Genomic DNA, 70861 nt, shown 5'->3' with positions numbered 1-70861 from the left:
TTTCAATATTCGCTAACCCTTCCGTTTTCTGTTTATATTATATGCCTATCAATTCTCTGGTTAAGTCTATTATTTTTTATAAAAAAGATCTATCTAATTTTTGCAACAAGCATTAAGTTTATTTAATTTCTAATATTAAGTCCTATAAAAAGAAAGGAAATTTAAGATGATTGTATAAATTTCATTAGATAATTTTATATCTTTTACTAAATTTGATAACTTGATACGATATATATTAGAAATGTTTAAAACTAATTCGACACAAATTTCTACTCGGATCCAAAATATATTTTAGGATAAAATATTGAATTAGTCTCTTATGTTTGGATGTAATTTTATTTTAGTTTTTAAAATTTATAGTGTCCCATTTAAATCTAAAAAGTTTCATTTAGCTTTAATTTATAGTCCTATTTTAAGGTTAAAGTTAAATAATTAACAAAATATTCTATATGCCAGCAATATATAAGAACAAGGTCGATAATATGAAAAACAAGTATAAACTCCAGAGGCATAAAATCAACCGTAAATGCATTAATATATTTATTTATCATTTTTTTTATAATTTAAATAAAATATTTTTTTATAAAACCAAAAAGAATGATAATCCACATAGATTCTAAGTTATATGCTCTTTCGTTATTTAAATTAGTGATAATCTACCTGAATATAAAAGATAACTTTTTATTTTGTAAAAAAATAATCACTCATAATTTTCAAAAAGTGATCTCCAAAAATTATGTATCGTTTTTTTTTTAAAAAGCTTAATACAATAAAATAAAATATATTATAAGTTAAGACAAATAAAAATAAAAATTCAACAAAAGATATACTTAATAAAATAAAAACACATTCACAGCTTATTTTTTTTAGTTTTTCACGATATTTTCTAATTCCACATATCAAGAACTAATTTATCACAGTAATAAATTTTATTTAAAGGTTATTTTATACCAAAAATAGTAATAAATGTTTATATCGGAGCCTGCTAGATATAAGTTTTTTTTTTTAGTCATATAACACACTGACACACACATTCCATACACACTAACCTAACAACTCCACTAGATATAAATTTAATCCGGATTCTGCTAACAAATAAGAAAAAATCTTAAATTGGGCCGAACAAACTCAGCTCAATAGTGTCATACCCAATCTATGTGACCTTATTCACATAGACTATAAGTTAGATGCTCTTTCATTATTTAAGTTAGTGATAATCCACCTAAATATAGAGAATACCTTTTTATTTTGTAAAAAAAATAATCACTCATAATTTTTAAAAAGTTATCTCCAAAAATTATGTATTGTCTTATTGTTTTTTTTTTCAAAAAAAACTCGATACAATAAAGTAAAACTTATTATAAATTAAGACAAATAAAAATAAAAACTCAACAAAAGACATACTCAATAAAATAAAAATATATTCACAGCTTATTCTATAATATAAATATTTTATACCAAAATTAGTAATAAAAGTTTATATTAAAACCCACTAGGTATAAGTTTTTTTTTTGTCATACAACACATTCACATATATATTTCACACACACTAACCTAGCAACTTCACTAGATATCAATTTAAAAGAGTAGATCATTTTCATTAAAAAAAAAATTGAGTGTTTAATCTCACCATTTATTGTTCTCTCTCTTCTATTTATATTTGGTCCCACTTATAGAATTAAAGGTGAGAGATCACACTTTATTCTCTCAAGTGTTAAAAAAAATGGAGATCTCTATTTCCTAAGTTTAATCCACATCCTGCTAACATGTAAGAAGAAATCTAAAATTGGGTCGAACAAACTCAGCTCAATAGTGTCAAACCCAATCTATGTGATTTTATTCACATATAGTCTAAGTTAGATGTTCTTTTATTATTTTAGTGATAATCCACCTGAATATTGAGGATAATTTTTTATTTTATAAAAAATAATCACTGATAATTTTTAAAAAGTCATCTCCAAAAATTATGTAATGTTTTATTTTTATTTTTTGTTTTTAAAGCTCGATATAATTAGTAATAAATGTTTATATCAGAGTCCACTAGATATAAGTTTTTTTTGAGGTCATACAACATACTCACACACACATTCCACACACACTAACCTAACAATTCCACTTAATTCGCATTCTTTGTTTTTTTTTGGTAAAAAATCGGGGCCTAAACCAAAAAAAAACTACAAAATAGAAACAAGTCGGGGTAAAGTTGTCCCTTTACAGTCATCATCTAGGATTAACCTAAGATTACAAGAAGGACTATCAATAAACTGACATCCTGATGGCAATTTTAAACTTTTTTTGGCCAGCCAATTCGCACATTTGTTGTCCTCTTTGTATATATTTTCTATTCTTAGTTCACAATTCTTTTGCATCAAGTTCGCAATGCTTCTCATAAGAGGTTCAGGGTGGGAGTGCAACCCTTTCTTCTTGTTAAGTATAGTGACTACTGCTATTGAGTCTGACTCCACTATAATCCTTCTTAGGCCTAGATTCCAAGCAATTTTTAATCCATGATAGATACCCCACATTTCTGCCCAAAACGCCGAACAGCATCCTAGATTGGCCATAAAATCAGCCACCCATCTTCCTTGCTCATCTCTAATAACACCTCCGCATCCTCCTGCATTCGAATTTGTTGATGCTGCACTGTCCGTGTTAAATTTTGTCCAATTTTCAGGTGGATAATTCCACGCTACATGAACCTCTCTATGCCTTCTTCCTTGAGGGGTTAGGCCAGATTTTTCAAAAACTGTCTTAATAGTATGAGCATGGTTCAGAACTATAACATGTTCATTGTGGGGTTTTTGGTAGGGTGGTGAGAAGAGTTCTTTATTCCTCCATTTCCAAAGCCACCAACTTGAAACAAAGAATTGAGTTTTCCAAGTTTCTTGGTTTGTGGCAATTCCGACATTCGTTGTGAGGTTCCAACGAAGCCAAGTATCAAAGGGAGCTCTAAAGAAAAAGTTGATATGAGTGTGATGTATGATTCTTACCCATAACCTGGATGCCGTTGGGCAATCTCGTAAAACATGTTGTATAGTTTCAGGCACTCCTTTACATCGATGGCAGCTAGAGTCCGAACCAAATAAGCGCGCTCTCCTTTGTGCTATGAGTTACTTTTGGTGGGTAGCCATCCAAGTGAAGCATTTAATCTTTTCGGGGCCTTGCCATTTTTACACACTGTTCCAAATCCAATCTTTAACCCCTGCATCATTTTTCAGAGCCTTGTAGGCATTAGCCATTGAAAAGTTTTCATCTTGAGTGAATTTCCATTTCTTCCTATCTTGTCCGAGGTTGTCTATTGGGGGGAGGGTAGCTTGAATTTTTCTAATGGTGTCCTCATCAAGGTATTGTCTAAGAAACGGAATGTTCCAGGAGTCTTCATTTAACCTTGCTTCATAAACTTTCATGTCTTGTAGCATTTCTTCAACCGGTTTGATGACATAATGGAGAAAGGGTTCATCCTTCTCTAGCCACGTATCCTTCTACAAGTGGGTTGATCTCCCATCCTCTAAAGACACGGTCAGGAACTGCACAAAAAAAGAATGGATTTTAGCAAGGTCTTTTCATAATGAAGAATCTACATTATTACATATAATTTGTTGAGTTAGATCGCATTTCCTTCCATATTTATTGATGAGGATTCGGGCCCAAAGAGAATCTTGGTCTTGGTTAAGTCTCCAGAGAATCTTCATTAAGAAGGCTTTATTCATAGCATGGAGTAATTTAAAGCCCATATCTCCCATACTCCTTGGTTTACACAGCAGTTTCCAGCTGATATGGTGCATTTTTTGTTGCTCTCCTACCTCCCCCTAAATAAATTTACGTTGCAGTTTTTCAATTTCATTGCATATGCCAGTGGAAATCATGGAATGCATTATATCATGATTAATGGAAAGGCTAATGACAGTTTGTGCTAGAGTCACGCATCCTGTCATAGATAGGCAATGAGCTTTCCAACCTTTAAGTTTGCTTTTGACTCTTTCAAGAGTGTTCTTGTCCTTGTCCTTCTTCTTGCGATTATTAGTGAGCATAGCCCTGAGATATTTTTCCAATTCAGCAGCTTCATCAAAATCACTTAGGTTGGTGATAGCACTTCTAGTGGCAGTATTCACATTATTCGAGAAAAAATAGATGTTTTCAATGCATTAACTTTTAATCCGGAAGCTAGACAAAAATTTTGCAGAGAGTCAAGGATAACCCCCATTTGGCTAGTGTCTGCCTCAGCAAAAAGGAGAAGGTCATCTGCAAAGAGGAGGTGGGAGATGAGAGCTCCATTCCTTCCCGCTTTAATAGGTTTCCATATTATCCGATTCACCTTTTCCTTAATGATTTATGATAATTTATCCATAGCAATGACAAAGAGGTACGGAGATATCGGATCTCCCTGTCTAATCCCTCTCATGGTTGGAAGCCATCTGTTTTGCACCCGTTCCACATTAACTTGTAAGAGACTGAGGTTACTCCCGCCATGATGACATCCAACATGTGCTGCGAAATTCCAAATTCTCCAAGACATTTTCTTATGAAGCTCCAGTTAAGTCTATCATATGCTTTCTCAAAGTCAATCTTCATCACCATATAGCATTTTTTCCTTTCATTTTTCTCATATCATGAACCATTTCCTTAGCAATGATGATGTTGTCATGAATCATCCATCCTTGAATGAAGCTAGATTGATTTGGTGCTATTCGGCTTGCCAAGGTGGGCCTAATCCTCTCTACAAAGATCTTTGAGAGGCATTTATATACCACATTGTAAAGGGCAATTGGCCTGAATTGTGTAATGTATTTCGATTGATTGACTTTTGGAATCAAAGTGATTAAGGTTTGATTTACCTCTTGTATGCTTGCTAGTTCTTCCCAAAGATGTGTTATACAAGTGTAGACTGAGTCCTGGATGGTGTTCCAGTGTTCCTTATAAAACAAAGTTGAAAATCCATCCTCTCCGGGTGCTTTTAAGGATCCCATACTGAAAACAGCTCTACGAATTTTCTCATGAGCAGGGGCAGCTTGCATCGCATCTCTGTGTCGGTTCTCCATCTGGGGGAAGGTATAAGTAGTTGGCAAGATAGTGCTTCCATATTCATCTTGACGAAAGAGATCTTTATAATAGTCCACAGCTAAGCTTTTCAACTCTTCCTCATTATCACACCATCTTCCATTAGGATTTTTAAATTTAAGAATCCTATTTTTACCTCTTCTAATAAGAGTTTTTGTATGGAAGAATCGTGTATTCCTATCTCCTTCTGTTGTCCACTGTTCTCTAGATTTTTGTAACCACATTATCTCCTCTTGTTCAAGAATAACTTCTAATTGTGCAGACAACTCTTCTTCAAGTTGGTCAAGGAAGGGATTTTTGCCATAATTATGTGCTCTTTGTATGCCGGATAGCCTATTCAGAATATCTTTCTTCCTTTTGAATATGTTTTCGAAGATCTCCTTATTCCACCTTTTTAAGCAAGTTGTCAAGTCTTTCAGAGCTTCAGGAAAATGTTTGTCTTTTTTTCATTCATTAATCACAAATCTGTCAAAATCTGGGTGAGTCTCCTACATTGCTTCAAAACGGAAGGGTTTGTTTCCTCTATCCAGACGATCAGGTATAAAACGTGCAATCAGGGGATGATGATCAGAATGCAAGCACGGTAAGACTTCAATTCTCGTATCTGGGAAAAGAGTTCTCCATTCAACATTACCTAGTGCTCGATCAAGCCTTTTAAAGACTCTGTCAAGATCACCTCTCACACCACCCTTCCAAGTGAATCGTTGTCCTACATAACCCAAGTCTAGTAGTCTGCAGTCATCAATCCACTTCCGGAATCTTCTGCAATTGTGGATATTATATAAACCACCTCCTCTCTTCTCTGTTTGATCAACAATGTCATTGAAATCTCCCATAAGAATCCAGGGCTCCGCTAAATTATGTGCAATGTGCTGAATGCTATCCCACATTTGCTTCCTCTTTCGCTCTTGAGGGCTTGCATATATTGTAGTGAGAAAACATTTTTCAATTCCCATCCTATCAAAACTGAAATGCACCAGCTGCTCTTGCCTTTCTATAATGTTGATATTTAATTTAGGATCGTCCCATAGCACCCAAATTCCACCCATAAAACTAATAGCTTCTTCAATAAAAGAATTCATAAATTTCATCTCCTTGATCACTCCTTGCACCTTATTTCCACTACAGAGGATTTCAAAGAGAAGGGTTATATTTGATTTGTAATTTTTTTTGTACTCTTTCAGGGTTTGAATGTTAGCCTTATTTGCTATCCCTCTAGTATTTCAAGCAAATACAATCATTGTCATATAGAAGGGGAAGAAGAGGAAGTACCAGGACAGGCTCCGAGGTCTTACGCAAGTTGCGTATCTTCCCCTTGTGGGGGTTGGTCATTTATATCATAGAAAGTCTCATCAATGATTTTCTTTTCATGTTGAACAAGAACCGCGGCATGTTCACTAGAATGCCCCGAAATAGGCTTATGGGGGGTCTGGCTCAAGAAGGGGTAAGGTGTTTTCTACTGCTTCACACATGAACAAGTCATTTTGCGAAGTAGGGGAAAGGCTGTGTTCAGGATTTGCCCAGTTTTCTTGATGGTGGGCCAGGGGCTGGTGATTCGGTGTATTGTTCCTATAGTTTGTGGTATGGGTTATCTGAGCAGTGGTGACATGGCTACTTTGGGCCGGGTCTGGTATAGATTGCATAATGTTAGCTAGTGTGTGGGCTTTTTGGTTTTGAATGGTTGATCTAGATTGTGTATGGCCCATTTGTGGGTTGACTGGGTTAGTTGAAAGGTTTTTTTGTGTGTTCTGGGTTGGTTTATTATTATTGGGCTGGGTGGTCTGCCTATTACTTTGTTTGGATTGTGTAGCCTGGTAGGTTCTTTTTTGGTGCACAGGTGTATTCTCTACTTCCTTGTCTTTCTTCTCATTTACCTTGCTGGCAATGTCATTATGGTTTTGGATGCTTATGGAATCTGGATTTAAATCCTGAAGAACAGCAAATCTAGATTGATTACCTATATTAGTCATTTCCTTGTCTTTCCCTTTTGACGTGGTGCCACTAACTGTACCTTCCCCCACTTTTTCAGTCCGCCTTCCTCGTAATGGTCTTTGTACGATCATCCATGGTCCGTACATATCACCATCTCCATCCTTTCCCAATATGTCCTTGCCTTTTGCTAAATTTCCAGGATTGCCCCCTTCATCTGCCTTTGCCCCTTCCATGTGAGCTCTTCTTCCATCCTCCCTGTTTTCTGGTGTTGCTGACGCCTGTGTTTTCTTTTCAGAACAAACCCCTTTTTCATGGCCTACTCTGCCGCATTTAAAGCAGACTTGATGAAGTCCTTCGTATTCAATTATGTAGCAGACCCCATTGATCATGTATTGAGAGACCAGTGGCTGTGTTAGGTCCACTTTCACATAGAGCCTAACAAACTTTCCTCTGGTAACCTCCACAGTATTGGTATCAACCTTCAGTGTTCTCCCCATAATGTTACCAATCTTTTCTAAAATTGCTCTATGGTAGTATTCTATTGCCAATCCTGGCAAGCGTATCCAAGCAGCAATTTTGCCAATAGTGGCAGTAGAAGGATTAAAGTCCGGTTTCCACATTTGAATAATCAAATGCAAAATCGAAATCACCAAAGTTATAAAATCTCACCAAGAAAAAATCGTTGCCCAAGTCAATGACATCCAAGCTTCCATTTTCCCCCCACATAACCTCCAGTCTCCGCTTTAGCACTGCTAATGACACCTTTCTTCCAAGGAGTTTAACAATGAGAGTTTTTCACCACTCCTTTCGTAGCTCTCTCTGTACCCTTTTCCCAATCACAATATTTAACAGACCATTGGCCATTTTCTTTACTACTATGTCATCGGCGTCCTCCTCTTCATCTTCCTCCATATGTATCTCCTGTCCGATTTCTTTTTTGGGTATTGTGCGTGAAGATTCGGTTCTGTTTCCAGCCTTGACCGCCTCAGCAAAAGATCTCTGTTCTTCTATTTTTTTCAATGGGGCTTTTTGAATCTGTAGCTCTTCCGATTTCATAGCCATTGTGTCATTGGGTTCGCCTTCAGCCATCCATTCTTCCACTCTTGGTATTGCTGTTCTACCTTCAATGAAGGTATCTCCCTCTGTCTCCTTCCTACCCTTCTTGACAGACCCCAAGCTCGTCACGTGGGATGTGTGGCCGTGAGGCCCCTCCCCTCACGAAGGTCCCCCGCATCCTTGGTCACTGTCCGGCAAGATGTGGCAGAAGAAACCCTAGCAGCATAAAAGAAAAGAGAATTTTTTATTTTATAAAAAAATAATCACTCATGATTTTTAAAAAGTCATTTTTTAAAAAAATTAAATTTTTATTATCATTTTATATATTCTCTTAATATTTAGATATTTTTTAATATAATCTTATTTAAAATTTACTTAAATCTTTACTGACTTAGATATCAAAATTTTTTGTAGGTATTTTGTACCACCGTTTAAAAGAGGACGTTAAAATTTTTCTCTATCCTAATAAATAAATTGAAAATTCCATCCAAAAATATTTAAATCTCACATTTAGACCTAAATTCATCCTGTTTTTAATAATATCTTGGAATATAAATATTATACTTTTATATTTTAATTAATATTTTTATATTAGATAATATATTTTTTGTTAAATAATTTATTTTAATATAAATATAATATAATATTTATTAAATTGAATCTTTAAAGATAAAATTTTATTGATTTATTATATAAAATTTATAAAGTTCTATAGACTAATTACATATTAAGATGTATCCGATTTCGATTTAATACGATTTAGTTTGACTTAATTTTCTATCAAATTTCAATTTTTAAAATAAAGTCTAAATACGATTAAATTGGATCCATATATACATTCACATTTCAACTATTAGATAGTGTTTGGTGGAAAGATAGAGACGGAAAAATTGAGACTAAAAGACAGAGATTAAGAGACAGAGATTGAAATAAATTTCAGTATTCTATTTGATATAAAATGGGAGACAAAAATTAAAACAAGAATGAAACTCTAATTTAATTTGCATAAAGAGTAAAATTAAAATTAATTAATTAAAATAAGAATATTTTAAACATAAAATGTTATTAAAGTTTCAGTCTCTATCTCTAAAAATTTTAGTCCTCTATATCCTTATTTTTTAAAAATACTGAAATACTAAAATTTTAAAAACAAAAATCAAAATTTTAATACTAATCCCTGAACCAACAAATATAATACCTCAAAACAAACGCTTTCGTATATTCATGTAATGTAATAGAGAAATAGAAGTTAAGTTTGATGCGGCATCTGGTATAAGATTATTCTGATTCTGAATCACAAGGCATGTGGTTTCGTGATTGAAGAAAGTTGCTTGGGTATCCAAAACTTACTCATAAATCCATTCAACTCCCCTTACTTATCCAAATTACCACACTACACCCACGTGTTCCCACGGATATATTCAACGCTTCGCTTAGCCCTCCTGAAATGTCAAAATTACCCCTCCTTCAAATTTATTTGGAGCCGGACTCCCCCGACATTTCCCAAATTGCCAAGGGAAGACGAAGAAGGATTTGAGGCAAAACCGTCCTGTGTTGTGTTGGGTTGGTCAAATCAAAATCAAAATCAAAATCAAAATCGGAATCTTTAATGGTATCATCATTTTTAACTTAGTGCCGTTTTCGGTGACTCGCCGGTGGCCGGTTCAAAATTCCCATTTCTTGAGCTTTCAGTATTATGAAGAGCAACAACAACACCACCAATGGATTCATCCCTTCTTCTTTCAAGTTCATAGCTTCTCGCATTAAGACCGCTTCTTCCGCTTCCCGTTCTTCCCATTCCAACAAGGATCAGGTCCGTGTTACTCAAATCAATTACCTGTTTTCTTTTTTACTTCTTGATTTCTTTCAGTTTCTTGCTACTGTTTTTTGTTTGAATTTCTACTGGCGTGGGTTAATTGAGTTAGTAGTAAGATACGATGCATTGTGTTTTCCAAATTTGATCATTCATATCAATTTAATGACATGGATTTGTGTATTATGATTAGGATTTAGGTGTAATTACGAGAATTAAAGAGAGTTAGTAAAATTCTTACTGATTGCTATTTCTAGTTTTGTGATTGCTTTTCAGCTGGCAATGGCATGGTGCAGTTGTGATTTATGAACGGAAGGCTAAGATATTAGATATCATGATTCAACTCTGTTTTGTTTTGTAGGTGCTTTGGGCTTGCTTTGACAAGCTAGAACTTGGTCCCTCTTCTTTTAGGAATGTTCTGTTACTTGGTTATTCAAATGGCTTTCAAGTTCTTGATGTGGAAGATGCTACTAATGTCAGGGAGATTGTCTCGAAGCACGATGATCCGGTTTCGTTTTTACAAATGCAGCCCGTCCCTAAGAAACCTGAGGGTTCTGAAGGATTTAGATCATCACATCCTTTGCTCTTAGTTGTTGCTTGTGATAAGTCAAAGATTCCGGGTCCAGTGCAAAATAGTAGAGATGGATTTGTCAGGGATCATGCTGAACCTCAAGCTGAGAATGTTTTTGGTTCAGCTACGGCTGTTAGATTTTACTCGCTTAAGTCTCATACCTATGTTCATGCTCTCAGATTTCGTTCCACAGTCTACATGGTTAGATGTAGTCCTAAAGTTGTGGCTGTGGGTCTTGCTATGCAAGTAAGGTTTTGATTCAATTTTTTAATTTGATTTACTTTTAACACTATGCATGAATACCTGAATTTGTTGGGTAAATGGAACTTGTGATAATTTTAGTTACATCCTGGATAGGTTTTGCTATTTCCTTTCACATGTATAGAGAGGTTACTGGTACTGATGATTTGTTTCTCATGTCACCTAATAGATGATTTAATGTTGTCTAGATGTGAATGTAGTGTAAATGTGTAATACACTGTTATTGATGTTTCTACTGTCACAATTAAAATAACATTTCCCCCCCTATTTTATTGCTGCTTGCAGATATACTGTTTTGACGCACTTACGCTTGAGAGTAAGTTCAGTGTCCTGACTCATCCTGTACCTGAGTTGGGTGGCCAAGGAGTGGTTGGGGTTAATATTGGGTACGGTCCCATGGCTTTAGGGCCCCGGTGGTTGGCTTATGCTTCTAACAGTCCTTTGCTGTCAAATAAAAGTCGACTAAGTCCTCAAAGTGTGACTCCTCCTGCTGTCAGCCCATCAACATCTCCCAGCAATGGAAACCCAGTAGCCCGATATGCCCTGGAATCCAGCAAGCACTTGGCTGCTGGGCTCATCAACCTCAGTGACAAGGGGTACAGAACATTGTCTAAATACTATCAGGATCTTATGCCTGATGGATCCAATTCTCCGGTTTCATCAAATTCAATCTGGAAAGCTAGTCGGTTTACCCCACCTACCCCTGAAACAGATACCACCGGTGTGGTAAGTCATCTAATTTAGTGAAAGCATAACATGTAATCTGATTTTCTTATGCAGCATGATGCTGACTAGATATTTTCCTGTTAAAGTATATTGGCATCTGTATTACGATTTACATGAGATCATCTATTCGCGCAGCTTATCCATAGAAGAAAGATTGTTTAAGGTAGTTATAGTTCTTAGTATTATTGATGTATCATCCCTTTACTACCCCTTCTTTTTAATGTTGTGGCAGCTGAAGCAATCATTCTATTCTAGCTTCTCGTTGATATTATTGTCACAAATCTATTGCAGGTTGTTGTGAAAGATTTTGTTTCTAGAGCTGTTGTGGCTCAATTTAAGGCCCATACTAGTCCAATATCAGCTTTGTGTTTTGACCCAAGTGGGACACTTTTGGTCACAGCATCAATTCATGGAAACAATATCAATATATTTCGGATTATGCCATCCTCTTCACGGAATGGATCAGGTCATCAAAGCACTGATGTGAGCTATTCTCATGTCCACCTATACAAGCTCCACCGTGGCTTGACATCAGCCGTATGCTCCTATTCTCACAATTTCTTTAAGGCCTTGGTTTTAGTATGTACTCATGAAGGTTTTACTTTATGGTGTATATTATGCAGGTCATACAAGATATTTGTTTTAGCCATATGAGTCAGTGGGTTGCCATTATTTCTTCCAAGGGCACTTGCCATATTTTTGCTCTTGCCCCTTTCGGTGGTGAGACAGTTCTTCAGATACATAGTCATGACACAGAGGGGCCTATTCTCTTTCCAGCGTTGTCACTGCCATGGTGGTTCACTCCACATTTCACTGTAAACCAGCAACAATCTTGCCCAGCACCTCCACCTCCTGTTGTCCTCTCTGTGGTTAGCAGAATAAAAAATAATGCTGGATGGCTCAATATAGTTAGTAATGCTACATCTTCTGCAGCAGGAAAAGTCTGCATTCCTTCTGGTGCTGTTTCTGCAGTCTTTCATAGTTCCATATCCTGTGATACGGGCAACACGACGTCTAATATTCATGCTCTGGAGTATTTATTGGTATATGCCCCGTCTGGTCATTTAATTCAATATAAACTACTTCCATCACTCGGGCCAGAGCCTAGTGGAACTGTTCCAAGAATGGATTCTGTTCCTTCGGCACATACAGAAGAAGAGAATTTAAGAGTTAAAGTTGAACCAGTTCAGTGGTGGGATGTCTGTAGAAGAAATGATTGGCCAGAAAAAGAGGTGCATATAGTAGGGAATAATCTTGGTCTTGAAGCTGCAGAAATTATCTTGGGAACTTCAGATCGTGAAGATAATAATGTTGGAAACAATAATTGCATTAAATTCAATGACCAATGTCACTTTTCAAATGCAGAGGTACAAATAAACTCTGGGAGGATACCAATATGGCAGAAGTCTGAGGTATTTAAGTGGTTTCTATTCTGATACTGTTGCTTGTTATGTCTCCCAACACATATTCTTTCAACTAAGCTCATGCCCCCTCAATGTTTAGGTATCTTTCTTTGTGATGAGCCCTTTGGTGACCAAGGAGCTGATTTTACATGAATCTAGTACCAGTGGAGAGATTGAAATTGAGAATATTCCTATTGATGAGGTTGAAATAAGGCGGAAGAATTTGTTGCCTGTCTTTGACCATTTCCATCGGGTTGACAGGTAATTGTTACTTACCTTCGCTTTCTTTGATCAGTTAGAGAAGTCATTTGTGTAATTAGCCTCCCAGATCATTTCCATTCTAGATATGAGATGTACCTATTTCATCGCATTGCCATTTTAGTATTTACATGGTAGATTTGTAGAGAGGAGTCAATTTTTTCTTGCAATAATTGTTTTTAGTGTCTAGTTTGCTCCTTTCATACCTATTGAGTATGTAAATGAACTAAAGTGTGACTTTGTAAGGAGGGTATTTACTTCTTGTCTTTGGAGAGATCAATTTAGAGGGTTACTTGATTGCCTTTTTCCTTTTGGCAGAGGTATTGTCATGGGAAGAAGTTCTAGCTCGTCGTCTGATTCTCATGGAGCTGAAGAGAAGTTTTCTGGAGATGCTGTACTTTCCCATTCAAAGTTGAAGATACCTGGCTCAGCTTTGAAGGCAGATGCTGGTATGATAAGCAATTCAATATGGCATCTTCTATTAGAGTGCTCCCAAGTTATTTAACTTAGTTTTTATACTGTCCTCTCAGGCTTGTCAGGATATTTTTCTTCATCAATTGACTCATCTGGAAGTGATATTAATGTAAAGAATAGAGAGGAATACGTGTCGGAATCACCCCTTCCAAGCCTGAAGACTGTTAACATGGATGACATTGCAGCAGGTGGCTCACAAGTGAATTCATCAAAAGGTGGCAAAGCTAATGAGAGTTTAAATTCAAGTTTTAATGGTTGTAACTTGAATATGAACGTTACACATGATGGGCTAGTCCATGACTCGCCTGACTTTGGGCAAATTTTTCAAGAGGATTATTCAAAAGCATCAATTGGCTGTCCTGAATCAGCCGAGGTTGTTTCTGATGAGGAATGTAGCAGTCCCTGTGTGAGGGAGAAATCAGAGGAAGATGGTGATGATGATGGCATGCTTGGTGGTGTATTTGAGTTCTCTGAGGAAGGTATGAATATGAAACAGTTTAATTTGAAAAGGATTGAATTTGAACGGAATTTATATCAAAAATAATTTTTGTTGCACCATCTTTTCTGTTTTGCAGGTTAATGGCTGCTTTTTTTTGGTGCTTGCCTTTCTCTTGAAGTTATTGTGAGTTGGTGGTGTAAAGGATTTCTTTTAAATTGACAAATGTGGGTGATTTCCTTGCAACAAGCTAATTGCTACTGACCATTGATTGAAGGGATTTTAAAATTTCTAATGTTCTCACACAATGTTCCTTCCTTCCAAGGTGAATGATTTTCTTGTGATTTCGATGTAAATGTTGTATATTATTTGTCAGGGTACTGGCCAGATTCTTCATATGTTTCTAAATGTATTCTTTCCACTCACGCATCATGAAAAAATAAGGAAAGGGGGGGGGGGGGGTTCAAACTAAGAAAATGAAGTAGTTTCCTACTGTGTACCAAGATGAGAGAAAAAAAAATATGAAAAAAAAGGGAAAAAAAGAAGAAAGAAAGAAAGAAATGGTTAGTTACTCTGTTCTCTTCTCCTCTGTTTCTATTCAAGCAAGAGTATTCCTCATTTCTCGTTATGTGGATTAAAGTGAAAAAAAAAATAAAAACCAAAAGATTGTATCAAGTTTATCCCTTATGCCTGCGTGTTTGCGTACAATGTAACCAAAATAATGTCTTACCACTCTGATTAATAGTTTAATACAGTCTTATTCACTACATGACAGTAGATATGGAATATAAATAGTATATTGACGTTTAATATAAGAATAGTTTCTGACTTCAGTTAAGTTACCCACTAGATGAGATTTTAATAATCGATATGTTATCATATGGTGAGACATTGTATTAAGACAAATGAAAAAACACTAAGAAACGAATTCTATTAAAGATTAATCATGCCTCCCTAATAATTACTTCAAAACTTGTTGACAGAGAGAGCAAGGATCCTTAGACTGGAGCTTCTGCTATTAAGATTAGTTAAAATCAAGATCTAAAGCGCATTCAAATGAACTTATATTCAGCTTTATCAGTTCATAAATTCCATCTAGCAAAGCAAAAATTTCATTGCTTAGTGGATGTGATCTATCTTCCACAATGAACTTATGCAATTGGTCTCCCTCTTCAATGAAACTATGTCCAGCAACTTTTGTAATTTTGCTGCCCTTCATCACCTTCCTAAGCTTTGAAACTCCATCCCAATGACCAGCTGAAGCATAAATATTGGAAAGAATGACATAGTTTCCAGGATTCCAAGGCTCAAGTGCAAACAGTGATTCGGCTGCAATCTCGGCCAGCTCAACATTACCATGGAAGCTGCAAGCTCCCAAGAGAGCTCCCCATATTACTGAATCTGGTTTCATGGGCATGCTTTGTATGACACTGTAAGCTTCTTGTAACTGGCCGGCCCGGCCTAGGAGATCGACAATGCAGCCATAGTGTTGTAGTTTGGGAACAATGTGGAAGTCCGTTGTCATTGACTTGAAGATATATCTCCCTTTAGCAACCATGCCATCATGAGTGCATGCCAAGAGGAGCCCCACAAATGTGACATCGTCCGGTGAAGTTCCCTCTCTCAGCATTTGGTCATAAAGCTCAAGTGCCTTGCAACATTGTCCATGAACAGCCAAACCCATGATCATTGAATTCCAAGAGCACAAGTTTCTCAAGCTTCCAATCTCATCAAACACCCTCCAAGCAACATCAATCTTGCCACATTTCGCATACATCTCTAACACAGCATTACTCACATATAAATTCTTGAAATACCCGTTTTCTCTTGCATAAGCTTCAATCCTCTGACCAATTTCCAATGCCCCAAGATTAGCACAAGCCGGCAAAATGCTTGCCAATGTTACTTCATTCGGCTTTGTGACTTTCTCCCTTTCCATCGTCAGAAACAAATCCAAAGCCTTCTCGTACAGCTTGTTCTGCGAGTAACCGGATATCATGGTGGTCCACGACACCACACTCCTACAAGGCATCAACAGGAACAACTCCAATGCTTTCTCCATATCCCCAAACCTCGCATATCCTGCAATCATGGCATTCCAAGAAGGTACCCCTCTCACAGCCATTTCATCAAACACATGGCGTGCCATCTTCAAAGAACCCAGTTTAGCATGCATATCAAGCAAAGCTGTCGCAGCAAATACATCAGGTTCAAAGCCTGATTTGATGAAATGGGTATGGAGCATTTGGGCAAGGAAAGGGGAAGAGAGTGAGGTGCATGCAGAGAAGAGGAAATTGAAAGTGTGTTCATTTGGTTGGAAGCCATGGAGAAGCATTTGGGAATAAAGGGAGAAGCAGCGGCGCGTGTTGTTTCCATTGATGGAGTAGGCTTGGATGAGCCTATTGTAGAGAAAGACGGTGGCTTTGGGATTGGGTGAGTGGCAGAGAAAGGAATGTGCATAGCTAAGGTTTGGGATTTGAAGAAGCTTCTCAATGATAACTTTGGTGTTGTCTATGCCATTTCTCAGGGTGTATCCATGGATTTGCTTCACTTGGTTCATCACTGATCACACTTTGGTTGGGCTCCGAACACACATTGCAATCTTCTTCAACTTGTTACGTACCATCTACTATGTTTCATAGTTAACTGACTTAACCGACAGTGACATGTCAAATAATGTCGAGTTAGAGTACAGGTTGGCATTTTATTTGTTTCACTCAATTGGTCCATCAGATTCAGATGTGAAATTAGAGAATTATTTTTTTTTTTTGTAGTCAATTTGTTTTTAAAAATAAAAATTAAAAAAAAATAATTTTATAATAAAAAGTTAAGTAATATTAATTAATTATAATTTAATTTTTTCATATTTATTCGAAGTCAAATACTTATATTTTTGTATTAAATTAAGTATTATTTTATTTAAAAAAATGATATCCTTACAAAAACTTGTTAAAAGAAATATATTTCTTTCGATCAAGACATTAATTTTGTCATCTTTTATTATAGACTATTTTAAAATCGATATTTTTGCAACAATCAACACATGTTTTGTTTTGTTAATAAAAGATAATCTAAACATGTAATTAGAGTATCCATGAAAAAATAAAAGATAATAAACAATCTGTTATCGTTTATTATAATCATGAATATCTAAAATGCTAATAAATTTACTCATAAAAAGATAAATTTGATGTTGTATTCATAAAAAATTGAATGGGCCTGTTACACATACAAGTAAAAAGGTCGTACAAATTTTACAAGTTATCAGCCCAAACTTCATTAACACGCGCATTAACTCATTTTGAATGGAGCGTAACTACACGCGCCCCACTCAAACGGTTCCTCTTCGTCGTCTTCTTCTTCTTCTTCTTCTTCTCTTCTTCTTCTTCTTCTTCGTCTTCATCTTCTTCTTCTTCCTCTTCCTCTTCCTCTTCTTCTTCCTCTTCCTCTTCTTCTTCGTTTTTTTTTTTCGATTTTCATGGTTTCTGAAATTCTTCTTTTTCTTATTGCTGCACGTTCTTCTTCCTCTTACTCTTCTTCTTCTCCTTTTCTTTCGTTTCTGCACATTCTTCTTCCTCGTTTTCCTCTTCTTCTTCTTCTTCTTCATTTACGTCTTTTCTCTCTGTTTTCTCGTTATTTTTCAATTTTTCATGGTAAAATCGTTTTTGAAGAAGAAGAAGCAGCAGAAGATGAGGAGGAGAAAGAGAAAGAGTTCTGAATTATGCATAAGATGTACTTCAATGAATTTTGGGTGTATTTTCTTAAATCCTTTGGGTGTATTTTCTGTAACCCTTTGGGTGTATTCCTATAATCGTTTGGGTGAATTCTTGTAACCGTTTGGGTGTATTTTCTGTAATCCTTTGGGTGTATTTCTGTAATAATTTGGGTGTATTTGAGTGATATCTGACTGATATCTATGGGTGTATCTGACTCATATCTATGGGTGTATCTTACTGATATCTATGGGTGTATTTTTCATTTCAGAAAAAATGGCAAACATTACAGAAATACACCCAAACGATTACATAAAATACACCCAAGAGATTACAGAAATACACCCAAACGATTACAGGAATTCACCCAAACGATCATAGAAATACACCCAAAAGATTACAGAAAATACACCCAAAGGATTTAAGAAATACACCCAAAATCATGCATAATTCAGAACTCTTTCTCTTTCTCCTCCTCATCTTCTGCTACTTCTTCTTCTTCAAAAATGATTTCAGAGCTTGATGTCAAAAAACAATAGAAATCGAGAATAACGAAAAAAGAAAACAGAGAGAAAAGCACGTAAATGAAGAAGGAGAAAGAGAAGGCAAGAAACGTACCTTGAATAATGTTTCTTTATTTTTTCTGGTGATTTTGATGAAGGAGAAAGAGAAAACGAAAAGAGGAGAAGAAATTTTAATAAAAAAAAGAGGGAGGAAGAGAATAAAAAGAGACATAGAGAAAGAAGAAGAGGCACAAAAAAAAAATGTGAAACGGCGTGAATATAGCGCGTGTAAGTGACATAGGAGTTGCAGCACGTTTTGGTGGATTAGGCGTTAATGAACTTGTAATAGTTACAAGCCCTAATCGCTTGTATACTGAGCTTTTCCCAAATTGAATTACAATAAAAAAAGTTGCCCAAGTATTAAAAACAATCCGAAATTATGACTATCCACTTCATCATTAAGGTAATTACCTCATTCCACCAAATTTTTAATTCTGTTGTAAAATAAATAATTAAAGAATATATAATAAATATAAAATAAAAAATATAAATAAAAAACTCTAATATTACTATTTACTATAATTATTATTTCAAAATAATAGAAATGATTCATATATATATAAAGAATATGTGGCGGTATAAAAGAGAGGGAGAATAATAGAAAATATATATTTATTACTAATATATGTAATAAAGTATATAAGAGAGAGAAGAATATGTGGCGGTATAAAAGAGAGGGAGAATTGTTATTAATTATGTGTATTCTTTTTGTATCAGTTCATGCTTATTTTATAGGCGTTAAGGCGTATAAGAGTAGTGCCTATTAATTTTATTCTGTATTGAGAAAGTGAATTTTCATATGTGAAAAGAGTGAACTGTCCATTAAATGGGCATTTACATTATCATACTTATTTTAACACTCCCCTTTGGATGACCATTTAGGAATAGGGGTGGCAAAACGGGTTAAATCCGTCGAGTCGATCCGCTAAAAAAGGCGGGTCGGGTTAGGATTTGGACCCTGCCAAAATCGCACTACCAAATTGGCGGATTTTGGTGGAGCGGGACGGGCAGGTCCGCCGAGCTAAAGATTTTTATTTTTTTTATTAAATAAAAGATAAATTACTATTATAAAACTAATAATTATAGAATTTTTAAACACTTTTTTTTCGTTTTTGTTTTTATTCTTCTTTTAGTTATTAACTTTATTTATTTTATTTTAAAATTTCGTATATTTGTTCAAATTATGTGACTTATTTTTAAAATAAAGATGGTTCTATTGACAAATATTATTTTGAACAATTTTATGGAAATTAAAAATAAAAAAGATAGTAAAAAAAATTATATTATAATTTGACTATTTTTTATTTGTATCTGATTTTTTAATTATTATTTTTTAGTTAATTTTAATGAATTTTATTTAAAAAAAAAAAAAGTTAAGCGGGCCGACCCGCCAATCCGCCGTAAAACGGGGCAGGCTAGCATTTTGAACCCATCTTAATTGGTGGGGGCGGGCCTAGGCGGGGCGGGATGGCCCGCTTTGCCACCCCTAAATATGCCTCATTAAAACCTTACTAAAGAAAAATCCAATGGGAAAAAATCTTAGTAAAGAAAAAAGAGTATAATATCCTTTGTGATAGGGACTGCCTCATTAAAAAACTTTGTCAAGAAAAACCCAATGGAAAAAACCTGACCAAGGAAAAAAGAGTATAGTCTCCCCCTCTTGTCGACATCATTTAATGTCTTGAAATCGGCGCATCCCAATCTCATGTACCAATCTTTCAAAGGAAGATTTTGGGAGTGACTTTGTGAATAAATCTGCCAGATTGTCACTTGAGCGGATCTGTTAGACATCAATTGTCCCTTGATTTTGAAGATCATGAGTGAAGAAGAATTTGGGAGAAATATGCTTTGTTCTATCACCTTTAATGTATCCACCTTTAAGTTGAGTAATGCATATTGTATTATCTTCAAACAGGACCGTTGGAGCTATCTTATGATCAATCAGTCCACATGATGACAGAATATATTGGAACAAACTCCTGAACCAAAAACACTCGTGACTTGCTTCATGAATTGCTAGTATTTCAGCATGATTAGAGGATGTTGCTGCAATTGTCTATTTCGTGGACCTCCATGATATAACTATACCACCATATGTGAATAGGTATCCTATTTGAAATCTCTCTTTATATGGATCAAACAAGTATCCTGCATTTGCATAGCCAACTAGTTGTGGCTTGGATCCATATGGATAAAACAATCCCATATCAATCGTTCCATGAAGATATCGAAAGATTTGTTTGATTCCACTCCAATGTCTTCTGGTGGGAGAGGAACTATACCTTGCTAGTAAATTTACCGCGAATGATATGTCAGGTCTTGTATTATTAGCAAGATACATTAGCGCTCCAATGACACTAAGATATGGTACTTCAGGACCAAGGATATCTTCACTTTCTTCCTTAGGATGGAATTGATCCTTTTCCACATCCAAAGATCTTACGATCATTGGGGTACTTAATGGATGTGACTTATCCATATAAAATCTCTTCAAGATCTTTTTCTGTGTATGTTGTTTGATGAATAAAGATCCCATTTTTTGTATGCTCGATCTGTAGGCCGAGACAAAATTTAGCCTTTCCAATATCTTTCATCTAAAACTCTTCTTCTTTTAGAGCTTTTATAGTTGTCGGAATCTCTTCAGGAGTTCCAATGATATTTCAACCATCAACGTACACAGTATTATAATGAATCAAGATGCAAATTTCTTTATGAACACGGGTAGATATCATCATTCTTGAATCTGTTTTTGGCCAGATACTCAGTAAGACGATTATACCACATTTGTCCAGATTGTTTTAGACCATATAAAGATCTTGAAAATTTAACTGAGTATAATCCCTGTGAATATTCATTGGATGGTTTAGATATCTTTAGTCCTTCAAGGACTTTCATATAGATATCACGATCTAATGATTCATATAAATAGGTTGTTACCACATCCATTAAATGCATATGTAGTTTATGATATGCGGATAAACTAACCAAATAACGCAATGTTATTGCATCCACTACAGGGGAATATGTTTCTTTATAATCTATACTTGGCCTTTGTGAAAAATCTTGTGCTACAAGTCAATCTTTGTAGCGTACAACTTCATTTTTCTCATTTCATTTTCTCACAAATACTGATTGGTATCCAACAGGTTTTACATCTTCTGGTGTAGGGACTATAGGTTCAAAGACTTCACATTTTGCAAGTGAGTCTAATTCAGCCTTTATGGCTTCTTTCCATTTCGGCCAATCATTCATTTGTCGATATTTTTCGACTGATCTTGACTCAAGATCCTTACTTTTATGCATGATATTCAATGTCATATTATATGCAAATATTTCATTGATAATTGTCTTATTTTGGTCCCATTTTTCTCCCGTAAAGACATAATTTATCGAGATCTCGTCATTTTCACAATTTTCAGGTACCTAAATGTCTTCTGGCGTTAAAATTATATCAGAATTTTGGACAACTGTATATGTCTTTACTATGTCTTTTTCAACAGGAATAGTATTTACCTCTTTTCTTTTTCGAGGATTTTTGTCTTTGGAACCGACAGGCCTGCGACGCTTCTGACGTGAATTTGTTTTAGTGGCTATTTGTCCAACTGGTACATCAATTCAAATTAGAGCATTTTCCGCTGGTTTATAAGATTTGGTTATCCTCTTTGTAAATATATAATCTTTTGAACTTATAGTTCACATTGCCCGGATCGAGGATCTAAATGCATCAAGGATGATGCATTCTAATTAAGTTCCTTTTCAGGAAGCTTATTCTCTCCCCCTAATGTTGAAAATTTTGATTCATTAAAATGACAATCTACAAATCGAGATTTAAATGCATTTCTAGTTTGTATCTCAAGATACCTTACTATAGAGGGAGAACCATATCCAACATATAACTCCAATTTTCCTTGGGGTCCCATTTTGGTGCGAGAAGATGGTGCAATGGGAACATATATCTCACACCCGAATATTTTCTTAAATAGAAAACATTTGGCTGCTGGAAAAAAGCTAATTGCATAGGAGAGAACTGATGGTAACTCGTTGGCTTCAAACTAATAAGTGATGCGGCTTGTAAAATAGCATACTCCCAAACCGAAGTTGGGAGATTTGTTCTCATTAGTAAGGGACTAGCAATTAATTGGAGGCATTTAATAAGTGATTATGTTAACCCATTTTGTGTGTGAACATGAGCTACTAGATGTTCAACACTTATTCCATTAACCATACAATAAGCATCAAAGGCTTAAGAAGTAAATTCACCAGCATTATCAAGACAAATTGCCTTGATTGGATTTTCTGGAACCTGTGCTTTTAATCGAATAATTTGAGCTAGTAATCTCGCAAACGCCAGGTTGCGAGAAGACAATAAGCACACATGTGACCATCTCGAAGATGCGTCTATTAAGATCATAAAATATCTAAAAGATCCACATGCTGGATGAATAGGTCCACATATATCGTCTTGAATCTTTTTTAGGAATTCAAGAGACTCAAATCCAACCTTTACTGGTGATGGCCTTAAAATTAACTTTTCCTGAGAACATGCAGCACAACAAAATTCACTAGATTTAAAAATCTTCTGGTTCTTTAGTGAATGTCCAAGAGAGTTTTCAATAATTCTCCTCATCATGGTTGTTTCCGGATGACCCAATCGGTCGTGCCAAGTTATGAACTCATTTGAGCTAGTAAACTTCTGGTTTACAATGGCATGTGATTCAATTGCACTAATCTTGGTATAATACAACCCAGATGAAAGTGAGGGTAATTTTTCTAATATAACTTTCTTATTTGAATCATGAGTTGTGATACATAAATACTCATGATTTCCCTCATTCATTGTCTCAACATGATATCCATTTCGGCGAATATCTTTGAAACTCAACAAGTTCCTCAGAGACTTGGTAGATAATAGTGCATTATTTACTATAAATTTTGTTCCTCCAGAAAATAAAATTATAGCTCTTCCGGAGCCTTCTATCACATTACCTGAGTCAATAATAGTAAACATATTCCTCTTTTGGCACAAGATGGGTAAAATATATATCACTTTTAAGAATGGTGTGCGAACTTGCACTATCCGCAAGGCATACATCTTCATTATATATCCTTGTCATTTTCTTCAAAGACAAATAATAATAATAAAATGAGTAGTAGTACATGCACAGTTAAATTGAATTCTTTGATTGGAATTATTTTTCTAAGAAACACTGTACATAATGTCATATACTAAAATTTTATTATTATCACTATTATTATTATATTTTTAAAACCTGACACATTTAATGATTTCTAAAATTTTTAAACATAAAATTAATATTTCATTATTTATATACATCATATTTGAAACTTAAATACATAGAAAATAAAACTTAACAATAAGTTTCTTACATTATTTATTTACATGAATATTTAACTAACAATCCCACATATTAAACTATTCCATCATTGATCAAATGACCAATATTTCCTTCAGGATCCTCAAAGAAATCTGACACATCGTAATGAGTGGTGGAATTTTCAGCATCATTCAAAACAATTTGTTTCCTTTCCTTTGTCATCCTTTTTCAAAGATGCTTGATAAATATCGACTAGGTGCCTTGGGGTACGACAGGTACACGACTAATGGCCCTTTCCACCACAATGGTAACATTTATCCTCTGTTGATTTATTTTGCCCATTGTTTCTTTCTTTATCCCACTTCTGGTGAGATCCTCTCTTGTGAACATAATTTCTTTTCCTTTCATAATTTTTCTTGTTACTAAAACCTTGCTATCTACCTCTTTTGGGGTAATGATTTGCTGCATTAACTTCAGGAAATGGAGTGGCGCCAGCTGAGCGCGCTTCATGAATTTTTAAAAGCAACTCATTGTTGCGTTCACCAGCCAACAAGAAGGCAAGAAATTAACTCAGAATATTTTTTAAATCCTTTTTCTCGATACTGCTGCTGCAGGAGTACAGTCGAGGCATGGAAGGTTAAGAAAGTTTTCTCTAACATATCATTATCAGTTATATTTTCTCCCACATAATTTCATTCGTGAGGTGATTCGAAATATTACTGAATTATATTCATTTATAGATTTAAAATCCTGTAGACGCAAGTGCGTCTATTCATATCAGACTTGAGAAAGTATCACCATCTTTTGATGATTATACCTTTTTTCGAGATCTTTCCACACATCTGCAGGATCTTTTAATATGAGATATTCATTTTTCAATCCTTTTTCAAGATGACGACGAAGAAAAATCATGGCTTTGGATTTATCCTTCTGGGATACATTATTTTCAGCCTTAATGGTATCTCGAAGATCCATTGAATCAAGATGGATTTTGGCATCTAGTATCCATGATAAATAGTTGTTTCCAGATATATCAAGATCATTAAATTCAAGATGAGAGAGTTTCAACGTAATAAAAATTTATTACCTAAGTCTTCCTAAAATTTGATCAGAGTCTCAATAACGTGTTGTAAAAAAATAATTAAGGAAGATATAATAAATATAAAATAAAAAAATATAAATAGGAAACTCTAGTATTACTATTCACCACAATTACTATCTCAATATAATAGAAATGATTCATATATATTACTAATATATGTAATAAAGTATATAAGAGAGAGAAGAATGCGTGGCAGTATAAAAGAGAGGGAGAATTGTTATTGATTGTGTGTGTTCCTTTTGTACTAGTTCATGCCTATTTATAGGCGTACAAGAGTAGTGCCTATTAATTTCATTCTGTGTTGAGAAAGTGAATTCTCATATGTGGAAAGAGTGAACCGCCCAGTAAATAGGCATCCACATCATCATACTTATCTTAACAAATCCCTAATTCTTGGTTGTTGTTTCCATAATCCTAACAATAATCTTAAGTTCTCTTCCACTTTCTCCATGCACACTTTTACTCACCCCCTCTTCTATTCTGTCTCACTCTTCTTCTTCTTCTCTCATCTCCACCATTCCTCCTGCCATCTCTCTCTTTTGGTGTCGTTATTTTCCTATTGTCTTTGTCAATTTTCTTGCCTTTCCACTTTTCTTGGCACTTCCATCGTCATCAAACAAGAAGAAGAAAATAAATTATTGTTTCCAAATATCAAAGCATTCAAATTCAAAAGAAGTGCAAAGAGGACGGAATATACGAAAAAGATATCAAGTGTAGAGGAGGTGTAAGAAGAAGTGAAGGAGCTAATGAGCTGCCGAAAAAGTGGTGTAGGGTAAGGCTGGCGCGTGGCTGTGCGAGGACCTTCTGTAGCACAAGTCAACAGCTGTGAAGATACTGAATGGATAGAGGAAATGGATGAGGAGGTGGTGGCTGTTGGTGGAATGGGCTGGTGATAAAGAGTTGAAAATTGAAAATTTATGATTGAAATTTAAAATAGATTATGTGGGATAATTTAAAAATTTGGTTATTTTCATAGTGTTTGTATAGTTCTGTTTCGGAACCCAAATTTCATACGTAAAACGTCAATTTTATTTTTTTATGGGTAGATTTATCAATATTATGAATATTTATGGATAAAAATGATAATTTACTCTAATTATTTATCATTGTCATTTATTAGTAAAAAGTAACAAAACTAATCATACAAGATTATGATTTTGACAAAAACTGGTAGTAAAAAGTTTAAAACTAACTTGTAATCATGAAAAAAAAAGTATAGAAAAATAACTTCTAACCAACTAACTTTAGACAACTCCAACTAATAATTAATATTTTTTATTAAAAAAAGAAATATGAATAATCAGCATTAATTAACAATTTGAATTATAAGGATTAAAAAAAATAGACCAATTAATCCTATATCAATCCTATCCACTATTGTGGCCCCTCACGTTTTGCACTGCGTCCAACCACTGCAGCGCCTCCCTCACAATTCGCAACATTGTCCACCACCACAGAGCCCTTCTCATCGCGATTTGAATTGCCGCCGACCACCACATTGATGAGCTCATATCTTGTCAGAAATAATGATCAAATTGGTTTGAGAAAAATGTTTCACTGTGATAACAATTTATTTTTCATTCTTGTTTGTGTTACGCATTGTCATTGAAGCAAGTGTAAAGTTTTATTTTTTCTCCATAAATTATGACGAGTTTTAGTTTTTTGAGAACTAGATATAACGTATGAAAAACGGAATATATAAAGGATAGTTTTACAGTTGAAAGATTTTACATTTTTCCAAATTTCATGGTTAGCTTTCACATTCTATTTATGAAGAAAATAGAATGATTGAGTCAAAAAAATAATAATGCAAAAATATAGTTGTTCAATTCATTTTTGCCTTCTTTTTTGGAAGATGGCCTGGTCTCGTTGTGACCTTACATGCGCAGCCTTTCACGACTTTCTCCTTGTTCATGCTGGTGTCGACGCACCCCTATTTGGAAAAACCATTTAGTCAAAAGGGGAAATGGATCCTCTCAATTGTTAAAAAAAATTGAGAGTCTAAAGTATGATCTCTAACTCTTCATTGCTCTCTCTCATATTTATTCTTGGTCCCATTTATAAAATTAATAGTGAGAAATCACACTTTACTCCCTCAATCATTAAAAAAATTGAAAAATCCATTTCCGTCAAAAGGCACATCTATTAAGGACACATTTAATCAAATTTTAAATAGAATGCTCATCCTTATAGACACATCCAATCAAGTTTTAACAAAAGACACGTCTATTATAGACATATCCGAGCAAGTTTTAATAGAAGACACATCCATTAAAGACACATCAAAAGAAGTTTGAAACAAAGGACACATTCATTAAAGACACATCCTAGCAATTTTTTTTATAAAAGACACATCCATTATAGAAACATCCAAGCAAGTTTAACAGAAGACACATCTAAAGAAGTATTTAGTAAAAAAACACATCTATGAAAGATACCTCTAATTGACTTTAAATTAAAAAAAAAACTCACCACGAAGAACAGGAAATCAATATCCAAAGTAACATCAAACAATTTTACATAATTCAAACCATTGAACCTATAAATCACTAAATTATAAATTAATATCTATTCAACAAAAAATAATCTAAGTTTTAACTATCTTTTTTCAAAAACTCGCAAACCACTAAGGAAACATCAAACTAAATCCAAGGTATAACAAGAAGTCATAAAGTCTTTCAATAGCAACATCCATTAAGCAAACAAAAATTATGGAACATTGATAATAAATATACCTAACTTGAATGAAATCAATTAAGTTCAGTTACTAAAAACTATACATATAATCTGAACCATGGAACAGAAAAATCATCTTTAACCTAAAACCTTATAATTAGAAAATTTGATTTCATCAACTAACATCCATTTGAACCTATACTTATACTAAAATCAATTTGAACCCCCTAATTCAACTAAATCCAAGGTACAACAATAAGAAAACATAAAATCTTTCAATAGCAACATCCATTAATCAAACAAAAACTCATGGAACATTGATAATAAACATATCTAACTTGAATGAAATCAATTAAATTCAATTACGGACAACTATACCTGTAATATGAATCATAGAACATAACATAAAAATCAATTATAACCTAAAACCCTACAAACCTTCTAATTAGAAAATCTGATTTCATCAACTAATATTCACATAAACCTATACTTATACTAAAATTAAGCAACACATATAAATAAGTATTAACCAACGAGTTCAATCAGGAGCAGCTTTATGACGGTACAGGTAGAAGTTCGATGCGGTGTGCGTGGAAGCAAAGCACGGGGAGGTGCTGTCTAGGTGGTCGTCCAGCGGAGAAGGCGATGCAAATTCAATGGAGTGGCGAGGTTGGCCTGCGTGGGCAGTAGTAGTGGCAGCACTGAGCTGCTCTTCCGAAGACCCGCGAAGTATTTGTAAAATGACTAGTACATAAACTTGCAAAAAAACTGATACATTTACAATAAAATAATTTGATTTAGTCATTCTACAAATATTTTATGATGCGTAAAAATCTTTAATAGTAAAATTATAAAAAAAAATAAATTTATTTATAATGAAAGTAATGTGATTAAGTGTAATTTACTTAAATGTGATTAAAAAATAATTGAATGACTATGTACTGTAAAAAATTGATATTATTAAAAGATAAAATTAAAATTTATTTCTATGTATCGTTTTTGTCCCCAACGTTTTCGTTCTATTTAAGTCTCTAACGTTTCAAAATCGTCTCAATTTTATCCTGCCGTCAACTCTGTTAACAGATCCCTAACGGCAGGATAACATTGAGTCAATTTTGAAATGTTAGGGACTTAAATAAAACGATTTAAATGTTAAGGATAACTTTAGGACTTACTCCAAACGTTGAGGACAAAAATGATATCTTACTCTATATATATATTTTCTTAAAAGGTTAAAATTATGGCCTGATGGTTGCTCTTTCAATTTGTTGATGGAGAAGTTATATTTGAAAAATACATACAACAATAAAAGTTCTAGGTTTAGTCAACTTTTTTTATCTGACAAATGACAAAGAATAATCAACATTACACAACCAATGTCCAAGAATGCATATTATAAATAAAATGATTAAAAATTAAAATGAAGTTAAATAAATGATTTAGAAGTTTTGTTTGGATTAAGAAAGAACAACATGCTGGAAAAAATGGAAAAACACCTACTAGTAAAGGAAGTCAAGTCATTGTATCACAATTAAATCAAAGAATTCTAATTCTTAACCAGCTTCTCCATCAGCACTTTCTATATCACTTTCTAAATCAAAGAATCTTAATCTAGTTCATGTCAATGCACGCAAAGAATAACACTTTCTAACAATGTTATTTTGGTTGCATTGAAAATAATAATAAAATATATAAAATGTACTAACACAATAACATTTAAAATTATGCAGTGAAAAAAATAATAGAGCTCACAATAAATAATCTTACTAATATAAATTTTGATATTTTGTATGAAATATGTAAAGGAAGTAGACATGTATGTAATAGTTGTTGGAATTAATTTATGTATTAGAAGTTTATGAATAGTTATTATTATAACTTTGATTTTTGGTATTTTGTTAGAATGCTATCATGTGATTAAAATTTACTTTTTGATGACAATGTGATGAAAGTTCATATAGGATGGGTTGATTTAAGATTATATATTAATTATTCTGTTGGTCCTTATAGTTTTGCAAAATTTTTAATTAGGTCCTTATATTTTTTTTCTTTTTAATTGGTTCCTGCACTAATTTTATTTTCAATTAGGTCCTTCTTGACAGTAATTGGCTTAATTTTATAGGGATTCAACTAAAAAAATGGTGCAGGAATCCAAATAAAAGATTAGGGACCCAATTAAAAAAATTTAGTGCAAAGACTCAATTAAAAGGAAAAAAAGCACAGAGACCTAATTAAAAATTTCGTAAAACTATAAGGATCAACCGAGTAATTAAACCTAATTTTTTCTATCATTGTTTAAATTAATTTTTTAAACTATGATTTAAAATTATATATTAATTTTATAAAATTTTATTAAAAAGATTCTTAAAAAAGTGTAGCCATAAATTTTTTGAGTTAACTTATAGTCACACCCAACACTTCAAAAACGTGATTATATCTTAAACTATTGGCACACTTTCCAATTGTTACCAAAACCAAACCAATTAACACGAGTAAGAAAGTTCCACCGGAAGACACGTTTAGTAAAGGTGACTATAGGGTTATACATACCATGTGGCCATAGCTCAATAAAAACGTGACGACAAAACAACGGCCACGGTCAAATACGTAATCCTTGCAAAAGCGTAGCCAGTATCTATTGTGTGTCGTTGGTAATGGTGGTCCATTTATTGTTAGTTCATCTCAGTTTACAATATAAAGAGGCAGAATTTATAACTTATGTTGTATTGGGTTATTTTACGTCAATGGGCATTAAAATTGCCTATTGGCTCAGAACATAGAGGACTTATTGGACCTATGATCCACAAATTAAGTCAATTGCATGGTTAGACTAAGATAAGTTTATAATATTTACATATGCTAATTTATGAGATGGGAATATTTGAGCAATGATGAAGTTATCCAAGTTGTTTATCAGTATCTATAAGAAAAAGTATGTATTTTTTTTTGTCAGGGAGATACAATAAAATTAATAATAACTGTTCTAGACATTAAAATTAAGAGTGAAATATACATATTAATTCTATTTTGATGAGTAGGAAACTAGAAAGCCAGCCAATAATAATTTCTGTAAAAACATTTCACAAGTCATCTAGTTTTTGTCAAGCAAACTATTTCATGTGAGATCAAACACATCTTAAAACAGCAGTAGTATTATTTGGTGATATCTACTTTAATATTTTTTTTTCTTCTGTACAATCTTGCCGCTAAATGTAATAAGTAATAACAATATATTATAAATTAGGAGATTTTATTATTGAGTTAACCATTTTTTCTAGAGAGAGCACACAACGTTACTAAACTCTCTAAATCCTGCATAGTTTGTGAAGACTCTTCTACATTCACATTAAGAAATTCTTTTTATTCATAATTTTGAGCTCTGTGTATGAACTATATGACTATAGTACAAAAGTAGTGAATTGAATATGAAGCACAAGAAAATAATCATGCACATAATGAAATAAATAACAATTTAAACTATATAACTACTTTCTTGGAATTATAATAATCACATAGTGCATGATTTTATAATTTTGAATGATTATTGTTTATCTATCATCTATCTATCTATCTATCTATCTATCTATCTATCATAAATAGAAAGCTAGTTGAAGTTAATATAAAAAAAATTTAAATTTTGGAACTCTAGTAAAAAAATATAATAAAATAAATATTTTTTATTAATTAAATATATATTCTTTTCCCAGTTTTTAATACTCCTAAATTTAAGGGTACATTTAACATATTTATAGTTATAAACTTCATGTAAAAGTTGTGGGTGCTATCACCAACTACAAAATGCTATTTTGTGCTATTTTGGTATATTACGCATGAACTCTAATATTAAAAAATTAAAATGATAAATATATAAGTTGTTTTTCAAAAATATTTTTAAATACTTAGTCAAAATTTTTATAACAAAATATATAATCAAATTTATTTAAACATGTACAAGATAAAATTTGAACTATCTAATATTTGTGTAAATATATTAGTAATTACATGTAATAAATAGATTCTTTTTTTGGATCATTATACTACTCACACACCCATTTTTTGAGTTTTTTTTGTTGTCGATAGATTGGATAGTCCCAAACCTAAGACATTATCTACTCAAGCACACTATACTCACACACACAATTCAGGTTCTATTATATCCAGCTACGGCTAAGAATCGAACTTGGAATGTGGCTATATGAGGCCAACAAAAAGACCATTGGTACAAAGCCTCGCTACACCTTTTAAGATTTTTAAAACCTCTTTTTTTTTGTCGGTGGATTGGATAACCCCAATCCTAAATACACAATATACCTACATATTTTTTACACATTTTATCACATTTTTCTTCAATTACATTTTTTAAGGTTTGAACTCTAAACCTTTGAAGTGGAGAAGGGGAGATATGCCATTAGAGCCAAGGCTCATTGGCGTTGTTATTTGGTCTAAGCAGCTGCTAATGAATAGGCTTTGAAACTTCCATGATGATTTCGACTGGTCTTTTCCGTGAGCCCGTTAATGTTATTTTAGAATATTTCAGTCCATCGAACGAAAGAAAAAAAATCTCGGTAAAAAAAAAGAAGAAGGCCCACTCTTCCAGATAATTGAATCAAATATTTTCAAATTAGTTAATCAAAATTGAGTTGGTCTTATTAGTCTGTTTAAATAAATGTTAGAAATTTAAATTTTTTTATGTATATAATAATTTATTAATTAATGTCAAATCTAAAAACTATGTTTTTAAATTAGTTTTCAAATTAAAATCCTTGTTGAATTCCTATTGTAGATGTGCGAATTATTGTTATTTTTACACCTCTTCAAGATATGAAATAAATATTCTATTCCAAGAAAAAAGCCACATGCAAATTGACATCCATCTTTAGGTCCAAGTTTGAAAATTCTCCATTAAAGCAAAGACTTGTGATTTGATGTTTGAAGTTGTAGCTATCTATTGCTTTGTTGTTTGCAGTTCTCGTCAGTGTCAATAAATTAATATTGTAGCCTTTAGAGAGAGAGATGGAAGTGGGCATAATAATATCCAGATATCAAAGCCAGTTTTTGGTATCTGAAGTGACTTATGGTGGCATGACATGTGAACACAAATTGAAAATCATAAGTTTTTTCAAAAATATTTTGATACACGTTTAAAATATTTTATATAGTCGATTAATTATATTAATTTTTTTATAATTATTTATATGATTAACTTAAAAAATAATTATTTTTATTGACACTTTATCTAAAATATGTGTATATATAATTGTTTATACATTTACAATGTAATAAAATTAAATGTTTTTTTTAGTAATCTAATGTTAAAAAACTGAGTAAATCTTATAATCATCCATTATTTTTAAATTATTTAAAAAAATATAAAATTAAAGTTAATACCTATTTTTTTCCTATTCAATAATATAAAAGTTTTAATTTCAATTTGTTTTTTTTGTTTTCCCAACCGGTATTTTTCAATTTGGCAGGTTAAAGACTAATCCACCGTTGCTGCATGTATAAAACGGGATTCAAACCCTCCGACATTTGTTTAAGCGGATTAGTGAACTAATTACTAGACCAACCCAACTTTGTTTCAAATTTCAATTTGTTATTTACTGATGTGGTCTTGCTCTTACTATGAAAAATTGCATTAATGGAAATCTACCCAAAGTCCCAAATAATGGATCCAAAGTGGATGTCCCCACTATAATGGCTTGTTATCATTCATCAAGAATAAGAACTTCACATCAAAGTCCAACACAAACCGTGGTCCTATTGCCAGTATTCAATTTTCTACACCAAGTATGATATTTATAAGAGTAAATCGTAAGAAACGTTTTCGAATTATTTAGTCGTTTCTTAACAATTTTTTAAAATATTTAAAAACTAATGCATTAAAAAAACTCAAACGTGAAGAAGGGTTGTTTCCAAAAAATTTTTATTAGGTAAGATATATAGAATTTGGCTAAAATAAAAATGTATATGTCTTACTTTGATAAAGTTCAAAAACTTTAATATAATAAAATTTGGTTAGAAACGAAAATGTTTAACCGTCAAAATTTGGGTATATACTGTATTTTTTATGTAAAGGGCTCAAATATTAAAATAACAATTATGGTTTATACCAAAGCTCATGGATAATTTTGGAGTATTTAGAAAAGCAGTTCTCTTTCTCCAATTATTGACGTTATTGTTGTGTAACACTACTAGAATTGTTGTATGCATTAGCATAGAATAGCACAAATAAAACTTGGGACCCAAACAAAGGATCTTCCATTATTTGTAGAGATCTCTAATGTTGTTGTTTCCTTGTTGATGGTGTTCAAGGAGACAGCTCGTGCTTGCCAATGCACGCCCCCATTACTCCAAACTCCATAGATTGTTAACTTCACTGTTCCTACATTGTCCATACCCTTATCCTTCTGACACGTGTTCAATCTGCATTTATTTGAGAGAATAAAACGTAATTTTTCATTCTTAAATATTTTTTTTGTCTCACTTATAAAATGAATGGTAAAAAATTATACTTTATTTTTTAAAATGAAATCTAAAATTTAAAAGATTCAAATTCTAATTTTTTAACGTATATTATTTGGTGTCAAAATTTTGTGGAACTTATTTAAAATTTATTAAATTTTATATTTTAAGTTAAATATTAATTATTTAATTTTTTTAATAAACAAAAAAATTTTAGATACCATGACAAAAACTATCCCATAATAATTTCACTCACAACAAAGTCGTGAAGAAACTAAAAGCTAGTATATTATTAATACAGGCCAGCTGTGTCTCTCTCTTAATGTGGTACCAGGTCTACTAATATAGTAACAATAATAACATGAAGAGTGTGTGTATGTTTATACATTATATGTTTTGCAATAATTACAAATCTAACCTAATCATCATTTATGTATCATACCAAATTAATGGTAATAGACAAATTAGTTCATTTTTCAAAGCACTACGTACATACTTTATACTACAACATTTCAGGTAGTTTAATTTGGCAAATATAAGAATTAAGATCAACCAAACGTACCTTTTGAAACCCAATTTAACATCGTTGCTATTATTGGTTACCAAGTATCAATCAATCTTCATACATTATTCCCAAGGCCATAATTCAATGATTGTTAGGCTATGCTAGCTGATTTGCTGCTAATGGATAGAAGAGTGTAAGAATTAAGGTGTATTTTATAGTGTTTATAATTTGGTGTTTAATTTTTATTTAATTTATTTTTTATGATAAAGTTTGAATATTTAATAATTATTTATTTTTATATTTTTAAAATTAGATATTCATTTTTAACTTTTTTGATAAGTTAGACAAACACTTTTAGATATTATAATAATTATCAAGAATTAATTTGGATCGATTAAATGTTCAACTTATTTGTTTATTTGAATAAGTGTTAAAATTTGAATTTTATCTTATATATTTAGTAATTTATTAGTCAATAATAAATCTTTTTATAAAAGTCAAATTTACAACTAACTAATTCTTAGTTTGTTGGACGAAAAATATTGTAAAAAATTTAAAAAAAAAAGATAGAAGAGTATATGCATGTTACTATTATTGTACATCATATATAAATAACATACTAATGGTTTTGTGTCACTTTAATATTATATAGTGAAGTTATTTTTTTATGTTAATGGATATCAGAAACATTTTATTTTGAGGAGAGATATACTATATTAAGATTTATTTTGATATAAAATAAAAAAAATTTAAAAAAATATTTTAACTTTAATTTTTGGAAAAAAATTTTTGCAATGCAGGCAAATTTGTCGTAGACAATTCTAGATAATTCTATTATTCTGTTCCTTTTCAATTTAATATATTTTTGTATTATTTTATGCTTTTAATATATTTATTTAGTTAGATTAAATTTTGTTGTTAGTTTTTAATTTTAGTTAGTTTGATAATTATTTAATTTGATAATTAGATGATATAATTAGTTTAGAATATTATCTATTATTAGTTTAGATAATGTGAAACGATAATGTGATAATGGTAGAAGATTAATAGATATTAGTTAATAAAAAAATTTATTTTAATTATTGTTTCATTTGAACTAATCATGGTTTAGAGTAAAATTATAGTTTATGATCTAAGTATTTAGGATTTTTAAATTCATTGTCAATGTTCACCAATAATAAGTTAGTTAATTTTAATTTATTTTTTTTATTTACATTACTATTTCAGTTGAATTGGTTATAGTTTAGAATTAAATTATATTTTAATTTATAGTTTAGGTAGTTAGATTAAGTTTGAAATATTCAATAAAAAGCGAGTTAATTTAAAATTATTTTATTTTAATTTATTTTTATTATATTGTAGTTTTATAGGACAAATTAAAACATGTTAGGATACGAAGATATCTTTTATATGTAGTAAATATTTTTACTCTTTTCATATGTTGTTGACTAATAGTATATAATATCAAATTTTTTAATATTGTTAGACTTTTGACTTCAGATAACATATATGTAAATATGATTCAGCAGAACTAAACATGATAGATTTTTCTTTATCATATACTATTTTACAATCATAATAAATGAATAATAATAAAATTCCAGACATTATATAAAGTGAACAAAAGATCAAGGTGAAGGGAAAAAAAATGAGTTATTAATACTGATTTTGGTTTCCAATAAATTTCGCTGAAATTTTATTTGGAGGAAGAAGTTTGCGGAAAAAATCCTAATTAATTTATAACAAAGAAAATCCTACTATATTAATTTGAGGGTTGTAAATTCAAAACTTTGTAGCTTTGCGTTCACTAATTAATTTATATCTATGTCAATATTAATTAACTTATTCACAATCTAATTATTTACAGTCACTCTTTATAAATGGACTTTACATAAATGAACTGAAGATAATAGAATTATTTAATTTATGTAAACTTTGTTATTTTAATATTTCCAGTGTTAAACTAACTCGTCAAAACTCCAAACACTTAACTAACAAGTTGCTAGTTGATCTAGTTGGTTGCATTGTTGTTGAGAAACTAGAATAAACTAAAGTGTTTAAAAGTTAAAAGGTGGAAGTAAATGATTGGCTGAGTGAGTGGCATTAAATATACAAAGAGGTTTCTTTTTATCCTTTTTTTATTAATTATTTTAATATAAAAATAAAACATAAAAACAATACAAATATCATTTTCTTGGACATATATTATAATATCAATTATGTTAGATCTACCATAAAATTAATTACTAAAATTAAATATCGATGTAAAATATATATTAAAAATAAATTAAATTTTACATATTTAAATACAAAATACATAGTAACTAATTTTTAATATTTTTAAAAATTAAAATAGATAAATAGAAAATAATTAATAAACAATGGCAAGTCCGAGAAGAAGCAGGGATGTGAGGAGTTCTTGATTCAGAGATGGACTAAGATTTGACATTTACTGAATCCTTATCCTTGCATCATCACTTGTCAGTTTCACAAAAGAAATAAAGAAAGAAAGAGAAAGAAATAATTAATAACACATTATATAAATTGGCAGAAGGAATAGGAAAACATGAATATGTGAAGAGAGTGAGAGAGAAAGAGAAAGAAGAGATATCAAAAATGGATGTTGTGACTCAGATGCAGAGACAGCTGATCCAATACACTTCCTCCTTATTTCAAGAGGTAAGTAACTTACTTAACTAATCTAATTAATCAACTATGCTATAATAGATTGAGTGGTTTTTGTGTTTATTTATTATGTTTGTGAATTAAGGGATTCTTAGATGATCAGTTTAACCAGCTTCAGCAACTTCAAGATGAGAGCAACCCTGAATTTGTTGTTGAAGTTGTCACTCTCTTCTTTGAGGATGCTGAGAGGCTTCTTAATGAACTCTCTAAATCACTGCAAGTGTAAGTTAACTTCCATTTTGATTATCCCTTGCACTTAAAATCATTATTCATTTCATTATGGTTATGCTGATGATCAATCCCAGAGAGCAAGAAAGCATTGATTTTAGAAAGGTGGATGCTCAGGTTCACCAACTCAAGGGTAGCAGTTCCAGGTAGTAATTAATATTAATATATATAATTAATTCACTCTTTGTTATAAATATAAAGCTAAGGATAATTGATTATTGGGAAATACAGCATTGGAGCACAGAGAGTTCAGAGAGTCTGCATTGCTTTTAGAAACTTTTGTGAGCAGCAGAATGTTGAAGGGTAAGGTTATTATGGTTTTAATTAATTAATATAATATGGTTAATGTTTTGATTATGGTATTCATAATTCATCAGGTGCCTTAAAAGCTTGCAAGAGATAAAACAGGAGTATTCACTGGTCAAAACAAAACTTGAAACTCTCTTCAAGGTACAAGAGATTATTGCTACCTCTTAAATAATAATCAATGTTAAATGTTTGTTGTATCACCTTAATTATATTTATTATTGCAGATGGAGAAGCAGCTATTTGCAGCAAGGGGTTCAATATCTAGGTAGAAGGAAGAAGAAAAAGCATTCATCAATTTATGTGTTGTTGTAATTTGATTTTGTCAATTATAGGTTATAGCTTAATTAAGGCAGACCAGAGTTTGCATCTGCATCATCTTTGAATAACAGATCACAACTTGAGCTTTTCAATTCTGCAACATTAATCTTTTTATTATTTCCTTAAATAGTTGACTTAGTTTGTGCTTTTATTTTCAATATTTTTTGTTTCTCGAATTTTGTGAAAAAATAAAATAAAATTTTCATGTTTTTACAGATTTTTCTTTTTCTTTTACATAATCATAAAAATAAAAAAGAGAATATAAACCAGACGCAGTCTAATTTTAGACGGGGAATCAGCTTTTTTAATTTAGTATAACATGTGCAAAACATGTTAACTTGTTAACTCAAATTGAAAATCCCTAAGACAGATCAATGATCTGTTCTTAATTAATTAATTAGCTAGAATAATGATAATTTAGCATGTTCACTGTTCATATATATATATTTAGTAAGTAGAAATCAGTATCTGGTAAATATTTGATGAGTTGATTTCGAGGTCAACTTGTTACATATCTTGTTGTGCAGTGCAGATAAGATCTCCTGTAACACATAATTTATTTCTTACTTATCTTGATCTTCTTCAAATTTCAAATACCACAGCAATGCAAGTTAAAATATGGTCACAAAAGTTGGCTGATTAACTTGGTAATTTCTGTCTAAGCATTAGAAGTGGTAAACGGACCAAAATTTGTTAGATTGGTTCGCATAACTTACAAAAAAAAGTGGGTTTGACAAAAAATTTAAAATTGTCAAACTTAAAAAGTTTATCTAATCTGCACTGCTTAATTTGTGGGTTTTGACGGGGCGAGACGGGACGAACTTCTTCGGCGGGCCAGACATTTTTTGTATCGTAGTCATTTTTTTACAAATTTTTATAATTTTATTAATATACAGGAAGAGAAGATGATAATTGAAAATATTCTAAATTATATTTTAGATTATGTTTTATGTTTGATTGATTATAAATTTAAAGATGTTTAATTATATGTTTTGGATAATATTTGTTTTGCTTTGGACAATGTTAATTTTATTATTTTGTTTCAAAAGATTTAATGACTATATTTATTACATATTTATAATTATAAAAATTTTAATGTTTGTGAATTTAAAAATTATAATATTTTATATTTTTAAAAATTTATTGAAATAATTATAAAATTATATATATTATTTAATATTTAATAATTAAAAAAAATTTTTAACAGATTGATCTGCGAATCTACCATTAAGCAAAATAAAAGAAAAATTTAAGACTATCTCAATAAAAAAAAATAAGACAGACCAATTCACTAAATAATAACCTTTTGACGAAATTCCGTTTGCCTTCCTAATAAACATGTTTTTTTATTATGGTACCATATTTTAATTAGATACCCGAAGGATATAATTAGAATATTGCTCACAGAAACAATCATTATTATCAGTTCCACCATATTTTTATTATTTGTTTCAGATCACACACTAAGAGGAGATTGTGCTCCGTGCATGCATCTAGGGGTTATGAAATTCAAACCGGCCGATACAAATCAAATTGTTTATTCAATTCAAACTTAAAACCTATTAGAATTATATTAATTTAGATTTAATTATATTTTATTTTTGACAAATTATATAAATTAATTAGAATTTAAAATTTTCTTCACGAAATTTATTTAATTCAATCCAAACAGCTATTATTTATTTTAAATTAATATTTTATTTATAATATATTTAATTTATTATATATTTTTATTTATTTATATATTATTATAATTCAATCGTATTATTTATATAAAAAAATTAATTATTCATATAAAATATATATTAAACAATATATATATTTATATATAGATACATAATTATTACTTTAATGACTCATTTTTTGTAGTCACAAAAAAATGACTCTTTTTTTACATATTATTCTTTATTATTTAATAAACACTCTGTGAATATAACTTATTTTTATTTTTAAAATAAAACCTTTAAATAAATTGATCTAATTTAAATTGTAACAAATTGATTCAATAATAAAATTATGCGGTTAAATAATTTTACGCACTTATTCTTCAACAACATCTCCATCGCAACTTCTCTTATTTGATTTCTTTTTTTTTTTCTTCATTCTCTTATTTGATTTTTTTTTCTTTTTTTTCTCTTCATCCTCCTTAATAATTATCATTGTTGTTGCTATCTTCTTTATCATCTTTCTTATATATATTCAGAAAAAATAAAATACATAAATTTTGATTCACATCACATAAATCTTGATGTACAATACAAAAATTTTAGTATATAACACATAAAATTTTAAAAAACTACATGCTTTGAAAAAAATTTTAGTACCCAACAGAATATGCACAACGCAGAAAATTTAGTGCACATTTGAAAAATTTTGATGCACAACACAAAAAATTTTAAAGAATTATATATCTAAAATATTGACATTCAATCAAAAACATATATATAATATAGAAATTTTTGAAAAATCACAATTAATTTATCTAACCAATAAAATATATTTGTAATAAAAAATTATGTGCTTTTGTACAAATTTTTGTACTATGAATAAATTCTTTTATATTATATCAATAAATTTGTGTTATATGTAAAAATTTATATATTTTCAATAAAAATTTGTGTGTTAAAAAGTGCAAAAAGGAGAAATACTAATACACGTGCCTATTTTTCTTAAATTTATACCAACTTAATTAAACTTAGTTACAAAAATACTTGTTAAAGTAGCATTAATTGCACAACAAATACCATGCATGAATATTTTAAGAAAAATATAGGTAAACAATGAAAATATTAAACAATGTGAACAATAAATATATTGGATGTTCAATTCATTAGATGTGTGGATGGTTATTCTAATATTAAAATTTAGTAGATAATTTATAAATATAATGTATTTTTATTTTATTGGGTCAATTTTAAAACTCATTATTCATATTATTCACAAAACCATTGTCTATCTAACAAAATCTATATCTTTAATGTCCACGGCCATCATTTTTGTAAGGTTACTTAATCCAATAATAGATTGCAACTTACGTATCGTATATTGGAATAAAATCACATCTCTCATGCCCTCACTCCCGTTATATTATTCCACCCTGCTAATAGAGTTTGTTCTAGTATCTCATAAGTAGAGTTCAATTTATTTTTCACAGTCTTCTACACCTAAATTATAAACCCATTCACTCTTAAGAGTATATAGTATAGTTATACCATCATATCATAGACATAGAGTATGTGTAAGGTTTTTTTCTGGTCACTTACTAACGTTACATTCTCATAAAGATTGCTTTCACTTGTCAGCTGAATTTGTTAAGGGTGGTCCATGCCATTAGTAACATGTACAGTACTACGTCTACATAGTACTTTTAGATGCTAAATCTCGTGATTTTCACTATAGTAAATTCAAGTGATTTAATATCATATCAATATATATCCATATACTTGTATTTTCAAAATCATACGGCCATAAATGAAACTACAAGTCTAAGACAAAAAATATTATGTATATAGTTTATATATACTTTATTCATGAAAGTTTTTAAATATATCCAAAACACTAATGTTCTAGTAATTTTATATATTTTTTATCATTGAAATCAATGATTAATATTATTAAAATATCGATATATTTGGTATACTTAATTTTTTTTATACATTGTTTATCCTTGAATTAGATCAAATGAGATGTAAACCTCCTTTAAATTAAATCTATAATCATATATTCTCTCTTTTTATTTATTTACTTTTTTTATTTTTTGGGTTCATTGACAAATTATAATATATGTAGACAATGTTTCTTTCTAAATATATTAATTTTTTAATAAATCTAAAAAGTAAAATAAAGTGATATTTATTTTAAAGAGGATGGAGCAATAGTTAATAGAGTATGAAGTCATAGTTAACTATACACTCCATACATACACCAAAACACAACTCTTTTTACTATTATAGAGATTAAGTACCTTTTTACATATTTAATTAATTGTTGACTTATATAATTCGGTTTTTTCACAAATAAGTATCTACTTAATTAATCAATGTAACATTAATTTTTTTAATTTAATTAACACGTGTGTTAAGAATATATGTTAATAAAATTATCAATGTTCTTATAAAAAAATTAGTTTTTAGTGCATTTTATTGTACATGCATTATTAATTATAATACTCTTGATATGTATCTTAAAAATACACATTAGTTAAATTTATTTTTTCCCAAGGCATAAATATTTAATTTTGATAACAGAATAAGACAAGATATTAAGAATATGACACAAAAGACAAAGATACAAAAATTAATATTTTTGTATTTTATATGATAATGAACTAAATATAAGATAGAACAAATAATAAAAAATTTAATTGACCTTTTTTTTCACATAAAATTTAGAATAAAATAATAAAAAATATAATTATAAAAATTTAATAATGATAAAAAATAAAAAAAAAACAAAGTGTGTCTTCTTTTAGTATTTTAATGTCTTTTTTATCAGAAAAATACAAAATACATTAATTTGATATTTTAAGACACAATATCTTTATCTATATCTCACATGCTAAACAAAATATTATGTCTTTATATTTTTGTATCCATATCTCAATGTCTTAACTTTATAATTCTATAAACAACCCTAATAAGCCCAAACGGCCCAACATGAAAAAGTAAGACAGGACCCAAAATTTGAATTTGAATTCCAAAGGGCAAAGAAAACAACAAAGCGACTCTCTCTCTCTCTCTGCTTTATATTACACAACGGCGCATAAACAGAGACACTCCATCCCCATCAATCAACATAAACCCTAGAAACTAGAAACAAAGAAAGAAAGAACGAAACCAAAACCTTCTCTAATCTCGTTATCTTCTTCTGCACCACATTCCTCAAATATGGCCAAAAAGAAACTGTCCCACCAATCCAAACACGAACAACAAGTTCCTCAACAACCACTCTCTATGGATGATTCCACCGAGAAGCTTCAGAGCCTTAAGGACCTCAACTCCATGCTTCTTAAAGAGACTGCACATCGCAGACAACAGGTTCAGTCTCTTCTTGAATCCAAGGAAGCTCTTCAATCTGCGCTTAACCGTTCCTCAATGCAGCAGAACGCCTTGCATTCTCAACTCACCATGGCCTCTGATGACACCGTCCTTTCCGAGATCCAAAACCTCGTTGCTTTTGTTCTCATGGAGCAGCAGATTCGGGAATCCGGTCACCGCTTCGCTGCGTTGGTCGCCGAGAGGAACGAGATTGACAAGCTCAATGCCTGCCTTGAGGCTGAGATGGATCAGATCAAGGCTGATTTCGACGGTGTTGTCGCCGATGCGAATGCTTTGAAGGAGAAGCTTCTTGAGAGCGAGAACAATGAGAGTAAGCTTAGGGAGGAGGTGAAGAAGCTGAAGCTGGAACAGGAGAAGATGGTTGTTGAAGGGAACAAGAAAGAAAGAGAGTTTGGGAAGGTGGCGAAGGAGAGGGACTTGGCTCTGAGGAAGAATGCCGAGTCAGAGAGAGTGATTAGTGAGTTGAGGGGTGAGATGAATGCTGTTTTGAAGCTGAAGAATGCGAAGGAGTCGAGAATCAGTGAAGTGGAAGTGGAGATGAAACAACTCAAGGAATCATTATGCGGTTTTCACGAGGAAGAGGCAGTGATGAGAGCTAAGATTCTTGAATTGGAAGGGAGTCTGGGACTGGCTGAGGAGAAGGAAGAGGCAATGGAAATGGAGATTGGAGCATTGGCGAAGCAGAAGGAGGAGATAGAGGTGAATGTTGAGATGTTGAAAGAGGGAAGAGATGGCCTTCAAAAGGCTCTGGATAAGGTTCAGAGAGAATTGGAGGATAGGGGGCATGAGATTGATATGCTTGTTAGGGAGAAGAATGAGATTGAGATGTTGAAAGTTGAGCGCGAGAGTGAAACTGTCGAGTTACAAAGAGAAGTGGATGGATTGAAAGATGTTGTGCTTAGGTTGAAAGCATCATGCAGCGATTTTGAAGAGAGAAACAAGCACTTGCTATCTGAGGTGAATCATTACAAGGATTCCATTGAAGAGGTAATGCTTGAGAGGGATGAGGAGAAAAACAAAGTGAAGAGCTTGGCATTGCAAGTTGAGGAAATGGCAAGCGAGTTAAGCCAGATGATAAGTGAGAAAGAGAAGCTAGTTGAGAAGAACAAGAGAATTGAAAGCCGCGTGGGTGTATTGATGAACGAAATGGATACATTGCAGCAGAGCATTGTGGAGGCAAGGCGAGTCTCTGAAGATTTGAGAGCCAAGGTTGAGTTTTCCAACAACAAATCAAACCAGGCACTTGCATTGTTGAAGAGTACTGCTGCACTTGTGTGTCAGTACAATGAGAGTGTAGCGGAAGTGCTATCTATTGAGCAGAAGGCTGACGTAGAAGAAGTGCAACCTTATGTTGAACAACTGAATGCAATCAAGAAGGCATTTAGGAGCAAGAACAAGATGGTGGCTGATTTGAAGCAGCAACTTGAGTTGATGCATTGCTCTGTGGTTTCAGCAAATAAAATGAAAAGCTTGTGGACAGTTGTATCCTCTGCAACTACAATTTTGGCTGCAGCATTAGCTGCCTATGTTGCCAAAGGCCACTGACTGGGTTTAGGGTAGTAACAAGTACTTGGGCACTCTTGAATCATATATAATCCGTTATTAGAAAGTCATCGTTGCCCTTTTTATTAGGTAAAAAACCTGAGCAAGTATGTCAACTAATTAGTACCATGAAATTAGCATTATGCTGTTGTAATTTCTAATTGCTTACCTTCCTTCAGTACACTTTTCAATCTTTCTTTGAATAAAAAAAACTGTCCCAAAAGCAGCAAGAAAACAGAACACAGTGTTAATGAGGAAAATAATGAATGAATATCCATGGTTCCGACAGTTCCATCAAAGCTGTCATCGCGATTTCTTGGGAAAATATTTTAGAATTTAGGTGAATGAATCTAACTGATTAATTAATCTCAGTTGCATGGTTCGTTATCATAATTCAACTAAGATTTCAACTACAATATGTCCAATATGGGATGTTCACACAGTATTTATCTGATTTATTATTATACATAAATGGCCCCAGATGACGCATGACTCAAGAATCGATCAAGAAGAGTCCTCCACCACTGAAGGCTTTCCAGTTTCCACTGGTGCGGGTGCTGTGCCCAGTGATTGATGTGGGGGCACTTGTAGATAAAAGAAAGACCAGAGGGATGTCCCTGCATTAGCAACACATGAATGCGTTTTTGCTTTTCCAAGCTAGACAATTCCAGTATCTTCGGTAGTTCTGCCATCCAAACTTTCTAATATTCAATCATGGCCAAGACAAGAAGTTGCAATAAGTACACACAAATGTTCATCCTTCCATAACCTTTATTATTCTTTTATAATGAACAACGATTCACACACTGACCAACTACACGATGTATAAACAGAAACCAACATACTACCAATACAAGTTTCAACATTAGACAGAAAATATATATATATTCCATTTACATTGGCAGAGTTTGTCCATCGTTGAACTAGAAAGACAACCCCATTAATTAATATACTAACAGTTTAACAGTCTTGACAAGCTTACATGAATATAGCACAGGAATAATCATACACCACCATAATGCCATTCGACACTTTCACTATCAGTTTTTCCAAAATTAGCTATATATATTATATAAATAAACTATAAACTATGTAAACCGCACCCCCACTGATTACCTATCACAAGGTCACGTCCACATTGCTGTCTTCCTTCTTCTTGGCTGAAAAGACTAGGTAATCTTAAACTTAACGGTTCAACAGACAGTCATGGCTCCCTTTGTCCTAATATCTTACCTATCCACATCAGTGGTATTGGTGATGATGTGCACTGGAAAACTTCATGCAGCTATATGCAGGTTACACATATCATGACACAATCTCAAACCAGAGAAGTGCCAAATAACAGGGAGCAGGGTCCTATAGTATAAAATAGAAGCACAATTCGGTTAAAAAAAAGTCTAGTACCATAACAATTGCCTACATAATCTTCTAACCTGTCCTTGCAATCAGATGAAAGTTAAGCCTATGAACGGTCAGAGCTCACAAAACTTTTTATCTCATCCATGACTGTAGAGAAGTGCTCATTGTTTGGTAACAAGTAAAAGCCAATTGTTGCCTGCTCTAGGTATAGTAATTTCACATTTTGGCCAGCCTTCTCAAGCCCTTTTGCATAAGCCAATTGCCAATCCTGAACAAGGTCTAAACCAGCTACCACTATAAGGCTCTTCGGGAAGGGAATCCCTTCGAGGCTTCTTCCTTTGGGGCCAAATGGGTTACATGCCTCATGGTCTTTATTTTCCCCTTCTGGAAGAAAAGCTCTCCAATACCAGTCTCTATCTTGAATTCTAACAAAATATTTCCCATCCAACCGCTTTTCAGACTCAGTTCTTTCCTCCCCACCAAACAATGGGTTGAGAAGTATGTTCCCCATTACTTCAACTCCAGATTCTACAGCTTTCCGTGCAACATGATGTACAATGTTCCCACCAGAGCTGTCACCGGCCAAGTATATATGAACTTTCTTGTCCTTCCTACTTTGGAGCCATGATCTAGAACTGACCCATTGGAGAGCCGTCCAACCATCATCGTACGCACAAGGATACCTGTTTTCGGGTGCTCGTCTATAATTTACTGATACCACAACAGCATTACAAATTCCTACCAACCGGCGGCAAAGGGTATCGTATATAGCGCTATCAGCCGAAGAATGTGCAAAGCTTCCACCATGAAAAAATATGATTACAGGAATAACCTCAGAGGTTACAGGCTTCTCAATGTCCACAAGAGTCCTTGCATGGTTTTCTCCCTCATCAGGCCGATAAATTCGACTAAGAAGACTAGTTTCACGCTCAACAACAACATCAAACGAGAACACGCCATCGACAGGGCTGGCATTGGCAGGTACTTTCCGATCAAGGAACTCAGCTAAATCCCGGTTGAAAGTTCCATCAGGGCGACGAAGAAGATTGTAAGCCAGCTTAAAATTAGAGATAAGAACCCACATATTTAGCGGAACCACCATCTACATCAAATAGGAAAAAAGATAGCACGATAAGATAATAGCCATAAAAGGAACCCCAAACAAATTATAAATGCAAATAAAGGAAAGGTTTTGGCAAGCATAAGCTGAACCCAAAGACACTATAGATTGAGCATCTTAAGTGCTACACAAAAGTGGGAACTACCAAAATCAGCAGACATAAGTGACAAAATCTAACCTCAAAAGGGCCAAAAAGTAAAAAACATTCAAGGGTAAAAACCTCAGCGTCTAAAAAACGGGTTCATCTTGGACACAAATCAGAAACATAAGCCACAAAAATAAAAGCGGGTTCTTTTTTATTTATTTATTCCTGAGATGTGAAAAAAGAGAACCAAAACAACAATCTGAAGCTGTTAACAAAAATCATAACACTAATCAGAATCCAGGAAAGTACATACCTAAATCAGGCGTATTATCATAGCAGAATTCATTAATATTAAAAAAAATTAGAAAAGTGAGCAGGTTAGTAGTAAGCAAGAGCAAGAAAACAAGCTCGGATTCTCAAAACCATGAGAAACACGCAACAATCTGAGATAAAAACTTAACAAAAAGTGGGAAGAAGGAGCAAAGAAACCTTGGATTCGTTGAGGTTAAGTTGGTTACTTTCAGCCATCGGAATCGGAAACGAGAGAGATCGAAGATAGAGAGACGGATCAGAAATCAGAAACTGAGAAGAGAAGCAAGCTCTCGCAACTTCACATGATAAATGTGGAGAGTTCAGAATCACTGCCACAAGGAAAAAAAAGGGAGAAGAAAAGATGCAGAGGAGAGAGAGTGTGAGGGGTGAAGGATAAGAAGAAGGTGGAGGGATGCGCACTGTAGAAAATGGTAGGAGACAAATGCTAAAGTGCGAGGTGAGAAAGAGGAACGCGACAAAGCCAAGGGGGGGTGGGGCCCAGGACCATGAATGAATTTGGACCCAATAAAGTGGATTGTTTTTGTTATGACGTCATCATCATCAGGATAAGGGAATTCCGCCAAGGCGAAACGGAGGGGGACAAATATGCTTCCGTTTATACGGATTGCCACGTGTCATCACAGGAGCCCCTCTTCAAATTCCATTTTATTTTCCTCCCTCTTATTGGGACATGACACCCTTCCTATCTTCTTCAACAGCTCACCACCACAATTTTGTACTTTACCTTCTTCATAACACTGTTTTGCCGCACTTCATAAAGCATAATGCTCAATACACTATGATAACAAATTTCCAGATGGATTGTTTTAGTATAAAAAGAAACACGTATATATAATATAATTATAAATAAATACTTAGTTACCTACTTACCTCAGATATCACCATTGAAGATTTTACTAATTACTTAAATATTTATTCAAATGATAGTATTTGATCCACGGATAGTATTTAAAAAAAAAAACATAGTTATTGTGCTCCTATTAAAAAATTTTATTAGTAAGTTTTAATTTGATGTTCATAATAAGAGTAAATTATTAATTTTGTTCTCGAATTATTAAGACGTTGACAAAAATAACTTTCATGACAAAAATATATTTAAAATATTAAAAAATACTACAAAAATATCTGTCCGTAAATAAAAATCTATTCCATTAATAGATTTGGTTGAACTGTTAAAGGAATTTCATTACACTTTTTTTTTGCTTTTCCTTTATTTTCCCTCACTTTCTTCCTCTCTCCTGTTGGAAAGAGCTTACACTTCACCCTCTTTACTCTCACTTTGAATCCATGACTGCTGCGTTCCAATCTTCTCTATCTTATGCTCTCACACCCCACTCCCTACTCCTTTTTTCTTCTCCCTTCTTCTCATTTTTACTTCTCCAGTACACAGAACAGTTGCTCATCAACCCACACCACTTTCTCTTTGTATTCAACGACAGAACCTCGTTGTTGCCACTGCTGCTTGCTCGCCGCCCCTCTGTTGTCGTCAAAAGCAGATCTTGCAATTCCTTACCCTCTTCAATCTCGCAGCAGATCTTTTGGTCTTTCCTCTCAGATTCGTCATCACCATCACTGCTTGCTCGCCGCCCCTCCATCACTGTCAGAAACCTGTCTTGCAGCGCCTTACTCTCCTCTCTCGCAATAAGCCAGCAATGGACAGTCTCTCTCTCTCTTCAGGGCGGTGACTCGGTGAGAAGCTCTCTCTCCAACTCCTCTCTTTGTCATTCTTTCTCTTTACATTCTATTTTTATTAAATTATTACAAAAACCATAATGAGAAATTGTAGAATTGCTTATTATGGATGATTATTATTGATTATGGCTGATTATTGTTGTGGCTGAAATGAAGAGGGTGAAGCGTAAGGTCTATTCTGGGAGGTTTGGAGGAGGGAAGGAGTCACTGAGGTGTTGCTTATTGTTGTTGTAGTTGCTTTGGGGAGTGAGAGAGGACGGGAGGAGAGGGCAGCATCACTGCAAGCGCCATCATTGAGGAGAGAGAAAGAGAAAGACGGCAAGAGAGAAGAATCAAAGAAGGAGAAGTGGTTGAGCATGATGACACTGACAAAGAGCAAGACCACTTCCGTACTTGAGGAAGAGAAACTGTGGAAGAAGAGGCGACATCGTATTTGAGGAGAGAAATAGACAAATAGTGACGAAGGTGTTGTTGCAAGAGCTTCAGCTAGGAAGATGATGATGTTTTCATTGTTGCAATTTTGGAGTGACTGAGATATGTTGTTGTTGTAGCTTGCAGTGGCTTCTGGGAGATTTGGGAAAGGAAATGAAATGACTGATATGCTGTTTATTGTTGTTGTAGTCGCTTTGGAGAGGGAGAGAGTGAGGGAGAATGAATGAGAAGCAGAAAAAAGTGTGTAATATAAGCTATTTGACAGCTCAACTAATTCTGTTAACATAATATATTTTTATTTACGGTCAGATATTTTTGTAGCGATTTTCAATATTCTAGAATTAGATCTAAAAATTACGACTAAAACATAAATATTTCAGTTGGAGATGCTTCGATTAAAAAAAATGTCATTCAAATAACATTTCTAAAAATTCGCACATGTTATAGATTGGATCACAAAATTTTTTTTAGATTTATCTACCAAACATTATAAATAAGGGATAATAATATGAAGATAAACACCTGAAGAGCTCTGAACAATAATATGATACGTATCAATGTAATTCGTCTCACAAAAGACCTCTTTAAACCCACAATTCTAAGCCAAACAGAGACCACACAATATGACAAAAAGCTCACTTCTAATAACATTGATCTCAGAAAAAACACCTGAACAATCCTTAATCCAATTACCCAAGTGATCCCTAAGAATGCACCCAAAATCAGCAACATATCGAGAAATCAAAACACTAGCATCACAATTCAACTTAATCAGCAAATTAGGAGGAGCATTCCGAGAAAAGGAAGGAGAATTCGGATTTGCGTTCCTCACAAAAATAGATATGGCACTAAAATCCTTAACTGCATTTTTTAATTAGAAGAATTACCTTGAAAGTACTCCAGAAATCATCATCCTTGAAAACATCATTGCTGCAATCACCCCAAATCCACCAAATTGCCGTAGAGAACAAGCACTCGCTAGCATGAAGGTTACGCTTGAGCCAACTATGGAAATCCCTACCAATGTCATTTATGTTTCATCTAATCCCCAAGGTATGCCAAATAGCTTGGGCTTTAATGCAATATCTGAAGCAATGCAAGACGTCTTCTTCCACCAGGTTACACTGAAGAAAGATTGCAAATATAGCTAAGCCTCTATGGTAATGGAATCCTGAGCCACAAGAGAAGCTTAATCTTTTTTGGAACATGCATCTGCCAAAGCCAGAGTAAATTAATAGCAGGATCCCAATAAATCTTATGACTCATCAACCAATCATATCCGCACCTAGCCAAATAAACCCTGGAGTTAGAACTACTCCACAACCAACCAGGATCAAGATCACCATACAAACCTGGTCGAATAGAAGCCAACCTGATTTTAAAGTCATTATCAATGGGAGTGAACAATACTCTCCAATTCCAATTATCGTGGGACCAAACATCCTCTACCCTCAACTGTGTTCGTGATATGAACAAAAGAAACAAAAGCAGCAAGACAACCATCCGGGTGCCACTTTCCAAACTAAAAGGATTGAGAAATGCTACCATTATTCCAAGAAAACCCCTCTTGCATCTTGACCTTAGTTTTCATGATATCACGCCAAATACCCGAGGCACCAATAAAATTCCAACTCTCCATAAGAACATCTGACCCATATTTAGACTTCAAGACCCGAACCCAGAGGTTATTTGGACTATCAACATATTGCCACAGAAGCTTGCCTATTAAAGATAGATTTGCACACTTCGTATCTAACACCTAGTGGCCAAACTTGCGAGGAGTAATAATTGTCTTCCACTTGACCAAGTTAAAGCACTGCTCATCAACTTGCCCCCTTCCACAAGAAAGACCTCATGATAGCATTAGCTTTTACACAAACAGAAAAAGAAAAAAGAGACTTGTATACAATAAATAAGTAAAGCAGAAGTAACATATTTAATCAAACACAGTCTACCAACTCTGTTAAGAAGTCTACCTTTTCAGATTGTCAATTTGTACTTAATACAGGATAAAATTTTTGCAAAAAAAAGGATCTAGAAGAACGCGGGTGTCCAACGTTAACACCCAAATATTATCCCAAATCGTTCGTTAACCGAATCTGAGAAACTCTCATCAACACCTTCCTTCGACTATTGGATATATTTTTAGAGCAAAGAGCTTTTGACTTCTCAAGATTAACCATCATACCTGAAGCTTTGCAAAAAAATCCATAATTCTTATGACATTCCAAACTTGAGACCTGGTCGCCTTACAAAACAGACGCAAGTCATCAAGCGAACGTAAGGTGTGACAACCGCGGCCCACCTCGAGAGACAGACATAGCCTCCCAATTTCCAGAACTGACTTGGGCTTCAATGAAGGTAGCTAGCTTTCCATGCAAATGACGAAGAGATAGGGCAACATAGGGTTCCCTTGTCTAAACCCCCTCCTAGGCTGGAAAACTTCCAATTTCATATCATTCCACAGGATGGAAAAGCTGGATGCTTGAATGCAATTCATAATCAGATTAATAGTGCACTGGGAGAAACCAAAAACACCCAAAGACTCTGCAAGAAAAGTCCAATCCACTATGTCATATGCCTTTTCCAAATCAATTTTGAAAGTAATGGCTTTTTTTTTTTTACTCAATGTTTGTTTGGGCGCCATTATTTTTATAAAAAATATATTTTTTTCAATGAAAAATGATCTTTTTTATTTTTTAGCGTGTTTGGCAAATTTCTAGTGGTAAAAGTAAAAGCACTAGAAAAATAATTTTTTTTTTGAAAAGCTGTAATTTACATCTTTTTTTAAAAGATCTTTAAAAAAAAATGTTTTTCATTTAATAAATAAATAAATAAATAAATACTTTTATATCGTTATACCCAAACATAATTGATAGATAAAAAAATATTTTTGTATGAGATACCCAAACATAAAATTATTTTTACTTTTTTATAAGATATTTAAAAAAAAGATAACTCGAAAAAAGATTTTTTCTTAGAAGCTCACCCAAACAAGCCCTTAGTCCTTTTAAAAAAATGTAGCATTTCTCGAGCAACAATAATGTTATCCGAAGCACCCCTATCATGAATAAAGCCCCATTGAGTAAGGCTTACTATCTCATCAAGAAAGGGTCGCAACCTGTTAACCAAGATCTTTGTGATGATCTTATAGATGACATTGCATAGTCTAATAGGCCAAAAATCCTTGAAAGCACTAGGGGTTTCACACTTTGGGAATAAAAACTATAAGAGTTTCAACCAAGGATGGACTCAAGGGGCCACCAAGAAAGGCTCGTTGCATATCTTGCCAAACATCCCGACCAACGACCTCCCAATACTCTTTGAAGAAAACATTTTAAAACTATCAGAACCAGGAGCTTTCAAGGGACTCATGCTATCAACTGCTTGCTTAACTTCCAAGAAGGAATCGGCTGAGTAAGAGAAACACAAGCATCCGGGCTAAGCTTAGGAGACGGGACCACTCCCAAACATGAAAGATCAACTTACTCAGTAGAACAAAAAAGCTTTTGTAGAATTTCAGAGCCTTATATTTCAGAGCATCCTGATTCATAGCCCAAGAGCTATCACTAATAAGAAGACCATGGACTTTGTTGGATTTCCTCCGAATGATAGTCTGTAAGTGAAACAATTTAGTGTTACGATCCCCATATTGCACTTACTACTCCCTAGACTTTTGGAACTAGAATAATTCTTCCAGAGCCAAAATAGTATTCAGCGCCGCCCTTAAATCTTCCTCCTTCTCCCTCAGTTCAGCATCATCACTAAATTCCAGCCATTTTTGAACAGCCTCTAATTGAAATTCAAGATTTCTTTTGTTGGCAAAGATGTTTCCAAAGACTTTAAAATTGAACTCTAACGAAGCACTCTGAATCGAGTATATACTCGTCTGAATACACCCTGCAGCAAAAATTCTGTCTCATATTTTCTTGATGAAGGGTTTATACTCCGGATGAAATGCCAGGCCACCTAAAATCTGAAAGGGCTGGCACCCCTCTTCACCGGGTTCCAAGTAGGGGTGGAAAAAGGCCAGGCGGCCTGCCAGGGCCCTGCAGACTGGCCTGTGTTTGGCCTGGCCTGGCCTGACCTGTTATAAAATAGGTACAGGCCCAGGCTCTTTTAAAAGCCTTAATACATTAATAGGCCAGGCCCAGGCTTACTAATTAGCCTTATAGGCCTGTCAGGCCTGCCTGGATCTGTTAAAATATAATTAAATATATAAATAATTATTTATTATTAATAAAATTATGAGATATTTTAAATTTATTATATTTTATTATAAATATTTTTGTATATTTTAAATATGTTAGAAGTTTAAAATTTTTTTATAAATATTAAATATATGACATATTATATTTAACAATTTTTATTAAAAAATAATTTTTTTAAATAATATTTTTATTTTATAAAAAAAATTATCAGGCCTTTTAACAGACTTCAGCCCAGGCCAGGCTGAATAACAGGTCAGGCCTAGTACTTTATAAAGAGCCTATAACAGGCTGCAGGCCAGGCTCAGCCAGGCTCAGGCCAATCAACTGTATGACAGGCCAGGCCTGTTAAGAGCAAAGTCTGGCCTGACCTGGCCTGTTTCCACCCCTAGCTCCAAGGCACCAAACTAAGAGAGGGCAATGATTCGAGTGCAAATATGAGTCAAAAAATAGTTTTTAATCAAACACAGAAACTCATTTGCCTTCTGCACTTTCACTATCGTTCTTTTTCTTCTTCTTTTCTTCTTCTTCAATGGCAAAAGACTAAGGTTCAGTTTCTTGCAATTGCCTGTGTTGCGACAACACTAGTAACGTTAAACTTGTGGGTTAGATTATCTTCTCCTCATCTAGAAGCGGAGAAGGAAATTGAGAAACATGCCCCTCTTGAAATGCTCAACAACTATTCTTGAAGGGTTGGAAGTAGAGAAGACAGAGTCACACATATAGTTTTACCGACTTGGAAGTGCCAAAATCGGGGTTTTGAACAAGAATTGATTCGAGATGGGTCCAATACTAGGCACCCTTCCCCTTTATGGCTTTGGTTCGAACCGTGATGAGTGCATCAAAGCGTTTTGTTAAAACTTTGACATCAATGTTTGTGGGGTTAGTAGAGTTTGTGGAAGCCATTGTTGGTGTTGGTATGAAAAAGGTGTCTAAATAAAATAGAATTTTTGAGGTGAAGGGTCACAACAGAGTGGTTGAGGGTGGTGACATCACCATTGGGGTGGTGGCAGTGAGTCTCGTTTATAAAGTGCGGTAAAGAGTAGTCACATCAGTACTCCGTCAATAGAGTTAGCACCGAAAATAATTTTAGAGACTACTATGTGTGTGTTTGGATTTCAGTTTGCAAACGGGAGTGTGCATAAAAGTGATTTTGCAAACTTGCTTTTGATGAAAAGTAAGTTTGTGTTAACATGATTTATGTTTGGCAATCTTTATGTCAAAATGGATTATAGTAAAGTAAATGTTGTTTGGATTATACTATTCAAAATCACTTTTAGATGAAAAATTACTAAAAGAGACATCAATTAAAATAATTTTTTATATTATTCTATTATTTTACTTTAGATATTTGAATAAATCTTATTAATTCATTTTATAATAAAGTTAATATTTACTTACTAAATTAAAGTAACATATAAAAATTGACAAAATATATTTTAATACATAAAAATATAGAATTTATATAAACAAGAAATAATAAGAATACCATAAAAAAAAGTAATAACATGAGGACTGAGGGATTAGAACACTGAAAAAATAATATAAAAAAAAGTCAATGATAAAAGTAAGTAAAAAATAAAAAGAACAAAGTCAAATAAAAATAAAAAAGACACTTTACATATTAAACATAAAAAATAGTAAATAATAAAAAAATTCATATGAACTAAAAAATAATAAGAAATAAAAATATAAAAGGGAGTACTATACATTTTATAATATTAAACAAAAAAATATTTTATAATCTATTTTAGTATCATTAGTACTCTTTAATTTAATATCATTTATATAAATAAAAAATAATAAAAGTATCATAAAAATTAATAAAAATAAAAATTTATATCAACAATAGTTGTCATATAAATAAAAAAATAATAAAAATATAACAATAGAAAATTAAAAAAAATAACATCAGAATACTAAAAAATAATATGAAAAATATTTATCATATAAATAAAAAATATAAAAATCAAAATATGAAAAAAAGAATTAAAAATAATAAAAAAATTAAAATCTTTGACTTAGCAGTGATGAAAATAAATCTGAAAAAAAAACTATAAGGAAGAACATACAAAGAACTATGGTGAAATGAGGAAGAACGTACAGAGAACTAATGGTGAAATGATGTGGTTATGTGCATCCTTTTTATAGATGAAATGAAGGGTACAGTTGGTAGATATGGAATAAATTCCTTACCTAATTCCTCCAACGGTAATTAATTTTCTTAACGTGAACGCAGAAGCTTGAATTTGTAGCTTCACGTGAACGTACGTTCAGAGGTGAAAGCACTTCTGGGTTAGAAATTTCAAAAAGTTGCCAAACATGATATTGGAACGTTCAAGACGCTCAAACGTGCTTTTCTATTTCTCAACGTGATCCCCAAACACACCCTATAATGTTCTACTGGAACTAAATGTGAAGGATCACTATAAAAAAAAATTAAAACATCGAGAACCAAATTGAAAAATTATATAAATATCAAGGACTATTATAGAGATTTATTCAATAAACTTATCTTGATGATGATTATTATTATTATTAAATATTATATATGCATATATAATCTATCAATTAATTCTTTTTTGTTTTAAGAAAAAATTCTTCCACCTTAGAGATTATATATATATATATATATATATATATAACGATTTTGTTATGCTCTTTATAATAGATATTATTTTAAAATTGATATTTTCTTAATAATCGCTGCATAATTTTCTTATTTTGTTAATTTAAAATATTTAAATATATAATTAATTAATGAGAATCATATTATTTTATGAATATGGTGTATAAATAATATACTTGATAATATAATATAAGATAAAATGTATTTTTGATCTTTTAAATTTTTAAAGAATTTTAAAAATATTCCTAATATTTAGGATAAACACTCTTTTAAAATGGTTGGGGTTTAGTATTGCGAGATTGTCCTATTTTAATTTTCGTTTCAAAATTATCCTTATATAAATTGATTTAACTTAAAATGATTTATTAAGAAAACCTAGTAAATTGGTTTAAGTTTAATTGATTAAGTAGAAAAATAACTTTGTATAATAAATCAGTTTTTTCTTAAACCAATTTATTAGGAAATTTGAAAAATATGATAAATTGAGGTATGTAAAATCGATTTACTAGGGACTTCATACTAGGGTGAAGATTTATAATAGAGTTGGAGAAGAGAGCTGATTTTTTTAGCAAAAAAATGTGAGTATAAAGTTAAGGGCTAAAAGAAGGACAATGTCAAGGGGTGAATATTGGTGTTTGGTGGCAATAAAAGTAAAGCAAATATAAAGGGGGAGAATCACGACGATGATGAGAGAAGTTGAGAGAGAATGATGTATTGATAAAGACGATGATGAACAAAAATGTGATGATGATGATGATGATGATGATGATGATGATGATGATGATGATGATGATGATGATGATGATGATGATGATGATGATGATGATGATGATGATGATGATGATGATGATGATGATGATGATGATGATGATGATGATGATAGGGGTAATATGAGAAAAAAATTTGATTTTAAAAAAATTAATAAAAATATTAGATTTAAATTTATTTTAAATAGTAAAAAAAAATTGAAACAGATTAAATGTTAAATAAATTTTTATTTTTTTAAAAAATTTTAAAGACAAAATATAATTTACCTTATAATTAAAAAATATATAAGATTTTTTAGATAAACTACCAGTTCGATGTATAAGTTTAATTTGCTATTTATGTCAAATATAAAAGGCTAATACTAAAAATGGGAATGGGTCCCATGGGAACGGGGATATGCCTCCGGCCTCGCGTTTAAAAAGTTTCTTTGTCGCTGTCCCGTATCTGCGACTGATAACGGGTACCCGATATCCGTTGGATATCTGATCCCCATGGATTTTTTTCAAATTAAAAAAAAAGCATAGTTCGCATCATAATACAAACACATTCCATAATATCCCTTTGTCTTCCTAGGCTAATCTAGCAAAAACTTTCAATACTAGATTAATTGCTACACTTAATATCAATCAATTTCAAACACAAAAAATTAACAATGGAATAAATTCTAAACTTTTAAATAAAAATTCAACAACAATTATACAAACAATTGAATAAACAGAGATACAAGCTCAGAAAGTTAACCATGTCAAACAATTGAACAAACCCTAAGCTCGCAAATGTTGAAAAGAAACTCAAGAAACTAATCAGAGAAAGAGACTTAGTATAAAAGGTGACGACAAACAAGAGGTGACAACGACAGAAAGAAAGAATGATGCGGTGACGACAACGAAGATGTAGGAAGCGGCAATGATGAGCGGCAAAAAGGCTGCTGGAGACAGCGATGACGTTGCTAGGGGTGGTGACTATTCTTCTGGAGGCGGTGACGACGAGAAAATTCGATTAGGAGGCCGCGAGGATGATTAACGAGTGTGAAGTAGAAGACAGCGACGCTGTTGAACGAGTGGGATGACGATAAGGCAGCAACAGCAATGTTCTGAAAATTGATTCGAACTAGTCAGGTGAATTGGTCGAACTGGAAACCAGTACAAAGAACGACTCAGCCTAATGCAAAGATTGGACACCGAGAAAATCGTAAAATCCGCCGAAAATTGATCGGTTGGATCGAACTAGAAATCGATTTATTTTTGAAATATTGCTTAAATTGCTTTGTTTTGGGTTCGTGAAAGGGGAAAACCAAATCAAAATTCACAATCTTCACTATGTGCTACAAAATTTCATCAATATATTCACATCAGAATTAAAGTGCAAACTCTAGAGTCCATAAGTGGTTCTATTTCCATCTTCTTCACTTCTTCCTTGCGCAGTTGCACCCAACCGCCGATGTTATTACCGACGTAGATCATTCAATCATCGTCCTCGCCACTCTTTCGCTAGCTTGTACTGCCGTCATCATACCCTTCTATTCTTTTTTTATCAACTGTACTAGGAAAGTCTAATCCAAGAAGCTAACGAAGTAAGAAACATTCCACTAAAAAGAACAAGAAATATCCGTTGTGCTCGAGGGAAGAAGAAACACATCACTTGGAAATATGTGATGCACACTATTGCAGTGATGCGGCTATTAGGCTACATTTGGTTAGTATATAGCAAGAGATAAAGACACTGAAACATAAATTAAAAGATATATGCACAAAATACATATATACATGTTTATTTTATGTTTGAAAATAAATACACAAGACATAGAAAATACTAAAAAATCTATAATACCTTATTATTTACCTTGATCACCACCCAAACTTTCCATCTACCACCCCTATTTTTCTCTTCTGTTATCATTTATATCCAAAAATAAATGATCAAAATAACAGAAAATTTTAATAAGTTCAACAACAAATTTAACCATTAATGACAACAAAACAGTCTACTTAATTAATAATTAATTCAACAACTCTTATTAAAAAAATGAAACAAGTCTGGAAGAAGAGTGTGCGAAAAGTAAGAGAGAAAGAGAGGTGGCAGTGACAAACTTGTAGAGAACCGGAGAGAGAAGCGGCAATAACGGACTTGAAGAGAAAGATGGAGATAGACAGTAGTAGCAAGCTCGAAGAAGGAGAGGAAGAACGACGAATTTGGAGACCACAAAAAAAAAAAAACAGATCTAGAAATATTATAGTTTATTTTAGAGTAAAACCCCTCTCCAGTCCTTAACCATTTACGAAATTGACCTGGCGCCCCCTCACCATTGGAAATACACAACGCGGTCCTTAACCATTCTTTCCGTGTGACTAAAAGGACCCTCTTACCAGTACTTCCGGTTACTTTTTACCTGAAAACCGACAAGAGGGTCCTTTCGGTCACACGAGAGAATGGATAAGGACCGTGTTGTTATTTTCTAATGGTCAGGGGACGCCAAGCCCTTTTCTAGATGGTTAGGGACTAAACACTACAAGAAAACAGCTCTATTGCCACGCTTTTAAAGCGTGGCGAAAAGCTGAAAAAAAGTGTGGCGATAGCTTTTCGCCACGCTTTTTGAGCTATTGCGACGCTTTTGAAAGGGTAGCGTTTGCAAGCATGGCGGTTGCTCTATCACCATGCTTTTGGTGACCTATCGCCACGCTTTTTCTTTTGCCATGCTTTTTACAAATGACCACCCTTTAAAGCGTGGCTGTATGTGGGAGATATGGCCACGCTTTTGAAGCGTGGCCATATGGGAGATATGGCCACGCTTTTGAAGTGTGGTGATAGAGAGAGATATGGCCACGCTTTTAAAGTGTGGCGATGCGAGACATGGCCACAATTTTAAAGTGTGGCCATAGCCAGAGATACAGCCATGCTTTAAAAATTTGAGGAAAAATCTTTACGTTCACAACATACCAGCAGAATCAGTGACCTAAAATAAAGAAACTAAATATCACTAAATTAGTAACTAAATAAAGAAAGAAAACTCTAAATTCTCTGACATAAAATTCAAATTAGTAACTAAATAAACAAAATTAAAATACGTAAAATTAAATTAAAATTAATTCGTCATATCACAAACATTTGGATGAAACAAATATCACTTCTAAAAATCTAAAAAGAATATTTAGTCTCTACGTGTAACCCTACTATTAAAATTATGGTTGATGAATTTAATTCCACTAATAAGAAAAACAGTTTAATCTTTTTAGAAAAAGGTGTATGGAATAATAATATTGAACTAACTTTTTTTTAGGTTCAACAATATAGAACATATATGTCGTTCTTAAAACCCTAAATCCAAGACATAATAATGCTTAATCAACCCAAATAATTATCACTTTTGTGTTAAGTCTCATTGTTAATGATTTCGTGCTATCTATTAAGTTTAACGTTGTTTGCTCTTCGTCCACATGTAAAATATGGCAGAATGCATTAGATGCAAAACTTAAAACAATGTTTTTTTAATTTATTTTTCAATTTTAAGTAAAATTCCTCCCAGATCCCCTCACCATTAGAAAATAACAACACGGTCCTTATCCATTCTCTCTGTGTGACCGAAAGGACCTTCTTAACCGGAAGTACCGGTAAGAGGGTCCTTTTGGTCACACGGAGAGAATGGTTAAGGACCGCGTTGTGTTTTTCCAATGGTGAGGGGGCGCCAGGTCAATTTCGTAAATGGTTAGGGACCGGGAAGGGGTTTTACTCTTTATTTTATGATAATTTATTACAATAATTTTAATTTTTAACTTATTTATAACATGTTGTATATTTTTTTTAATGATATTGATATTGATTTTCATCAAAGTGGTGATGGTTACAGTTTATATCCTGTCCCAATATACAACTAAGCCCAAAAATAAGTAAAGCCCAATCAACATATAAGAGCTTCGCCAACATCTATCCAATTTTATGAAAGTCGGGCTCGACGACGGGCATTACCACCCTACCTACTTGAATCAGTAACTAACTCTTACAATTTTTTCCATTCATCTAGAAGGGAGATCTCAACAATCTTCCTAACAAAAGGGAACGTTTATCCACCGTCAAAGGTGGAGCTACTCTAAAAGGTAGTTATTGACTCTACAGCTTCGTCTTTAAAATACACTAACACCTTCAAGTATACTTCAAACCCAATCTACTAAAAATCTGCCTAAAACCGACGACGAAGGGATTTGGAAGAAAAATTCGAAAAGTTAGAGACTGATCTTCAAGTTAGAGAACCCATGCTGATTAGGAAGAAACCCTTTGAGGTGAAGATCCATTCATAGAAGATATTATACGGGTTAGGATTCCCAAAACTTCAAAAGTCCAGATATGGACCTCTATAATGGAACAACCGACTCGATACACCATCTAAGTAACTTTAATGTACTTGGCTGACGCATTGGACGCAACTCATTGCAAAGGTTTCCCAATGACGTTAACCAAGGCGGCAATAAAGTGGTTTGATAGTCTACCACCTAAGTCTATAACTTGTTTCGATGACCTTGTTAGGAGTTTCTTCGGATGACGGTATCTCATTACTAGAACTATCTCAAAAGGAGTTTGGACTTCACATTCAGCTCCAAAACCATCCGTTTTAAGTAATCATTGGAATAGTGACAAACTTTGCAAATTTTGATAATTGATGACAAACTTTAATGTTGATATTTTATGTTTATTTTTTTTTTTTGTTTTTTGACTTTGTATTTGAATGAAATTATAATATTGTAGTTGATGACTTGATGTAATCCTTTTAATTTGAATAATATTTTAAAATTTATATTAAATTATAGTTATATTTTAGTATATTTATTTATTATTTAATTATAAAATATTATTTTAGTTGAACCATAGTTAAAATAATTAAACCAATAAATCAATATGTCAATAGTTAGAATGGTTTGATAATTGATTCATTTTTTCAGAAGCTTAAGCAACAATGAGTGAGGGAGCGGTGCCAGACGACGAGGTTTTAAGAGTGTTCTGCATATATGTGTGTCAGAATTACATAAACATATAAATATTATACGGGTACTTATGGGACAAAGATTGTTTCTCTTATTCTCATTCTCGTCCCATTTATTTAACTAGTATTCGTTTTTCATCTCGGTGTAAAAAAAATTCTATATCTATGTTTTCAATAGATAAATTTTTGCCCATACCTTTTCCGCCGAAAATAAATTACCATTCCTAGTTGATTACATGTAGAGTGGAATTGTAGGTTTTGGTACAGGAAACAAGGCAATACAACTTTTTTTTGGTCATGACACATGACTTTTGAACTCAATTACAGATTAATCTTGCTATATCTATACTGTTAGTAAATACTATTTTGGTACCAATAATTTTTAACCATAAATTTGCATTTTTTAATTTTATTAATTAAAAAATAATTTAAATGTATAGTTAATTAATGGCTAAAAAATTTTGATATGATAGTAAAATGGGTGTTATACTTTAACATGGTGATTTTTTGTGTTTTTTAAAATTATTGGAGTACACAAATCGGACCCACTGATTTGTGTTAAAAAAATTTTAAAAAGTTGGAGTACACAAATCGGACGGTTCGATTTGTGTACCTAAAAATCGGACGGTCCGATTTATATTCCGTACATTAAATCATCCCACATTTTAGAAAAATACCACATTAGATCACATTTTAGAAAAACACCCTTGTTAATCCAATATTAAAAATAAAAAAATGTTAATTAATAGTAATAATCATATTTTTATATGAATATTAGGGCGCGGGTTATTCGAAAGTGCCGAAAAACGAAAAAGCAGTTTCCCGCGAATCTCAGTGTTGATGCCACGCTGGCGATCCGTGCCTCACCATCCCGGCTAATCAGCGCTTAGGTTACGCCCCTATATAATAAGCTTGTTCCACCTACACATTCTCAATGTGCTTCTCCACTCTCTAACATACTCTGCAATCGTCTTCGCACCGATTCACAAATTCTAGGGTTAGGGTTCCCAAATTTCGCCGTCGATCACAGAATGAGTTCCACCGCTGGATCAACCAAGGGCGGAAGAGGCAAGCCAAAGGCCTCCAAATCCGTTTCAAGGTCTCAAAAGGCTGGTCTTCAGTTCCCCGTAGGAAGGATCGCCAGGTTCCTTAAGGCTGGAAAGTACGCCGAGCGTGTCGGCGCCGGCGCTCCGGTATACCTCTCTGCGGTGCTTGAGTACCTAGCCGCTGAGGTTCGTTTTATTTCTTCGATTTTCTTCAATTTCTCCGTCTTGATTTATTAGTGGATTCGCTGAATCGATAATCACTTGGAACGGTTCTTGTTTCCATGATCGATATTATCAATCTATATTCTTGGACTTATCTTATTTGCTTTGTGTATCTGGTGGTTAATTTTGTGAAATTGAAAATGATCGAGTGTTTTGTGTGTTTTAGGTTTTGGAACTTGCTGGTAATGCTGCAAGGGACAACAAGAAGAACCGTATTGTTCCGAGGCACATTCAACTTGCAGTGAGGAACGATGAGGAGCTTAGCAAGCTTCTTGGATCTGTGACCATTGCCAATGGTGGTGTTTTGCCAAATATCCATCAGACTCTTCTTCCAAAGAAGGCTGGAAAAGGGAAGGACGAGATTGGGTCTGCTTCTCAGGAGTTCTAGGGTTTTTTGTAGGCTATGAATTAGGCTATAGGTTTTTAATTTTTCTGCGGTTGTAAAATACATGTTTTATTTCCTTATATCGGTTGGTACCAATGGGTATAATGCTTATCAATCCACTGAACATGATGGAATATTATGTTACTCTTTGAATGGAGATGAATGCAAAATCCTTTTTTGTTACTAATTCTTGCGCAAATGTTTGAAGTTCGAAGTGAACTTAATTCTTCAGTGTACTTTGTAGAAAGCACGTGTTAGTGATCATATCTTTTGATGCTTAAGGATTCGTTTTCTGCTGTTTAGTGCTCTTCTTCTGTGAAGCATGTCTCTCCCTGACTTTTTTAATGGTTTGGGCGAGTAACCCAAATTATTGTCGACTTTACTTTGTTCTTTTGGTTTTCCTTTGATTAACATTGCAGCTGTTATTCCATTTTGTTGTCAATTTCTACATGTTGTATAGAAGCGTGTTGGATATCGTATAGAATATCGGTTGTAAAAATCTTATTTGTTTTGAGTTATGTACGTTGAGCTGCGATTTTGTTAGCGAGGTAGAATATTGTTGAGATATTGATTTACTTGTCCGGTAATAATATGCTAGTGCTTGGACTAATGCTGGTTTATTTTGTTGGTACCCAGCTTACATGCCTTTTTTGTTTGATCGTGCCTTACTGCGTTTGAAAGGTTTTGTAAGGCGTAAGCATTCAATCCAATGACTCATCTGGTAGCAAACATTGACTTACATATGCATACGTGTCTACATTTCAGTGTAACTGCGTCATGCTTGTAGACGCTGTGTGGTTATCTGTTCCTGCTTGTTATTAACGACGTCGTTAAATTTTACTTTTGGTCTGACTTTTCGAGTACAGAAATATCCATATTCTATGTAATGGAAAATTTGTATTTTTGATCGTAAAATATCTTTTATTATATATTTTTCTTTTTAAAAAATTATTTTATTAATTTTGAGAGTTAAACTCAATAATTTTTTTATTTTAGTGTAACATTTACTATTTTAACTAATATCAAATTTGTTATTATTATTTATATTTATTTTATAAATTAATAAATACGATAATACCTATTAATACATTAATATTATAATATGTGTAATATATTTGTTAATTTATTATTTTATATATCAAATATGTATAATAGTAACAAACATAAACTGTAATTTTCATGACCTGATTGTCCTATTTTTTGAAGCAACTACCAACAATTCTTTTTACTTAGATTTTCCAAAAAGAAAAAAAAGAAAAGAAACCTATATGAAGGAGTTGGAACTTCAGATAAAATAAATTTAAAATAGATTTAGAAAATGGTGGTGTTATTTATGTGGTGAAGAAGGCATGGAATAGAAACGCAAGCGTGGGTGGTACTGGAGACATGGAAAACAATAAAACGGTTGTAGAGTTGTAGTTGATTTTGATCTGTGACAATAATGGGTAGTTTGCCTGTGATGCAGTGTGTGGGTGTGGGTTTAAAAGTTAGGTTGAGAATCCGATGTTGTTCGAGCACTAAGCTGGAAGCGCTTGAACAGATTGATAAGGAGCTATCAAAGGGTAATGACAGAGCTGCCCTTGCTCTTATCAACGATTTGCAGGGTAAGCCCGCTGGCCTTCGCTGTTTCGGCGCTGCCACCCAGGTTTGTTTCTTACTCGTAACAACTTGCATGCTTCTTTTCTTTTTAGGTTCCTTGTTTTTCATTGATGTTCAGTGCAGGTGCCTCAAAGGCTTTACTCTTTGGATGAATTGAAGCTCAATGGAATCGACACTTTGTCTCTTCTTTCTCCGGAAGATACCACTCTTGGTTCCATACAAAGAAACCTGCAGATTGCTGCTATTGCTGCTGGCCTCGCTGTGTACAATGCCTTTGGGATTTCGCCTCAACACATTTTTTATATATCCTTGGCCTTGCTTTTTCTCTGGACATTTGACTCTGTAATCTACTCATTTTCACTCATACTTAGGGTTTGATCGATTCAACTTTTGGGGATTATCTGTTATTATACATTTCTCATGTTTTGTTTCATCACTTCAACTTCATTTATTGTTATAGCAGAATGATTTGATCAACCGTGCTTGTTGGATTTATTGATTCCAGGTATCTTTTGGGGGAGGCATAGGTAGCTTGGTTCTTGATACAATTGGTCACGGTGTCAGTCCGAAGTACCACAATAGGGTTATTCAAGTCAGATAGATGCCATCTTCTCTTTGCAAGTACTCTAGTACTTAACTGTAAAATCATCGAAGTGACCGTGGCAACATTTATTTATGCAGCATGAAGCTGGCCATTTTCTAGTTGCTTATCTAGTAGGAATACTTCCTAAAGGATATACTCTTTCTAGTTTGGATGCTTTCAAGAAGGAGGGATCCCTCAATGTTCAAGCTGGCACTGCTTTTGTTGATTTTGAGTTTATTGAAGAGGTAGCTAAGCTTGCTTCCTTTCTTTAGTCCTTACATTTTTTAGTTCCATAACGTTTCCTATTTGTCACTTTGAGTTGGACTCCAAGTCCAAATCAATTATGTAACTGATGTATTAGTTGCATTATTCTACATTGAAGATTTTGCTTATAATCATGTTCTCTGAGCTGCATTTATTTGACATCTGCTGATTGTTAGCATCTTCCTTGTCGTGCAGGTTAATGCCGGGAAATTATCAGCTAGGGTATGTTATCATACTGATATAGTGATATACAGTAGTTTTCGCTTTTTTGCGTATTCTAAGTTTCTTTCTGTTGATGCTGTATGGACTCCAAAGTCTGATTATGTGATTTGCCATTAGACATTGAACAGATTTTCATGTATAGCCCTGGCCGGTGTGTCGACCGAGTATCTCATATATGGATTTGCCGAAGGAGGTCTTGATGACATAAGAAAGGTTTATGCAGTTCTTAACTTGTTTTCTTGGTCATTGCAAGTTGAAGGCTCACAGGGCATACACAGTTCTAACTGAATTTTCTTAACTGTAAATAGTTGGATTTGTTGCTCAAGGGCCTGGGTTTCACACAGAAGAAGGCAGATTCTCAAGTTAGATGGTCTGTGCTAAACACAATCTTACTCTTGCGGCGGCATGAAGCAGCTCGAGCTCGGCTTGCTGAGGCCATGAGCAAGGGATACTCTGTTGGATCCTGCATTGACATTATAGAAAATTCTATTGATGTTTCAGACCTCTAGTTGAAACTGTTCTCCACGATACATTTATTTGAACTTCCAAGAACTTCATTTGGTGTTTCCCTGCTCCATTCTTGTAGGAGCGACATGTGAATATGTTTTGTTACAATGGGGAACAGCAATGGAAGGATTGTTTAGAGAGAAAGGGACTGGTTATAATTCAGCATTTGATTTGGATGCACTTGAAGAAGTTAATGCTCTCATTGTAATTATTCATTTGCGAATAAAACATTGAAAATTCTGAGCATATGGATAAAAATCTGAACATTGAAAATTCCTCCAAAGAAATGACATTTTAATGACAAAATAATGAACGATAACTTTCTTGGCGGAATAGTGAAAAAGTATGCGAAAAATGAATATAAATGCCATAAATGAATTGTGATATGTATATCTTGTTTAAAACAAGAAGTGAGGTCATTTGGATTAAATTGATTTATTTAATTTTTAAAAAAAATAATTAATAACTTAAAAATTTGTTTTGTGTTGTATATAAAATATTTTATACCGTCTTATAATTTAAGATAATTATTTACGTGGTTAATATAAAAAATAGTATTGTGATATTGTATAATTAGATATACTTATAAAATTCCTTTATTCTATCGCGCATCAAAATTAAATACAAATAGAAATGTGTAGAAATGGGTAAAAACTAAAAACTAAAAAGTGGTTTAGAAGTTACTTGAATTGAAATCTAGGAACAAAAAAGAAAGAAGAATTGAGGGTGATGGTGGTGGAAGAGTGATGGGTGTTGAGTGGGTTTTGGTGTGCCACGGCCTGGTGACTGCTCTGGTTGTTGTCTCCTTCCTCTGCGGCCGCTGGCCAATCTTCGAAGGCACTTTCATCCAACGCATTCACTACTTCCTCACTTTCGGCTTCTACGATTACTTCCTGTCCGTACTCCCAACCTCTCTCTCTCACGCTTCAACTTTCATTTCATTCTCATTTCAATTTCAATTTCAATTTCGATGTCTCTGCAGGCGTTTCGTCGGTGCCGTTTTCGGCGCCAAGGGTGCGGATGCAGTTCTCTCCGTCGAAAATTTCTGCTGCGATCGCCCCAATCCTCTTCTTCAGGTTCCGATTTCTATTTGGATTAGTTTTCTCAATTCCATTTCGATCCATCAGCTAATTAATTCGGTTGATTAATGCCAGATCATATATCTCGCCATAATCGGTTCAACATATTATTTCGTTGTAAAATCGTGTTTTGCATATATTCCTGGATACTACTTAGGTGATTTTCACAGGTATTAGTTACATTCTCTGAAGGTCCACAAAATATTTTGCTCTTTATTACTATTTTTAGAGGAAGAGTTTTGTTAGACATCATATTTTATTTTAGGTACACAAGCTTCTTGGCAGTTGCTGTTGGAATTCTGCTCTTTCTTTTGACCAGCTTTTCTGATCCAGGGACAGTGAAGGCTCAGAATGTTTCTCACTATCTTTCTGCTTATCCTTATGATAACATTATTTATGAAGAGAAGGAGTGTTCCACTTGCAAAATTCTCAAGTGAGTTTGTTAGCCGGAAACTATCAAATTTTCTTGAGATTTTGGTCTTGGCTAAACCCAAAGTAAAATGGCTTTGAATATTGTAATTTGCAGACCTGCTAGGTCAAAACACTGCAGCATTTGTGATCGATGTGTTGCACGCTTCGATCATCATTGTGGATGGATGGTTAGCATATTAAAAAAAATATTTGTTTGTGTTGATCCTTGTAACAAATCATAATACCCCCCTCCTCCCTTTCTTTTCTTTTCTTTTTCTGTGTTGTACTGAAGGTTATTATGCCTGCAGAACAATTGCATAGGGGAGAAAAATACTCGGTACTTCATGGCTTTTCTTTTATGGTGAGTTTTCTGTGAGGTGCATGAGTGTGTTTTAGTTGTGGAAGTGTAGTCTTACATGAGAATATATATATTAACATGCACTTGCCAGTATGCTATTTTGGTGGTATAAAGTCTCTTACTTGCTAATTTCCACTCTTTAATGGTAATACAGATATAGTGGCTAATATAAGCTTTACCATACGTATGCATTAAATTCTATATATTCTTTAATTTTTATTCCATTTGTGTACTTAATTCTTTCATGTCTTGTAGGCATTTCCTTTTGTGCATGTATGGCACAGTTGCCATTGGGTTGGTTCTTGCTGGAAGACTAAAAGAATTAAAAGTTGTCTATATTCTAACTGGTAATATAGATTTCCTAGTACTAACTATGTATTTTAAAGTCGAGTTGTTTCTTATGCCAAATTTGAGACTTATGTGGTTATGCCCTTGTTTTGACTTTCCAGTTTATTATGGAGTAGAAAATTCTTTTTTGGATTTAGCTCCTCATGTTGTACAGGTGAGGAGGGTTTACTTTATCTTTCTGTGTAATTGTTGATTGTTATGTATGTCTATTTTCATTCCTTATTTTCCATTTAGTAGTTAATGGTGGTTTATTATTATACAGTGGTTATTGGGATCGTACAACACTCAGATACTGCTTATGGTTTTCCTTGCAATTGTTGCAATGCTGTTGGCTGGTTTCTTTGGTTACCATGCAAAGCTTTGCCTTAGCAACACTACCACTAATGAGGTACTACATATGACCTTGAAATAATCTTATAAGTAAATTTGTACTAAATTACAAGGTGCCAGGAAACATGCAAGGAACCTTTTTATTTCATCACCTGAAAACAAAAGTTGCTGTAATGTAGAGATTGATTGCTATTCCATTGAATAGTTTAGCCAAAGATGTATAAATATCATATAATTGTTATGTCAAAAGAAGCTAGAATGAGTATCTGATTAAGTTGTCCTGAATGCGGATAATGTATTAACTGTGATATATGATATGTAATTGATACATTTACATAGATTCACAATTCCAGTACCATTGGTATGTGAAACTAAAGGTTTCTTTGTGGTCACAGACCTACAAGTGGCAAGACTACATGGACTGGCAAAGGAAGCTCAAAGAAGCACAGGCTAGTGCTGAAGCCCTAAAACAAAGCATCAATGGAATGACCAGTGAAAAGCGACCTGTGGTAAGCAAATGGAGATCTTTCTTCCGAAGATCACCTCTTGAAGATGTGGTAGTTGTTAAGAATAATATTTACGATAAAGGATTCATTAACAATATCTGGGAGGTTATTTCGCCTCTCTCAACGAGGCGAACACTGACCCAAACCAAATTGAAGTCCAGCTGAGTACACTCGTAACATACGTCTTTTCTTAGTTATTGAAGACCTTGATAGTTAGGTTGCACATAAATTGAGTTGGTAGCCTGTTTATACGGCTGTTTAGCCTAATAAATCGTCGTGAAAAGTGAAAACCATAATGCTATATTATTCCTGTTGAGGAGTCAGTGAAGGACTAGTTGTTAGTTAGCCGTTGGCTTTGTAACGTGACTGCGTGCATTTCTTTTGGGAGGTTTCTGTTGTAATATTAGTTTTTTTTAATTTAATTTTATCATCCAGCAAAGGATAAAATGTATAAGTAGGTAGTGCTTTTGAAATGGGGTGAAATAGATATATGAGCAAGTGTTGGCATACAATTATAAGGGGGTTTGAAGTTTGAAACATTTTCTTTATTGATCGTCTTTCTGGTGTCTTATTTTTTACTTCGATTTTACAGAGTCTATTTACTATTTCTTCCCTTTGTGGCTTTGGTAATAAAAATGATGTCTTGCTGAAAATATTTTGCAATTTTTATGCTCTAAAATGTGTCCAATGTGTGGCTAATTTTTTTAGTTATGGAAACTCAGAAGGTATTATGCTCAATTATGGAGAAGTGGTGTGTTTGAGATAAATTTTTTTAAGATTAAAATTCACAAATTAGAGTCTCAGTTGTCTTGGAAACAAAATTTAGGGTCTTATTTGGGATCATGAAGAAATCTGAACCTCAGTATTGTGTGTGTTGAAATTTTTTTAAGTGATAAACACAAAAAATAAACCACAA

General features: G+C 33.1%; 9 protein-coding genes across 11 annotated transcripts; 6 read left to right on the top strand and 3 right to left on the bottom strand.

Moving 5' to 3' along the window:
• Positions 1-6476: 6476 nt before the first annotated feature.
• Positions 6477-7610, bottom strand: LOC130933521 (uncharacterized). The gene has a single exon (XM_057863152.1). The coding sequence runs from the start codon at positions 7608-7610 to the stop codon at positions 6477-6479; it is 1134 nt and encodes a 377-aa protein (XP_057719135.1).
• A 1935-nt stretch (positions 7611-9545) lies between these two features.
• Positions 9546-14409, top strand: LOC130935291 (autophagy-related protein 18h-like). Its single transcript, XM_057864983.1, has 9 exons — positions 9546-9859; positions 10221-10676; positions 10977-11417; positions 11709-11954; positions 12041-12829; positions 12921-13081; positions 13397-13527; positions 13609-14031; positions 14128-14409. The coding sequence occupies exons 1-9, from the start codon at positions 9743-9745 to the stop codon at positions 14130-14132; spliced, it is 2769 nt and encodes a 922-aa protein (XP_057720966.1). The 5' UTR covers positions 9546-9742; the 3' UTR covers positions 14133-14409.
• A 413-nt stretch (positions 14410-14822) lies between these two features.
• Positions 14823-16633, bottom strand: LOC130935292 (pentatricopeptide repeat-containing protein At5g08510). The gene has a single exon (XM_057864984.1). The coding sequence runs from the start codon at positions 16546-16548 to the stop codon at positions 15013-15015; it is 1536 nt and encodes a 511-aa protein (XP_057720967.1). The 5' UTR covers positions 16549-16633; the 3' UTR covers positions 14823-15012.
• A 20134-nt stretch (positions 16634-36767) lies between these two features.
• On the top strand, positions 36768-37997 carry LOC130936544 (histidine-containing phosphotransfer protein 1-like). 2 transcript variants are annotated; one of them, XM_057866634.1, is made up of 6 exons: positions 36768-37027; positions 37137-37255; positions 37339-37407; positions 37493-37564; positions 37639-37711; positions 37795-37997. In XM_057866634.1, the coding sequence occupies exons 1-6, from the start codon at positions 36965-36967 to the stop codon at positions 37837-37839; spliced, it is 441 nt and encodes a 146-aa protein (XP_057722617.1). In that variant the 5' UTR covers positions 36768-36964; the 3' UTR covers positions 37840-37997. The 2 variants fall into 2 exon arrangements, with proteins under 2 accessions (XP_057722617.1, XP_057722616.1); XM_057866633.1 differs by having other exon boundaries at positions 37119-37255.
• Positions 37998-42676: 4679 nt separating this feature from the next.
• On the top strand, positions 42677-44782 carry LOC130933280 (uncharacterized). The gene has a single exon (XM_057862856.1). The coding sequence runs from the start codon at positions 42775-42777 to the stop codon at positions 44488-44490; it is 1716 nt and encodes a 571-aa protein (XP_057718839.1). The 5' UTR covers positions 42677-42774; the 3' UTR covers positions 44491-44782.
• Positions 44783-45313: 531 nt separating this feature from the next.
• On the bottom strand, positions 45314-47792 carry LOC130933281 (gibberellin receptor GID1C-like). Its single transcript, XM_057862857.1, has 2 exons — positions 47541-47792; positions 45314-46948 (listed from the first exon to the last, which is right to left on the bottom strand). Exons 1-2 carry the CDS (start codon positions 47577-47579, stop codon positions 45950-45952), a joined length of 1038 nt encoding a protein of 345 aa, XP_057718840.1. The 5' UTR covers positions 47580-47792; the 3' UTR covers positions 45314-45949.
• A 15219-nt stretch (positions 47793-63011) lies between these two features.
• On the top strand, positions 63012-63925 carry LOC130932754 (histone H2AX). The gene is made up of 2 exons (XM_057862163.1): positions 63012-63317; positions 63520-63925. The coding sequence occupies exons 1-2, from the start codon at positions 63117-63119 to the stop codon at positions 63739-63741; spliced, it is 423 nt and encodes a 140-aa protein (XP_057718146.1). The 5' UTR covers positions 63012-63116; the 3' UTR covers positions 63742-63925.
• A 1062-nt stretch (positions 63926-64987) lies between these two features.
• LOC130935419 (uncharacterized) lies at positions 64988-67211 on the top strand. Of its 2 annotated transcripts, none has more exons than XM_057865159.1 (7): positions 64988-65383; positions 65461-65679; positions 65843-65929; positions 66019-66165; positions 66380-66406; positions 66535-66619; positions 66715-67211. In XM_057865159.1, the coding sequence occupies exons 1-6, from the start codon at positions 65180-65182 to the stop codon at positions 66604-66606; spliced, it is 756 nt and encodes a 251-aa protein (XP_057721142.1). In that variant the 5' UTR covers positions 64988-65179; the 3' UTR covers positions 66607-66619; positions 66715-67211. The 2 variants fall into 2 exon arrangements, with proteins under 2 accessions (XP_057721142.1, XP_057721141.1); XM_057865158.1 differs by having other exon boundaries at positions 64995-65383; positions 66524-66619; positions 66715-67205.
• A 363-nt stretch (positions 67212-67574) lies between these two features.
• On the top strand, positions 67575-70532 carry LOC130935417 (probable protein S-acyltransferase 17). The gene is made up of 10 exons (XM_057865157.1): positions 67575-67808; positions 67896-67989; positions 68068-68162; positions 68258-68425; positions 68519-68591; positions 68712-68764; positions 69017-69108; positions 69211-69263; positions 69372-69497; positions 69835-70532. The coding sequence occupies exons 1-10, from the start codon at positions 67660-67662 to the stop codon at positions 70108-70110; spliced, it is 1179 nt and encodes a 392-aa protein (XP_057721140.1). The 5' UTR covers positions 67575-67659; the 3' UTR covers positions 70111-70532.
• The last annotated feature ends 329 nt before the right edge of the window (positions 70533-70861 follow it).

This window comes from Arachis stenosperma, chromosome 6 (assembly GCF_014773155.1).
Source record: "Arachis stenosperma cultivar V10309 chromosome 6, arast.V10309.gnm1.PFL2, whole genome shotgun sequence".
NCBI classification, from domain to species: domain Eukaryota; kingdom Viridiplantae; phylum Streptophyta; class Magnoliopsida; order Fabales; family Fabaceae; genus Arachis; species Arachis stenosperma.
This window is presented reverse-complemented; position numbering and strand designations above follow the sequence as displayed.

Coding starts and splice junctions, on each gene's coding strand:
- LOC130933521 (XM_057863152.1), bottom strand. CDS start 7,610: ATGTGGAAACCGGACTTTAATCCTTCTACTGCCACTATTGGCAAAATT.
- LOC130935291 (XM_057864983.1), top strand. CDS start 9,743: ATGAAGAGCAACAACAACACCACCAATGGATTCATCCCTTCTTCTTTC. Junction 10,677..10,976: donor CTGTGGGTCTTGCTATGCAA/GTAAGGTTTTGA, acceptor TGCTGCTTGCAG/ATATACTGTTTTGACGCACT. Junction 11,418..11,708: donor AAACAGATACCACCGGTGTG/GTAAGTCATCTA, acceptor AATCTATTGCAG/GTTGTTGTGAAAGATTTTGT.
- LOC130935292 (XM_057864984.1), bottom strand. CDS start 16,548: ATGAACCAAGTGAAGCAAATCCATGGATACACCCTGAGAAATGGCATA.
- LOC130936544 (XM_057866633.1), top strand. CDS start 36,965: ATGGATGTTGTGACTCAGATGCAGAGACAGCTGATCCAATACACTTCC. Junction 37,256..37,338: donor CTCTCTAAATCACTGCAAGT/GTAAGTTAACTT, acceptor GATCAATCCCAG/AGAGCAAGAAAGCATTGATT. Junction 37,565..37,638: donor GAGCAGCAGAATGTTGAAGG/GTAAGGTTATTA, acceptor ATAATTCATCAG/GTGCCTTAAAAGCTTGCAAG.
- LOC130933280 (XM_057862856.1), top strand. CDS start 42,775: ATGGCCAAAAAGAAACTGTCCCACCAATCCAAACACGAACAACAAGTT.
- LOC130933281 (XM_057862857.1), bottom strand. CDS start 47,579: ATGGCTGAAAGTAACCAACTTAACCTCAACGAATCCAAG. Junction 46,949..47,540: donor TTAACCTCAACGAATCCAAG/GTTTCTTTGCTC, acceptor TATTTGATGTAG/ATGGTGGTTCCGCTAAATAT.
- LOC130932754 (XM_057862163.1), top strand. CDS start 63,117: ATGAGTTCCACCGCTGGATCAACCAAGGGCGGAAGAGGCAAGCCAAAG. Junction 63,318..63,519: donor TTGAGTACCTAGCCGCTGAG/GTTCGTTTTATT, acceptor TGTGTGTTTTAG/GTTTTGGAACTTGCTGGTAA.
- LOC130935419 (XM_057865158.1), top strand. CDS start 65,180: ATGGGTAGTTTGCCTGTGATGCAGTGTGTGGGTGTGGGTTTAAAAGTT. Junction 65,680..65,842: donor TTCTCTGGACATTTGACTCT/GTAATCTACTCA, acceptor TATTGATTCCAG/GTATCTTTTGGGGGAGGCAT. Junction 65,930..66,018: donor ACCACAATAGGGTTATTCAA/GTCAGATAGATG, acceptor TTATTTATGCAG/CATGAAGCTGGCCATTTTCT.
- LOC130935417 (XM_057865157.1), top strand. CDS start 67,660: ATGGGTGTTGAGTGGGTTTTGGTGTGCCACGGCCTGGTGACTGCTCTG. Junction 68,765..69,016: donor TTCATGGCTTTTCTTTTATG/GTGAGTTTTCTG, acceptor CATGTCTTGTAG/GCATTTCCTTTTGTGCATGT. Junction 69,109..69,210: donor AGTTGTCTATATTCTAACTG/GTAATATAGATT, acceptor TTGACTTTCCAG/TTTATTATGGAGTAGAAAAT.